At 36.7% G+C, this 72,089-nt stretch overlaps 2 protein-coding genes across 2 annotated transcripts; one reads left to right on the top strand and one right to left on the bottom strand.

Annotated features, from left to right (window-relative positions):
• The first annotated feature begins 43,237 nt into the window (after positions 1-43,237).
• On the top strand, positions 43,238-57,860 carry LOC114286996 (uncharacterized). The gene is made up of 8 exons (XM_028230226.2): positions 43,238-43,915; positions 44,113-44,268; positions 44,780-44,854; positions 46,089-46,238; positions 53,739-54,005; positions 55,503-55,550; positions 56,640-56,950; positions 57,075-57,860. Exons 1-8 carry the CDS (start codon positions 43,375-43,377, stop codon positions 57,681-57,683), a joined length of 2,157 nt encoding a protein of 718 aa, XP_028086027.2. The 5' UTR covers positions 43,238-43,374; the 3' UTR covers positions 57,684-57,860.
• A 12,925-nt stretch (positions 57,861-70,785) lies between these two features.
• LOC145800600 (uncharacterized) lies at positions 70,786-71,553 on the bottom strand. Its single transcript, XM_082890306.1, has one exon. It carries the CDS (start codon positions 71,551-71,553, stop codon positions 70,786-70,788), a length of 768 nt encoding a protein of 255 aa, XP_082746432.1.
• Between the last annotated feature and the right edge of the window lie 536 nt (positions 71,554-72,089).

Raw genomic sequence — 72,089 nt, 5'->3', positions numbered from 1 at the left:
GATTTTGGTTCTCCACAACTAGCTAGCCTTCATTCAGAGGCAAAAGAGTTTCCCGTTAAAATTACGTACTCCTCCATCTAAAATTGCTCCCCTCTATCATTTAAAAATATTTTTTTAAGTATAATTTAATATATATATTGAAAATAATTTAATCATTTATATATTTAAAAAAAATATTTGTAAATGCCACGTCAACATATTCACCATGTCATAAAAAAAGTTATTTATTCATTTATATATGTTTATAATATTTTTAAAAAAAAAATTAATTAAGTTAATTGATTAATTAAAATAATGAGTATGATTGAAATGTATACTAACTAAACCGATTACGCAAAATAAAAATAAAAAATATTTTTTTATGTATTTTTGTAAGGCATTTTGTCTCTTACTCGTGAACTTGCCCTAACAGAGTGAGTTGGCTCGAAAACATAAAAGAGTGTATTAATTTAAAAAACTTTCTTGACATGCCAGCAACAATAAATTCTCTCTGATCCCCGAATGATTATTTGGTAATCTGGGATTGTGGTGCTTCATGTTGGTACCATTGGTGAAGAATATGGGTAGTACGATTTGGTGATTATAAAATATTAGTCCAAGCCATATAGTATTTTTTCCTATGTGATTGAGAGGGTAATTTCTACATAAATTGGGCCGAGCTGAGTAATGGGCCATTCTGTGGACCACAGTAAGGACTAAGTAAAAAGGCCTTGAAGTTAGCCCAGTCCAAAGGAGCTTTGTTGTTAGCTCAGTCGGTATGGTCAGAGTGGCAGTAGTTAGCTCGGTCAAACCAAACTGAGCCGAGGTATTGTGGGCCTTTACTTAGGGCCTTGCTATTGAATAGCTCGGTCGAGGCATGCTATGGATAACGTGGTTTCGACAAGCAACCGAGGTACAACCGTATGAAAACTTAGCTAGCTTGGCGTTGTGCATTGGAGCGCCAAACTTGGTTAGCTCGATATTAAATGAACAACCCAGTTGGAGTATCAAATCGAGATGCGCGCAGTGAAAGGAAGAACCGAGCTAGTTGGAGCTCGGTTTAGTCTGCAGCTTTAGCATGACCATGTTATCTCGATTGTATTGACATCCAACCGTGGTAGAACCATCTCACTTAGTTTAAGCAGTGAGAGGGGTGCTGAAGGATAAACATTATCTTTCAAGAGTGTGATTCCTAGGAGGACTCTGCATTGAGGAATAAGAGTCCTACTAGGATTGTGCCACGCGAAACCTATAAAAGCTCATAACATCACCTATGGAGAGGTAACACAACTTTGATTCCCGAATACACAGAGCTTTTGTCTATTTGTCTATTTTGCTGACTTAGGCATCGGAGAGGTATCCGGCACACACCCGCCGGCTAGCTCACGTTTGTGTTTCAAGGAGTAAAGCGACGACGTTTGGAGGAGCGCGGACTTGATCAACAGGATTATACAATAAGATTATTTCTTGCTCGTACAATTGGCGCCATCTGTGGGAATCACAAAAAGAACAAAACCTCTTGATCAAAGTTTTCCTCGCTAAATTAGACGCAATGGCGCACAATGAAGATTTACCGCAATCCGCCATTGACGGGAAAAATCCAGAGGGAGGTGAGAGACGCGAAGGTTTGCCTTCCATCCCTACCATGGCAGAGCTGGAGCCCTAGCGACAGAATCCCCTGAGGGATGCAAGGGGAAAGCGGGGTAACAGCCCCCGTCGCTCACCAAGTCCTGATAAACAGAGGCGGAGGATCAACCCTCAAGTTTTGGAGGATCGAGTAAAGGAGCAGGACGAGTTAATCAGGAAGATGGCGGCGGACATGGAATTGATGAAGCGCTAGAGAAAAAGGAAATGGGTGGTGACAGGAGAGGGGCGCAAAAACGATATGCCCCCTCGCCACTCTGAAGATCGTGGTAAGCATACCACGCTATCGCAAGCAGAGAGTAAGAGCCTCAGAACAGGCGATACTCAATCAAGGACTTCCAGAACTCGTCACTCCAGGTCTGAGAGAACGAGAACATTGAGGTCTCACACTGATGGAAGCACCTATCGGCCCTCACATACGCACCAGACATCATCCAGGCAAACGGAGTTGCCTATATCGTCCGACTTACGAACTGTGCTTGAAGAAATGGCACGACGGAAGGAGGATGCCAGGGCACGTGCCCCGCACAGAGTTTCAGCCCTTCAGCGGTTGGCTCCTCGGACGCATGGTAGCGTCAAGGTAGGAATGCCAATACCGCACCTTGCCTACGAACCAACAGATAAAGCATTGGCAAGGCTACATAGCTCGTCGTTCGTTCCGACGATCGAGAATGCACCCTTACCTTTAGGCTTCATCCAGCCTAAATTTACGACGTACGAGGGGACGACAGACCTATACATGCACTTAAGCCACTTTCGCCAGGTCATGGCAGTATACCAACGGAACGAGGCTTTGATATGCATCCTATTCCCATCCAGTCTTGGCGACCTAGGTTTAACCTAGTTCGAAAGGCTACCAGAAGGCAGCATAGCCTCCTGGGCACAATTAGCAGAGGCGTTCGTGACAAGGTTCAGAACGAACACCAAGACGCCAGTAGAGATCGATCAGCTACTTTCCATTGACATGGGCGACAAGGAGACGTTGAGATCCTACAACAGTCATTATTGGGAGACCTTCAACCAAATAGGAGATTGCCCTACAAATCTTGCCATCGCACAAATACAAAAGGGGTCTGCCAGTCGGAAACAGGCTGAGAGACTCAATTACCATGACACCTCCTCTCACAATGGAAGCCTTAATGGAGAGGGTACACCAGCACATTCGGGTGGAGGAGGATGGCGCCCGTGCTAAAACAAAGTCTGGTACAGCCGTAATACCAGATAAAAAGACTTCGGCAAAAGTCAACGCGTTAGAACATCCAAGCAAGAACGGGCGAGGCAGGCGAGACAACGAAGAAGACCAAGATAAAAGATGGTTGAGAGTCCGCACTGCCATTACCACAGTATTCAAGAAACCAATCTACCGAATTCTCAACGAGATACGTGATGAACCTTTCGTCAGATGGCCAGCTAAATTGGGAGAGGCACAGAAGGACTACGACGAAAGATCTCGGTGTACCTTCCATAGGGAAAAGGGGCCCCGCACTGAAAATTGCACGCCGTTGAGACAGCATCTGGAGGAGTTAGTGGCAGCTGGTCACCTAGACCGGTAAATAGAAGGAGGGACGCAGCCAGCCTCCCAAAACCACGATCACCCAGACGGAACACCGATTGATGCCCCACCACAAAGCGTGATAAACGTAATACATGGGGTATTCGAGCTTGAGCGAGTATGCGAGCTTGAGCGAGTATGTGAGCTCAGAGGAATGATAAAGAAGGCTGAGCACTTAAGGGAGGTATTAAGTGCGCAGCCCACCATTAAAAAGGAGAAAACAGAGGCCACGAACGTCATGTCTTTTTCAGGCAAAGACTTGGCAATGATATATTGCCCTCACAATGATGCACTGGTCGTTACTCTCCGTGTCAAGGATTATGACGTCAAGCGAATATTGATTGACCAAGGGAGCTCATGTGAGATAATGTATTGCGAAACCTTCAAACAATTGAAACTGGAAGACAAAGACTTGGCACCTGCCGTATCTCCTCTGATCGGATTCAACTCAATGCCAGAGTGGCCAGTGGGCAAGATTATCCTCCTAGTCAAAGCAGGAAGCATGACGAAACAAGTGGAATTCTGGGTATTGAAAGTCCCTTTCACTTACAACATAATCTTGGAGAGGACATGGCTGCACGCCATGCGATTGGTAGCGTCAACCTACCATCAAGTGATGCGGTTTCCCAACGAAGCCGGAGTAATTGAAGAGGTCTATGGAGACCAAATTATGTCCAAGCAATGCTTCGTCACAGTAAATGGCAGCCGAGCTGCCAAAGGGTTTGTTCATATGGTAGAAAAACCTGAGAGCAATGAATTGTTTGCGGATGTTGCAAAGCCGCTAAACAGAAGGCAGTGGAAGACTTGGTACAGGTAAGAATAGATGAAAAGAACTCGAAAAAGTTCTTTTTGCTTGGCTCATCTATGTCCAGCACCGAGAGAATAGAGGTCATGGAATTCTTGACCTTTAACATCGAAGTGTTTGCCTAGACGCCGTATGACATGCCTGGCATCGACCCAAACTTCATCTATCACCAATTGAATGTCCACCCAACTGCAAGACCAATCATACAGCGCACTCGCAGATCAGCACTCCCCCACGCCAAGATAGTGGTGGAAGAAGTGGAAAACTTTCTAGAGACAGGAGCTATCAGAGAGGTGCACTATCCCAAGTGGATATCCAACACAGTAGTGGTGCCAAAGAAGAATGGAAAATGACGTGTCTACGTGGACTACAAAACAGTCAACAAGGCATGCCTAAAGGACAGCTTTCCTTTACTACGAATAGACCAACTGGTAGATCTGACGGCAGGACACAACCGTCTTAGCTTTCTTGATGCGTACAGAGGTTACCATCAGATCGCTGTGTATGAGCCAGACCAGGAGGTCACATCTTTTACGACGCCAAGAGGACTGTATTGTTACAAGGTCATGCCCTTTGGCCTAAAAAACGCAGGGGCAACATTCCAGCGGATGATCACCAAGATGTTTGAACCATTGTTAGGAAGAACAATGGAGGCTTACATCGATGATATGGTAGTCAAAAGCAAGGATGAGAATGACCATCTCAAGGACCTAGGTGAGATGTTTCAGGTCCTAAAGAAGCACAAATTACGTCTTAATGCATCTAAATGTGTGTTTGGTGTAGGATCAAACAAATTCCTGGGCTTCCTGGTGACCAACCGAGGTATAGAAGCAGATCCCTCTCAGATCAAAGCAATTCAGGAACTAGAGAGACCCAACTCTGTAAAAGAAGTACAGCATCTCACCGGCATGGCAGCCGCACTAAACCGGTTCATAAGTTGGTCGTTAGACAGATGTCGACCATTTTTTCAAGTATTAAAGACCAAGTTTGAGTGGGATGAAGAATGCGATCGCGCCCTAGAAAGTTTGAAAGAATACATGTCTTCTCCACTGCTGCTAGTGACCCTAATACCTGGAGAAGAACTATTTTTATATCTGGCAATCTCACAGCACGCAATTAGCGCAGTGTTGGTCTGAGCAGAAGGAATCCAACATCTGCCCATCTTTTATGCCAGCAAGACATTGCTGGGCGCAGGAACCAGGTACTTACCATTGGAAAAACTGGCCTTAGCCTTTATGATGGCCTCAAGGAAGTTGTCGCACTACTTTCACGCCCACACCATAATCGTCCTCACAGCTTTTCCATTAAAAGCTTTGTTTGTGAGGGCGAACTTTTCTGGGCGAATCTTGAAGTGGGCAGTAGAGTTGGGACAGTTTGACATCAAGTTTCAACCCAAAACCGCGATAAAAGCCCAAGCTTTGGCAGACTTTGTCGCAGAATTCACACCAGGAAGTCATCACATCTGCCCAGTTGACTTAACGGGTACAACCGAAATAGGGATAGAAAATGGCGCTGGAATAGCGCAACCCCTAATACAGGATACCCAATCACATCCCAAGACAGACCAAAGTGAACAAAAGGAGGGAGAAACAAACCATGCTGCACCAAGCAAAGACCCATCGACAGATAAAGACTTGGTACAATCAGATAGCAAGGGGCAAACAGTAAGTATGGACTTTGAAGAAAACACCAGCAACACTTGCTTTTGACCATCCACAAAGAGCATCATCCGATCCCTCTACCTACTGGAAGCTATTCGTTGGAGAGATGTGGAAGCTCTTTGTGGATGGAGCATCCAACAGGCACGGAGCAGGACTCGGCATAGTCCTCATCTCACCAGATGGCCTAGTAGTGGAACAGGCAGTCAACCTTGGTTTCCCAGCATCAAACAACGAAGCAGAGTATGAAGCACTTCTGGTAGGACTAAAATCAACACTCTACATGAAGGCCACCGAGCTAATGGTTTACAGTGACTCACAACTGGTGGTAAACCAAATTTCAGGCGACTACGAGGCAAAGGATGAAAGGATGGCTAAGTACCAAGAGTTAGCAAAAAAATAGATCATGAAGTTCGAAGTAGTGCGGATAGAGCAGATTGGTAGGGAAGAAAACAGCAGAGCAGATGAACTAGCAGGCTTTGCTTCAATGATAGATACATCCATCCCACATCCACTACTGATTGGCTTCCTACCCAGACCAAGCATCGAAGAACCTAAAGTAGAAGAAGTATGTTGCGCCGAACTGGGCCCTTCATGGATGGATCCTATCACAGTGTTCCTAAAAGACGGCATTTTACCCAAAGAGAAGAAGGAGGCCAACAAGATAAGAGCAAAGTCACAGCGATTTTGGCTCTTCCCATCAATGGCCTTGTACAAGAAATCCTTCACAGGACCTTACCTGAAGTGTGTCCATCCCAACAAGGTCAAATCATTCCTGTTCGAGATTCACGACGGCGTATACGGAAGCCACAATGGGGGAGATTATTGGCTTACAGAGCAATTTCGTAAGGATATTAGTGGCCTTACATGCAAGCAGATTCAGAAAAATATGTCAAGAAGTGCGAGAAATGTCAGAAGTTCGCACACCAAATACATCAGCCAGCCAGAGAGCTTCTACCTTTAACTAGTCCATGGCCCGTCGCAATGTGGGGCTTGGACATAGTAGGACCACTTCCAACAGCACCCGGTAACAGAAAGTTCTTCCTCGCAGCAACAGACTACTTCACAAAGTGGGTGGAAGCCGAAGCACTAGCATCAATAAAGGAGAAAGATGTGAAGAAGTTCGTCTGGCAGAATATCATCACTTGGTTCGGTATACCCAAGGCGTTGATATCAGACAACGGCACCCAGTTCGATGGGAAAATTTTTAGAGGCTTTTGTGAGGAGTACAAGATAGAATTCTACAACTCTACACCAGCATACCCCCAAGCAAATGGCCAGGCAGAAGCATCAAACAAAGTTGTCTTGGATGGATTGAAGAAAAGGTTAGAGAAAGCAAAAGGAAAGTGGGCTAAGGAACTTCCTCATGTTTTATGGACTTACCGTACCACACCTCGACAATCAATGGGAGAAACACCATTCTCCTTAGCCTACAGCATGGAAGCAGTAATCCCACTGGAAGTTGGCCTCCCCACCATTCGAAGCGAAAATTTTGATCTAGACTTAAATAGCGAAGCCATCGCATTAGAGCTCGACCTTGCAGAAGAAAGAAGAGAAAGAGCAGTAGTTCACATCGCCTCATACCAACAGGAGTTATCCAGGAAATACAACAAGACCGTACATCCAAGGTAATTCAAGATCGGAGATTGGATACTGCGCAAAGTAATGGGGAACACCCTGGTACCCAGAGATGGCAAGTTAGGGCCCAATTAGGAAGGACCTTACAAAGTGGTTGGATTAGCTGGCAAAGGTGCATACAACTTGGAAGACGAGGACGACAAAGCCATTCCCAGGCCATAGAACACTGCCAATCTCAAATTATTTTATTTTTAGCTTTTCTTTCAAGTATTTGTAATCTTTTCTTTCTCAATAAAACAAGTAGTTTCTTTTCAGTATAGTTTTTCTTTCCTTCTGTAAAAGATTGTTTTAGTGAGTTAGCCGCACTGAAAGCTTAGTTGGCCGGAACAACCAACTTTGCACTCTCTTCAGCTAAGATTAGGATCAGTGCTGAAGAGGTTGGCTGGAAAAACCAACACCCCTCCTAAGCCCAAGATAAGGATCCAGGCTGCAAGACGTTTGGTCGGAATAACCAAACACTTTACTCTAGGTTGGCAGGAATAACCAACTTAGAGGTTGGCTGGAAAAATCAACACCCTTCCTAAGCCCAGGATAAGGATCTAGGCTGCAAGACGTTTGGTCGGAATAACCAAATACTTTACTCTAGGTTGGCAAGAATAACCAACTTAGAGGTTGGCTGGAAAAACCAACACCCCTCCTAAAGCCCAGGATAAGGATCCAGGCTGCAGGACATTTGGTCGGAAATAACCAAACACTTTACTCTAGGTTAGCAAGAATAACCAACTTAGAGGTTGGCTGAAAAAATCAACACCCCTCCTAAGCCCAAGATAAGGATCCAGGCTGCAGGACGTTTGGCAGGAATAACCAAATACTTTACTCTAGGGTGGCAGGAATAACCTACATAGAGGTTGGCTGGAAAAACCAACACTTATTGTGCTTCAGCCGAGATAAGGATTTAGGCTGCAGAGTTGGCTGGAAAAATCAACACTTATTGTGCTTCAGCCGAGATAAGGATCTAGGCTGAAGAGGTTAGCTGAAAAAACTAACACTTATTGCTCTTCAGTCGAGATAAGGATCTAGGCTGAAGAGGTTGGCTGGAGAAACCAACATTTACTGTTCTTCAGCTAAGATAAGAATCTAGGCTGAAGAGGTTGGCAGGTATGGATAGCTAGATTACAAAGTTAAGACCAGGATAAAATATCTCGGCCAGAGAATTTACTTCATTCAGATTATATCATAGACGTAGACCGAATAGACAGTTGAAGAAAACAAAAGATGATTTCATTGAGAATGCAAATCAAGAGTTACAAAAGGGTGGGATTTCAGCCTGGTTACAGTTTTCTTTCCAAAAGTAAAAAGTGAAAAAGAAAATACAAAGTCAAGCAAACAGGTCGTCAAGATCAGCATCCAGTTCAACTCGGAGCCCGGTTTCTGTGGTAGCTCGGTTGTCAAGTCTTCCACCAGTGGTTCAACCCATGCTGACTGGATGGTAGGATCATTGATGAACGGGGCATTGTTAGGCACGGTCTCTTCTTCATCATCCTTAGATTCAAGGAAATTTTGTTGAATGGCGGCTGCATACTCCGCGATGCAGCTCGGTATGAAGTACGATGGAGGGTTCAGAAAAACCTCAGTCTCTGGACCGTGACCGAGCTGTTCCACCGCCGCTTTCCACCCGCACTTGAAAAATAGATCCTTGGCAGCTTCGCACTGCAAGATGTAGGTTGTCTCACCTTTTTTGTAGCCATGGTCTTCTGCATCGCCAATCTTCTTCTCAAGTTCAGTTATTTCGGCTTTCTTGTTCTACTCAACTGTGGCAAGCTCACGCAGATAGTGATCCTTTAACTCGGTCAGAGCTTTTTGTTTGTCCACCTCGGCTAAGTCAACTAGGTCGGTGAGGCAAGCGACCTTAGATTGTAGCTCGGCCATTTGTTGTTTGGCCTCGTTTAGCTCGACCGTCTTCTTTTCAGCCTCTGCCAAGGCTTGCCTTGTTGTTTTGCGTAGCTCTAGCACACGCTTATGAGCAATCTGGTTCTTTTGCATGGCCTGCATAGATATGGTAAGCAATTTAGAATGAGAACCGAGCTAACAGTTGGACAAAATAGGAAAACAAAGGAAAGAGTACTCACCAGCACCATTGATTTGGTGGCCGAGCGGATAGCTTTTAGCTCGGTAAGATAGGCGTGGTGATCCATATCAGGGGGCAGACACACGCTCTTAGCCAGGTTGAAGACCAACATGTGATCTTTATCTGCCACCACTGAATCTGTTGATCTGATGGCTCGGTTCTGGTATGTTAATCTCGGTGCCCAATCAGAGGAGTTAGCTCAGTCTGGGCTCTCAGGTTATGGGCTCGGTACTTAGGTTGGGGGAAGCACAGTTTCGTCTTCATCGACGAGGCATGGTTCGGTAGTAGAAGACCGAGCACGCTTACGAGACCGAGACGATTCAGGTTGATGGGATGGCAGGGTTACCACGATCTCCTAGGTTTGACCGGCTTGTGGTACCTCGGGCCGGTTTGTCTCGGTAAGGAGTGCTTGTACGGCTCTCTTTTTGGCCATTTCTTGTTCGGTAGTCAGTGGGATCAGGTTGATTTGAGGCAAGAGAGGCTTCCAACAAAAAGTCAGTTACCCTGGTCTTTTGTTTACTACTGTGTCTATAGGTTGGTTCAAAATCCAATAGTTTGGCCCAACTTCTGTTGGGATATTGCAGCACAGCGCGAAGTGTGTTTAAGTTAGGATAGCTGTATTGGGACTTGAGAAAGTTTAAATCTGCAAGAAGTAAAAAAGACAACAGTCTGTACGGTTCAGCGTAAGAAAACCGATGTAAAAGAAAGCATAAAACTAAGCCGAGGTAATTATACCGGCGACTCCTTTGTCCCAGTTTATTCGGTCGCCTGGGATCTGGGCCTCATGGCCTTCAAAATTCCCAGAAACCCAGAAAAAATCATCATCGTTGACATCCTTATCCGGGGTATTTTTTATTATATTTTCATGCCAGCGCCTTATTCTTAAATAGTAAACCCAGCCGTCTTCATTTGATCCTATGGAGTATTGATGAAAAAGCTCAGCTAAATCGAGGTTAAGACCAGCCCGGCGGTTTAGCTCGGCGATGCCATTTATTATGTGGTATGAATTTGTGGAAAGTTGGGTAGGGCAGAGGTTGGTTTGTCTGAGGAACTCGTATAGAAGGGGCTGTACAGGGAATCTTAGTCCGGTTTCTACAATGGAAAGAATTGTAAAAGGAACAAAGCCAGGGTTTCCCCAGGGTATGGTATCTAGTTCGGCTAAAGTGAGATGAACATCATCAGGGATATGGTAGTCCCTTCGGAACTCGGCCATAGCACCTGGTGAGTTCACTAAAAACCTATATTTACCCACCAGGATTTAAATTATGTATAAATTAGCCTGAAATATTAGCTCGGCGCCAAGCAGATATTGGGTATCTCGGTTGGACGTGCAAGGGAGTGCCTGGCCAACCTAATCAGAGTTTGCAAAGTGAAAAAGAAAGGTGTTAAGCACAAATTGTTGGACCGTGCTAAAAGAAACAAAGGCAGAGATAAATGAAGTCCTAGCTCGGTTACGTGAGCCATTATGCATATAGAGCTCGGTTTGAGCAAGGCCCTTTAGCCCGGTTGAACTTTTGGGGCACCATTCTTAGTTCGGTTTTAACTAAGGGAGCTGGTTTAGCTCCGAGTCATGGTTCGGTCGTCGGTGATGGTGGCTTTCTAGTGTGGCATTATGCAAACCTAATCTAATTCGCTAGCTCGGCTAAATAAAGAAAAAGGCTCTTAGACCTACTTGAAGCAGCAAGTGTTCATAAAGTCTTAGCTCGGTTGTTCAGTTTTGCTAAGGCTCGTACCTACGACAAACTACTTCCTAGTTCGGTTGGAGTATGATTTCGGATCTAAGACGTCCCAATTCAGTTTTTTCGCAAAATCAGTAGTGATGGGTACTATTCAAGTTGTTCTTACTCGTTACAGAGAAAACTATTTTGAAAAGTGTTATGAGAAAACACGTATATACAAATAGTACATGTAACCAGTCAAACGGAAAGCAAAAAATGATTGAGTTACTTACAGATTGGAGGAGGAAGGATGTAGGTCTGAAACCACGAAGGTGATGTTGAAAAAGCAAGCTTCACAGGTGCAAAAGTGGTAGCAATGGAGGTTCAAGCAAGAAAAAGAGAGAAGATGAATAGTAGACATGATAGATTCAAAATGAGTGGTTTTTGTGTGAAGAAGGAGAAATCGGATGGGACTGTTCAAATTACGCGAAATACGAAGACGGCGTAACAGCTGCATTGGGCCAATGATAGTGTGCCACGTGTTCTTGGGATAAAAAGCGATTCAGCTACGACGATTGAAGAGACATTTTTACCAGACTGATTGATAGCATGGTATGGGTTTAGCTCGGTTGGAGGGCTAAAGTTTTTTTAGCTCGGTTGGAAGGCTAAAGCTTTTCTTAGCTCGGTTGGTAATAGGTAATCCCTATTATGCTGTGCAGATGGAATTAAGGGGCAATTGAGGGTAATTTCTGTATAAATTGGGCCGAGCTGGGTAATGGGCCATTCTGTGGACCACAGTAAGGACTAAGTAAAAGGGCCTTGAAGTTAGCCCGGTCTAAAAGAGCTTTGTTGTTAGCTCGGTCGGCATGGTCAGAGCGGCAGCAGTTAGCTTGGTCAAACCAAACTAAGCCGAGGTATCGTGGGCCTTTACTCAGGGCCTTGCTATTGAATAGCTCGGTCAGGGCACGCTATGAATAACGTGGTTTCGACAGGCAACCGAGGTACAATTGTATGAAAACTTAGCTAGCTTGGCGTTATGCATTGGAGCGCCAAACTTGGTTAGCTCGGTATTAAATGAACAGCCTAGTTGAAGTGTCAAACCGAGATGCGCACAATGAAAGGAAGAACCGAGCTAGTTGGAGCTCGGTCTAGTCTGGAGCTTTAGCATGGCCATGTTATCTCGATTGTATTGACATCCAACCGTGGTAGAACCATCTCACTTAGTTTAAGTAGTGAGGGGAGTGCTGAAGGATAAGCATTATCTTTCAGTAGTGTGATTCCTTGGAGGACTCTGCATGGAGGAATAAGAGTCCTACTAGGATTGTGCCACGCGAAACCTATAAAAGCTCATAACATCACCTATGGAGAGGTAATACAACTTTGATTTCCGAATACACGAGCTTTTGTCTATTTGTCTATTTTGCTGACTTAGGCATCGGAGAGGTATCCGGCACACACCCGCCGGCTAGCTCACGTTTGTATTTCAGGGAGTAAAGCGACGACGTTTGGAGGAGCTCGGACTTGATCAACAGAATTATACGAGAAGATTATTTCTTGCTCGTACAATGATCTTAAAGTGAACCCAACTATAGAGTAATATAGACTCCAAGCTAATAGTTGGCCTGCTTGGAAACACAATGTAAATTCAAGATTCGGAAAAATACTGTTTGACATCCAATTGTTTTTTTTTTCTTTTTTTTCTTTTTTTTAAAATACAAAATATTTACTTTAAAGATAATTTAAAAGTGTTAATAAAATTGAAAACATGAGTTTCCATTCTTAACTGTTCAAAATAATTTGAATTTTTTGAAACATAGAAACGTTTTGTAATTAATTCCTAAGCTATTTGGATGTAACTTGATAATCAAAAAGTTTAAAATAAACTGAAGCTTTATTCATTTGTTCATAACATATATGATAGCAAATTCAACAAAATTTGAAAAAAATATATATGTATGAGAATTTTGTTTACCTTTCATGATCTTACCTTAGTTTTTCTTTTCTTTTTTTTTAGATGGGGACTTCAGTTGTTATTACTATCATAATCTCTTCAAACCGAATTTTTTTTTTTTGGAAAATGCTATAAATCCCAAATGAGTTACCAAATTTTCTACCAAGCCTCAGGCTTAGTAGAAAATTTAATAATTCATTTAGAATACCTAGCATAACTCATTTTTCTTTTTCTTTTTTCCCGTTGAAAAAAGGAAGCAGTTTGAAACCTGACCAACAATTTAGAAATAGACACCATGATACTACTAGGCCACATAATTTAATGATAGTATGAATTATTTGCTGGGTTACAAATTACTACATGCGTAGAGTCAAATTAAGCCCACAAGGGCTACTGTATACCAGACTACCAGTTCAAGTCTACAGGCCCATATCGGGGCTTGTCATGACAAAATATGTTAACTACTCTTGTTGGAGTATACACTTTTTTTATATAGGGACTTACGGGCCGATTTTATTGATCAGATTTATATACTTGTAAGTCCTGCTCATTTTTTCACCTCTTAGTATCTCCAAAATACCGTTCCTATACCTTCTTCAACAACTCAATCATCAAATCACTGCCATGACCTACCACCTCTCACTTCTAGCCATCGACGAGTACTTCCAACCGCCGGTGATAACCTCTGACAATCTCCGACGCTCACTACTGTCACTATCTCCTAAAATTTGATGGTGAAAAGAGAAGAAGAAGAAGAAGAAGAAGAAGAAGAAGAAGAAGAAGAAGAAGAAGAAGAGAGAGAGAGAGAGAGAGAGAGAGAGAGAAAGAGAGAGAGAGAGAGAGATAGAGAGAGAGTGAGAAGATGAAGTGGAAAAGGAAAAGAAAAGGCCTTAGTAGAAAATTGTTAGCCTTCGTGTTGTAGATCAACATAACCATGCCTTTATCATCTGCTCTTTGTCCTTTTTCCAGTGATGAATTTATCACTGATAGATTGACCCATCCAACATATTCACATCTATAATGACAAATCAATGATAAATTCATCACTGCATAAATATAAAAAATCAGCAACAATATACAGCATATTCAACAAATCAATGATAAATTTATCACTGTTAGATTAATCATACTGCATATTCATCTTTCTCTAGTGACAAAAATGATACATTTATCACCGATTGTCTGTTAAAAAATTACAAAAAGAAAATCTCATCATCATCGTCACAAATTAACACAAGATTCAAAGACATATTCAGTAATAAATTTAGCAGTGATAAATACATTCGCTAATAAATTTATTACCCAAAAAAAAAAAATCTCGTCATCGTCGTCACAAATCAACACAAGATTCAAATAAATATATCAGTGATACATTTATCACTGATACAGCAGATTTGGTTTAAGAAAAATAAAAAGAGAGAGAGGGAGTGAGGAAGAGAGAGGTGATAAATCTAACATGAACAAAAATCAGCGATAAATTTATCATTGTATTAATATCAAAATTCCAGCAGTACCAGTCGACAACATATTAAACAAATCAGTGATAAATTTATCACTAAATTAAGTCATAAATTCATCAAATTAGTTTAACATGTTTTAAAAATGTAGATATTCACCAACACACTGTAGAAAGAGTCTCGATCTCATCGGCGACTATGTAAAGTACCAGATTGGCGCTGAATATGGTTGATTGGCATTGAAAACAACTAGACTTGAAGTCATTGGTGAAGTTCGACGTTGAAGATGGTGGATCGATGATTGAAAAAGAACGATGGTGATAGCGGATGAAGGATGGAGGATGAAGAAAGAGCGATGGTAATGGCAAAGAGAAAGGAAGACAACAATGTCAAGCCAGCGAGTCAAACGGTTGAGACATGGTGAAGTATAGATCAGCGACGGTGGAAATGGTTGATGAACAATGGTGGTGGTAGTAGCCGGCGAAGGTGGTGGTAATGGTCGACGAAGGTGGCAGTGGTTAGTGACGGACGACGATGGTGGTTGTGGGTGGATAGCCATGGCCATGGCCATAGCTATAATGATGGTATTTTCTAGAGAGAGAGGGGGGGGAGAGAGAGAGAGATGAGAAAGAAGAAGAGTTTTGGAAAAATAATCAAGAGAGAAGTTATTACAAATTTAAAAAATTAACGAGTAATAAATATTACAAACAATTAAAGATTTAGAAAGTGTTTGGGATGATTTAAATAGGGATTTTTACTAGCTACTAACAGGGGCAAAATCGGGATAAAAAAAATATAACAGGACTTCTTGGTGTATGAGATAGAAACTTAGAATTTAAGGAATAATAGATTCAATTATTAAGACCGACCGGTAAAAATCCCTTTTTCATAGCATTTTTTTACAGCTTACGTACAATGATACTAGACTTTACATCATCACATGATATGAAACCTATTTTTGTTGTGAGTAGGTGACAAAAATTATTGTAAAAAAGTATGTGGCTGTAATATTACTTTTCAAGTAATTTGTTTGACATGTTCCATACTTTTCTTTTGATATCTATCATTTCGGGGAAAAAAAATAAATAAATAAAGTGTAACGATCATATCATCCTATATGATGTCATCAAAAATTAGAAAAATCATAAATGAGGTTAGATGGACAATTTTGTCAATCACTAATCTAACCTTCTTGTGGTGCAAAGAAAAATTTCTCAAATTCAATATTTATTATAGTGATCGAATCCTAACTCTACCCTGAAAGTGTATTGCTTAAAACTTTGATATTTTTAATGCCATGTTTAAAGTATTTGATAAAAATTTAAGTTTTGAATTAAAAGTATTTTGTTTGATATGTATAAGATGAAATTTGAAATTTATTATTTTCAAATTATATATTTCAGTTTTTATTTTATATTGTGATGGTCGTAGTGGTGATGGTAATGGTGGCGGTGGCAATGCACTACAAGAAATAACACTTTTGGCGACCAAATTTAGCGACTAAAAAAAATTTGGTCGCCAAAAGCTATTGAATTAGTGACCAAATATTTTATTAGTTGGCAAAAGTAAAAGATTTAGCTACTAAAGCTTTTTAGTCGGTGTAAGTTGCTTATCAGCGACCAAAAAAAATTTAGTCACTAATTATCAAACAATTGGCGACTACAATATTATTTAGTCGCTAAAAATTGAATAATTGGCGACAAAATTAAATTTTAGTCATAGTACAGTGACTTTTGGCTACTAAAATTATTTATTCGCCGAATGATGTAGCTGCTAAATTTTTTTAATAGAGAAATATAGTTTATTGGCGACAAAAAAATATTTTTGTCGCTAAATATTCCATCATTGGCTACTAAAAGAAATTTTAGTCGGCGATAGTATATTTTTTAGGCTACCAAATTATTTTTGGTCGGCGTATATACCTTTTGCCGGCAACATAATATTTAGTCGCCAAATGTCAGAATATAATATTGAAAACTTTTTAGCGACTAGCAAAAATTCAGCCGCTGTATATGTTTTTTAACTCCTTATATTATTATTTATTAATATTTCCCGACAAATACAACATTTAGTCGCTAAAGATCAAAATTTTTTAGAGGGAATTATTTTATATTCGCACCTCACTCATTTTGACTCACACATTTTGCTCTCTGTACCGCCACCGCTGCTCTCTCACACAAATCCTCTCTCTCACGCAGATCAATAACCAGCAAACCTCACCACCGCGCATCCTCAACACCGTCTTCCCCGTACGCCTCAAATCAGTACTGCCACCGCAGCTAACAGGTTCGGTCTCTTTCTCACTCCCTTTCGATCTTTTACTCTGTCGGTCTCTGTCTCGGTCGCACTCTCTCTCTCTCTCTCTCTATCTCTCTATTTTCCCATCTGGTTTTGCTCTAGGGTTGTTTATTCTACCCATTCAGATTAATTTTTTGTTCATTTCTGCAATGGGTTTGTTTGAAGTGGTTTCATTACTAGAGTTTTATGGGTTTCATGTTGTACATAGGTTTGATTTTAGGGTTTGATGCCTTTCCCCCTCTTTTTCCTTTCTCTCTCATTATTTTCAATGCCCTAATCCATTGATTGTTTATGTATTTGGCATATATGGGCACTCATTGATTGTCTATCTAATCTCATGTATTCTGATTATTTTCATTGAAATTTTCTGTCTTGTATTCTACTCGTCATTATTTTCTAAATCTGTTTGTGTAAATCTATGTATGAAATTTACATACACAGATTATTTGTATTCTGAGATTGAGATTGAGATTGAGATTATCTGTCTATGTATTCTGAGATTGAGATCTTTGTCACGAAAAACACAAAAAAAAGTACGTGTTAATTAATATATGTTTGAAAGTATGTGTTTGACAATATGTGTTTGAAATTATAAGTGTTTGCAATTATGTGTTATAATATCAATATCTAATACATTTTTTTTTAAATCATGATAATGAGTTGATTTTACACATATTTTTGAGGAGTAAAACACTCGTCAAACTCAATTAATTTCACTCATTTTGTAGTTGTGTATGTAACTGATTCATGTGTTGCTAGGCTTAGTGTTGCCATTAAGGCACAATGTTTTTTTATATTATTTTGCCAAATCCATCTCTATTGATGTTATAATTTTGTTTCCATCAAGTTGAAATTAGTTTGTAGAGTTTGCATTTTATTGATAATTTTCCCTTACTTACTTGCCTGGTATCTATCTTTATATTCTACTGCAGTAATCCATACTCTTTGATATATGTTTTAGGAAACTTGGTCTTTATGATTTGCGTAAATTTATAAACATTAATTTTTATGTATGTATGTATGTATGTCTGTATGTATATTCCTAATCTTAATGTTATGTTTTGTACTCATCAAAATATGCACAGGCATAACTCCATTGTAGACTTTAGTTCCTTTACTACTGCTTATCTATTTGTTCTAGATCAAATCAAGGCTGATACCTAGAGGATCAAGTACCCAAAAACTAGCTTTCTCTTCTTGTGACATATAGGGACAGACGGTACATAACAAAATAAGTAACGCAATAAGTTTGGAGAGAATAAGTTGGTGCTACCATTTTCCAGGCCAGGCTTGGTTGTTTCTTTTTGGCTCAGAAGCTTGGAAATTATTACACCAAGCCAAAAGGTTGGTTTATATGTCCAGTTTGGATGCAATTAAATAAATGGATACAAGCCTACAACTTTGTTTTTCTTTACTTCTCAACAGATTGTTGTTCACAAGGAGAGTCCAAGAGGAACACATTTTCGGCGTACTGGACCTCGGCAAAAGGTATGTTCTGTTGTTTCACGTGATTGTTGCACAATGACACACCCACCATATATGTCTTTCTTAGACTAACTATTCAATGCTTCACAGGTGTATTTTGATGTAGATCAGGTGCATGCTTGTATTGTCACATGTTGTGGTTGTTGGAAATGGTAGAAAAATTCTGGATAAAACCATAATTTTTTCTCAAGTTTGGTCTATTTTTTAGGTGGGCCCCGTGCATCAATTTACACGGGTCAAAGTGATAACGCGTTCTATGCCGCGTTGTGATTCACGTGGTATATTTGGTTGCTCAAAACCATTACCGAGTGAATGGGAAATTGAAGCCAAAGTGTGCTCTATGGAAATAGAGTTTTGGTAGAAATTCCTTAAAGTTGTAAATTGGCTTGTCCCACATTGATTTGGTGGGAAGTTTTGAAAGGGTTTATAAGGCTTGGGTGAGATACTTGGGGTGTACCCCAAGGGGTACCCAAGTGTTTTAGAGGAAGAAGTTATGGGCAAAATGGGCTAGACCCATTGGACCCAAAAATCACCACACGCGCGCAGCCGCCGCCGTCCGGGCGGGTGGGCTGGGCTTGGGCGTGGGTGCGTGGTGTGCGGTTGGGTTGGGCTTGTTCGGCCCAATACTAATCTTTTTGGACAAAAAATATTTGAATTTAATTTTATTTTTTGGTAAAATAAAATCCAGAATTCAAATTAAACTGATTTGGATTTTCTGTACATCCAAACAGGGCCCTTTCCGTTTTCAAACAGAAATAAACTAGTTTGGAATTAGTGCACACCCAAACAGGGCCCTTCCCGTTTTTTGCTATCTGTTTGAATTATTAACGGATTCAAAGCTGTTTGAATTCAAAACCAACAGGTTTCATACCTGTTCAATTTAAAATCAAGAGCCACCTTTACATCTATAAATAGGACCACTCTCATTTGATGTTAAACATTCAGAAATTTCGAATTTCACCTCTGCTTATTCTATTCTTCATTTTGTTGCATTTTATTTCTGAAAGAAAAAATGTAAACACTTAGTGTGTTCGTAAGGCAAACAATTTGTAGTGCTGCTATTGTTTGTGGTAGATCATTTCATCCTGGGAGATAGACGTCCAAATTCTGAAAGCACCGTGGAGAGGACGAATCTATCTTAAGATTGTTGGATAATCTTCACTGTATTTAAAAGATTTAATTCAATTGTGTACACAACAACAATTAGAATTTAAAGAAATAAAGAAAATGAGAGAAATTGTTTGATTACAAAAATCAAACTCGAAATAATAAATAAATAAATAAAAATAGATTTTATTTGTTGGAAATTGTTATAAAATTCTAGATAAAACCAGAATTTTTTCCTAAGTTCGGTCTATTTTTTAGGTGGGTCCCTTGTGTCGATTTTCACGGGACAAAGTGGTAACGCGTTCTATGCCGCGTTATGATTCACGTGGTATATTTAGTTGCTCAAAACCATTACCGAGTGAATGGGAAATTGAAGCCAAAGTGTGCTCCATGGAAATAGAGTTTTGGTGGAAATTCCTTAAGGTTGTAAATTGACTTGTCCCACATTGATTTGGTGGGAAGTTTTGAAAGGGTTTATAAGGCTTGGGTGAGATACCTGGGGTGTACCCTAAGGGGTACCCAAGTGTTTTAGAGGGAGAGGTTATGGCCAAAATGGGCTAGACCCATTGGACCCAAAATTCACCACACGGACGTGCGCCGCCGCCGCCGTCCGTCCGGTCGGGCGCGGGTGCGTGCTTGGGTTGGGCTTGTTCGGCCCAATACTAATCTTTTTGGACAAAAAATATTTGAATTTTATTTTATTTTTTGGTAAAATAAAATCCAGAATTCAAATTAAACGGATTTGGATTTTCTATACATCCAAACAGGGCCCTTCCCGTTTTCAAACAGAAATAAACTAGTTTGGAATTAGTGCACACCCAAACAGGGCCCTTCCCGTTTTTGCTATCTGATTGAATTGTTAACAGATTCAAATCTGTTTGAATTCAAAACCAACAGGTATCATACCTGTTCAATTTAAAACCAAGAGTCACATTTACATCTATAAATAGGACCACCCTTATTTGATGTTAAAGATTCAGAAATTTCGAATTTCACCTCTGCTTATTCTATTCTTCATTTTGTTGCATTTTATTTCTGAAAGAAAGAGTGCAAACACTTAGTGTGTTCGTAAGGCAAACAATTTGTAGTGCTGCTATTGTTTGTGGTAGATCATTTCATCTTGGGAGATAGACGTCCAAATTCTGAAAGCACCGTGGAGAGGACGAATCTGTCTTAAGGACACAGTGTCAAACACTGGACTTGATCAGAAAATAATTCGAAGAAATTAAATCAAGTAAGTTATTTAATTTATTTTCAGTGTTGTTTTTATTTATTTAAATCAGATTTTAATTTTGTTTTTGTAACAAAATAAAATCTGTTATTTATTTATTTATTTATTATTTCGAGTTTGATTTTTGTAATCAAACAAATTCTCTCATTTTCTTTATTTCTTTAAATTCTAATTGTTGTTGTGTACACAATAGAATTAAATCTTTTAAATACAGTGAAGATTGTCCTACAATCTTAAGACAGAATCGTTTTTGGTATCTTCATTGTATTTAATTTTCTGTGTTTTCAAACTAATATTCTGGTTGGAAAAACAAATAGTGATTTATGCTATTTGACAGATAGTAGTAATATACTGTCTCTTTTCTTTGACAACTAGTAGTAATATACTGGTGTCATTAACAATTGCATAATATTATTTGGTGTTACAGAAAATTATTTTGGTATTTTATTTTTCTAGTTTTAGTAACAAGGAAAATAAAATTATATTATTTTCTAGTTTTAGTAATAAAGAAAATAAAATTATTTTGTGTTTGTTCTGATTTTTGTAATCAGATAGTTTTGTGGTATTTTATTTTCTAGTTTCAGTAACAAGGAAAATAAAATTACAGTATTTTTTAGTTTTAGTAACAAGAAAAATATATAATGATTTTGTGTTATAATTTATTTTCTGGTTTAAGTAACTAGAAAATTAATCCGTGGTTTGGTTTTCTGATTGTTGTAATCAGATATTATTTCGGTATTTTATTTTACTAGTTTTAGTAACAAGGAAAATAAAATTATTTTGTATTGTAATTTATTTTCTGGTTTTAGTAACTAGAAAATTAATTTTGTTAATCAATCATGTAACTTTGTGACTCGGTCACAATCTGTTAATTTTGTAAGTAACTTATGGTTTCGTTTGGTAGACCACTTATTTTTGAACCCTTTGTGAAAAGGTGTTAATTATTTTGACTTTATCATAGTTCATCATGGAAGAATTTGTTTCTAGAGTAAAATATTAGTTTTACAAACTAATTTTATTTTTATTACAATGTGGATTCATAGTCTTGAATTGTTTCTGCACTTGAGTCGGAAAATATATATATATATATATTCACAAGAACATTTTAATGCATATTTAATTTGTTTATTTATGTACAAATCAAACTTATTAAATGAAGGTATGTTTTGTCATTTTAAAGTTTAAAGTTTAAATGCGTTGGATTTTATTTATGAGTTGAGAATCCTTTTATTTCATGATGCAAGTGATGGGATCGTGCATGACTAATTTATTTTGTTAATTCATTTTTTTTAGTTGATGCGTTTGATATGCATGTATGATATCAACTCAAGTTATTTCTTAACAATAATTTCAAGTGATTTGGAATGATAAATTGTTATGTCGACTTTGGACATAAGCAGGTTAATTTGAATATTTCTAATCAATTTTGAATGGATGTTTAAACACCAGAGAAATTTAAACATGAAGATGTATGTAATTATATCGTTCCGTTTAATTGGGAAGTAATTTAAGAAATCTTTTACGTTGATTTTTAGTTTATTTTGAATTGTGTGACATGAAATGTCATTAATAATTATTTTACTTGCGTAGTAGAATTTGTTAAACCATGAACCATTTTATTAATATGAGAGTGTATCTCTTGCATTTGTTGAGATAATTTAATTTTCTTCTGTCACAAATATCTTTTATGACAGTGACACTTTTTCCGTAAATGAGTTGCAAGAATGTATAAAATCAATTGGGTTTTTGAATTGTTCGTTTCTTAGGAAAATTTTTTATGAGGATATGATTTTGTCAAAACATTAATTCTGATTTGTGTAGTCATAATTATTTGGGATTTTTGGATTTGAAATTTATGAATCAAGCACATCATAGATAAGAAATGATGAATGCCGTGTTACTAAGTTCAGGCTTACCACAAAACTTGTGGGGGGAAGCAATATTGTCTGCTAATTATGTTCTTAATAGAATACCCCACAAGAAAACTAAAAGCATTCCTTATGAATTGTGGAAAGGTCGACCACCTTCCTACAAATACTTAAAAGTGTGGGGGTGTTTGGCAAAAGTTGAAGTTCCTGTTCTTAAAAAGACTAAGATTGGACCAAAAATAGTAGACTGTGTGTTTATTGGTTATGCTCAGAATAGTAGTGCATATCGGTTTCTGACTTATAAATTAGAAATACCTGATATAAATGTGAACACTATTATAGAGTCAAGGAATGCTGTGGTTTTTGAACATGTCTTTCCTTACAAGAAAGGACAGGAATTAAGTTCACAGAAAAGAACTTATGATTGTACACAAAGTCAAGAGACTAATGACAATCAAATACAAGAGACTAGTAATAGTCTCGACCAACAGGATTTAACTGATGATGAACCAAGACGAAGTAAGAGAGCGAGAAGGTCAAAATCCTTTGGTCCAGATTTTCTGACATACTTGTTAGAAAATGAACCTCAAAGCTTTAAGGCAGCAAACAGGTCCTGAAGCACCTTTGTGGAAAGAGGCTGTTAATAATGAAATTGAATCCATTATGCAAAATCATACTTGGGAATTGGTGGATCTTCCACCAGGTTCTAAACCTCTTGGATATAAATTGATATTCAAGAGAAAAATGAAAGCAGATGGTTCAATTGACAAGTATAAAGCAAGACTTGTGGTTAAAGGTTACAGACAAAAGGAAGGTCTGGACTATTTTGACACATATTCCCCTGTGACAAGAATAACATCCATTCGCATGCTTATTTCTATAGCAGCGTTGTTTAATTTAGAAATACATCAAATGGATGTTAAGACAGCTTTCTTAAACGGTGATCTAAATGAAGAGATCTATATGGAGCAACCCGAAGGGTTTGTAGTATCAGGGCAAGAAAAGAAAGTTTGTCGAATTGTAAAATCCCTTTATGGATTAAAACAAGCACCTAAGCAGTGGCATGGAAAAAAAAAAATTGATCATGCAATGCTTAGTAATGGGTTTAAGATAAACGAATGTGACAAATGCGTTTATATTAAAAACACTGACCAAGGATATGTCATAGTTTGTCTTTATGTGGATGACATGCTTATCATTGGAAGCAGTCAAAACATGATCAAATCAACTAAGCAGATGCTTAACAAAAGATTTGATATGAAAGATATGGGGGTCGCAGATGTTATATTAGGAATGAAAATTACTAAAACATCTGACGGATATGCATTATCTCAATCTCATTATATTGAGAAAATTCTTGATAAATTTATCAAGGATGATTTGAATTTAGCTAGAACACCTGTAGACATCAGTCTTTATTTATCGAAAAATAAAGGTGATGCAGTGTCTCAGTTAAAATACTCCCAAATCATTGGAAGCCTAATGTACCTAATGAATTGTACTCGTCCTAATATAGCTTATGCTATCAGTAAATTGAGTAGGTACACTAGTAACCCTGGAGAAGACCATTGGAAAACGATCATTCGGGTTCTTAGATATCTAAGATTTACTCGTGATCATGGTTTGAACTTTACTCGATATCCAGCAGTACTCGAAGGTTATTGTGATGCTAATTGGATATCGGATACTAAAGATTCAAAATCCACTAGTGGATATGTCTTTACTCTAGGAGGCGCTGCTGTTTCTTGGAAGTCCACGAAACAAGCTTGCATCGCACGATCCACAATGGAATCCGAGTTCATTGCTTTAGACAAAGCAGGTGAAGAAGCAGAATGGCTTCGTCACTTCTTAGAAGACATTCCAATGTGGCCAAAACCTGTGCCAGCTATTTGCATTCATTGTGATAGTCAATCTGCAATAGGCAGGGCATAGAATCACATGTATAACGGTAAGTCACGACATATTCGTCGTCGACATAATACCGTAAGCCAATTGTTGTCAAACGGAATAATCTCAATAGATTATATAAAATCTAAAGAGAATATGACGGATCCGCTAACAAAAGGTTTGACAAAAGAGCTAGTGTATAGTTCATCGAAGGGGATGGGATTAAAGCCTATTACATAAGAGTCGTCATAATGGTAACCCTACTTATATGACTGGAGATCCCAAGAACTAAGTTCAAAGGGACAACTAAGTTATGTATGGCTCGCCAGAAATCACCAAGGGATTAAAATTCCTACCCTTTCCTATGGTGAGAGTGATATCTGCAACATATGTTGTCTGCAGGGGTATAAGGATAAGCTTTGCTTTTAATGATTACTTATATCTTGATTAAGGTATAAAATCAAGACGAGTATAAGAAGATACTCACAATAAGAATCACCTATATGAGTGTTGAACTGGGGCCGGTTCTATGAGAATGAAAAGGCTAAATTCTCTAGAAACACTTATGAAAACCAAGCGCATTCAAGGCCAAAATGAACACAAAAGTGAGAACCATGATGTGTTAGAAGATATTTTGTGTGAAATCTATTGTCTTGGCTTACACAAACGGTTGAACAATTCAAGGCATCGCGTCCATTGGTTAGCCAGTAAGTCCGATAGGTTATCACTAGGGAAGGTTCAAGGCCGAAAACTACCTATCCTGATGCAAGATATTTTCGACTTATACTCTTTCGTTAAAGTCTGCATGTTGTTGCATTTCCATTGTCATCAAATTCCATTCATGTGGGGGATTGTTGGAAATGGTAGAAAAATTCTGGGTAAAACCAGAATTTTTTCTCAAGTTTGGTCTATTTTTTAGGTGGGCCCCGTGCATCGATTTACACATGTCAAAGTGGTAACGCGTTCTATGACGCGTTGTGATTCACGTGGTATATTTGGTTGCTCAAAACCATTACCGAGTGAATGGGAAATTGAAGCCAAAGTGTGCTCCATGGAAATGGAGCTTTGGTGGAAATTCCTTAAAGTTGTAAATTGGCTTGTCCCACATTGATTTGGTGGGAAGTTTTGAAAGGGTTTATAAGGCTTGGGTGAGATACTTGGGGTGTACCCCAAGGGGTACCCAAGTGTTTTAGAGGGAGAGGTTATGGGCAAAATGGGCTAGACTCATTGGACCCAAAAATCACCACACATGCGCGCGCGCTGCCGCCGCCGTCCGTCCGGTCAGGCGGGCTGAGTTGGGCTTGGGCGCGGGTGCGTGGTGTGTGGTTGGGTTGGGCTTGTTTTTTGGACCAAAAACATTTGAATTTAATTTTATTTTTTGGTAAAATAAAATCTAGAATTCAAATTAAACTGATTTGGATTTTCTGTACATCCAAACAGGGCCCTTCCCGTTTTCAAACAGAAATAAACTAGTTTGGAATTAGTGCACACCCAAACAGGGCCTTTCCCGTTTTTTGCTATCTGTTTGAATTATTAACAGATTCAAATCTGTTTGAATTCAAAACCAACAAGTATCATACCTGTTCAATTTAAGACCAAGAGCCACATTTACATCTATAAATAGGACCACCCTCATTTGATGTTAAAGATTCAGAAATTTCGAATTTCACCTTTGCTTATTCTATTCTTCATTTTGTTGCATTTTATTTCTGAAAGAAAGAGTGTAAACACTTAGTGTGTTCGTAAGGCAAACAATTTGTAGTGCTGCTATTGTTTGTGGTAGATCATTTCATCCTGGGAGATAGATGTCCAAATTCTGAAAGCACCGTGGAGAGGACGAATCTGTCTTAAGGACACAGTGTCAAACACTGGACTTGATCAGAAAATAATTCGAAGAAATTAAATCAAGTAAGTTATTTAATTTATTTTCAGTGTTGTTTTTATTTATTTAAATCAGATTTTAATTTTGTTTTTGTAACAAAATAAAATCTGTTATTTATTTATTTATTTATTATTTCGAGTTTGATTTTTGTAATCAAACAATTTCTCTCCTTTTCTTTTTTTCTTTAAATTCTAATTGTTGTTGTGTACACAGTAGAATTAAATCTTTTAAATACAGTGAAGATTGTCCAACAGTGGTTTATGCCCTAGGCTGAACACTCTGATCGTTGAACTTGTATGCAGCCTCTATCATATGTATGGCGCCACCAAAGTCCTTCTGATAGATGTGAATGAGTGGATAGTGTATAACCTATGTGTTCAGTTAAATTTGTTTTTTTAAATCTCAACTTACATTTTGAATGTTTTTTAATTTTATGTTTCCTTGTCCAATGGCTTCCCTAATGAAATTTTGCATGTGAATTTGTAGATAGCTTTGATTGGTCTATAATCTGTAATATATATAATGCAAAGTTAGTAAGCATTTCATATAATTGCTTTGGTGAGAGATGTATACTCAATTCCTTTGCTTTGGGTTGCCAAACATGATCCATCTTTAATAGTTTTTATATGTGATAATTTAAAATAATATCTTAATCTATACTACACTACACTACATACCGAAACATGGCTTTACAGCTTGTGGGTATTTTCATGGGTTCTGATTTGGTTACCATGAGTTGAGGTTTTGTATTTCATGATATCGTGATCTTGCCAGCTAATGCTTTTTTTTGGGGTCACTTGTAAGGAGGATATAGGGGTTTCTATTCACGAAACAATATTACTTTAACCCCGAAGGTTGTAAATGACATTCATAAACGTGGTGGTACAATTATTGGAACGTCACGAGGAGGGCATGATACCTCAAAGATGTTGATAGCATTCAAGACCGTGGGATTAACCAGGTATGAGAAGTAAAACAGTACTGTTTTAAGAATCATTTTCAGCATGTAACATCTTTCTTACTGAAAATGGTAAATGCCTTTTAATGGTTCAGGTTTATATAATCGGAGGGGATGGAACTCTAAAAGGAGTTGCTGCAATCTTTCAGGTTTTACTTTTATTTGTTTTTGGGTGTGTGTGTATAGTTGGAGCCACACACAATTTACTAACCAGTTTCACTAACATTGAAGGTTGAAATTAGATGGGATTCTAAAAATTCTAGCCATGGCTGGTATATTTTTTTAGCCAAGTGACTGAAATTTCTATAAATGATTCCAACCATAGAGCCTTTAACACATGTTAAAGGCATTTATCCATGTGTTTAGGTACTCCACAATAAAAATAAACTTGGGCCGAGCTTTTAATTTTATGTTAACAGTCCCACCTGTTTGCAGTCACCACTGCAAATAGTACATACTTCATTGACTTTGATAAGTTAACGTAATAAAATTCATTGAGACTGAATTTGCAAGTGTTCTCTATTACTTCACTATTCTATGCCTCGCTTGTTAGTGATTCATGTCTTGCAACCTTACTTGAAGAAACAACCCTTTCAATATCTTCTCCCTATACCAGTCTTAAGGTGAAAAATTTCAGGAGGCATGAGTACCAAATGTGACATGTAGGGGATAAGCTATTTTTATGTAATGGGAAGCTTCTCGGTCCCAAATGTGACATGTAGGGACAGATGGTACGTAAATAGGACACATAGATTGGGAGATGGAGTTGATAATATCATAAATGTAGTCAAAAAAAGGGATTTGGGGGCCGAAATGTCAAACACCCCCCGAACCACTATTTTTACGTAATGGGAAACTTCCTGATGCCAAATGTGACATGTAGGGATAGACGGCACGTAAATAGGACACCTAGGTTGGGAGATGGAGTTGATAATGTCATAAATGTAGTCGAAAAAAGGCGTTTGGGGGGCGAAAATGTGAAACAACCCCCCAACCACTGTTTTTACGTAACGAGAAGCTTCTCGGTGCCGAATGTGACATGTAGGGACAGACGGTACATAAATAGGACACCTACGTTGGGAGTTAGAGTTGATAATGCCATAAAAGTAGTTGAAAAAAGGCGTTCGGGGGGCAAAAAAGCAAACCAACCCCTGAACCACTGTTTTTACGTTACGGGAAGCTTCCCGATGCCAAATGTGACATGTAGGGATAGACGGTAACAACTGTTGGGGGTTTATGGGGGCCTTACAAATATTTACATTCACAGCGTAACTTGAATAAAAGGCATGGTAAATGGTCTTCATTTCTTCAAGAGTACACACTTAAAAGACCTAGGGTTTAATTTAAGTTTCTTAACCATAAATCCTTTTTCATTTCAGGGCTGACTGATTGAAAGAGAAGACTTGAGCTAACTATGTTCAAGAAAATAAAATAAACCAAACCCTTCTGAATAATAAAGATAAGAACTCTGTAAACGATGATACTGCAATGCATGTGTTTTGCCTTTTCACAGAAGATGAGTATGTTTGTATGATCAAGGCTTTCATGTGAAGTTGTTTTGATAATGCTTCACTACAAAGCATGCTCAAGGCTCAAATAAGCCTAAAAAACAATTATAACATACTCAATCTTAGAGTGAAATTGCCAACACAAAAGTGACTAAGGGGTAACTAACATTTTTTGCTTACACATTTACTTAATAACTGTCTGATTATGATCATTCAGAATATAACCTCTCCTATTTAGTATTGTCAGGATCTTTCGTAGGTCTATTTCTATGTATGTGTGGAAGACAAATGGAGGACTAGGACTCTGCATTATGCGGGTCATTTGTAGGAGATCTAACATGCCAAGTTTCACCGTGGCTTGAATCAATTTGGGCTGCCTTGATGATCAAAAAAATTGGGGTTGTCTTACTTAACACTGTTATTCAATCTATTTTTTTATGCTATGTGGATGTATATATACGAATACATCAAGTAGTTTATTTGTCATCAAATTTCATCATTTTTTTTTTGATAAATGAAATATCTCACCTATTCTTCAAATCAAACATGAGAACAAGTTTTGTTTCTCTTCATTTCTTAGTATTTCTCACTAAATAACCCCATCTAAACAAGACTGTACAATGGAGGAAAAAGAGATGATGAATTGCTTATTAGTTTTATAATAGAGTTTGTTTTAGTTTTATCGTAGAGTGTGCACTGTCTTAGATTACAAAGTCCACCTGATTTGGAGAATGGGACAATGGGTGCCGATATTCTCGATTGATAATATTCTAGCAGTGTGGTTAATCCCTTTGAAGAAAAAAAAAATCAAGGAAATATCTTAATCAATATACTATACACTTTCCTAGTTCCTTCATAAAATTAACATTTGTCCTGATAATTCTTTATTTAATCAATAGGGTCATTTTTTTTTAAAATTGACATTCTTATGTTGTTATAATATTATTCTTTGACAATAATATTGTTAACCTTACTAGATTGTCTAGTGTTGCAGCCCTACATGCATGTACAATAGTAATGATGATTTTTTTTTTTACCAACCCAATATGTAGTCAATACTAATGATTAATCTTTTTTTGTTTGTAGATGGTTTTGGACGTACAAATGTGGATATGACTTTTTCTGACACGTACGGAAGGGCATTGTTTTTATACCTCTGCCCGTATATATAGTGGTTCGTTCAGTAATAATTGATTTGCGTGGTAAATATCTCAAATATGGCATGGTAGAAATTAGCATTGGACGTGGTATAAATTAGTTTTTGGGACAGTACATATTAGTTTTTTGGTGTGGTACAGTTTTCCTCTATTATGTATATTTTAAAATTATTGAGGCTGGGTCGTATGGAATTTGTATTACATATGTCGAATGGAATGGAATGGAATTGGATGTCGAATGGAATTTTTTGCATGCACATTGTCGAATGGTTGATAATATATATTTAGTATTGATGGATTTTATTGTTTATACATTGTATAGGTTGTACTAATAATGGATACATGTGGTTCAGAAATTTAAAAAAAAAAAATTATTTGTAATAGTATTTGGCTACTAACTATTTTGGTAGCCAAAAACTATTTTCAAATGTTTTGGCCACTAATAATGTAGTAGCAAAATGAATAAAAGTTAGCATCCTTTAGCGACTAAATACGGTTGGTATATATTCAGTTGGCAGCTAAAACTTTAGTCTCTAAATAGTTCAAATTAGTTTTGTTATAACTTTTGGCAACTAATATTTTGGTCGCTAAAAATATCACTTTTGCCGACTAACCCAACTTTAGTAGCCAAACGTTGACGTTTGGCGACCAATAATTTAGTAGCCAAACATTTAATTTTGCCGACCAACTAAAATTTAGTAGCTAAAAATTACCTTTTCGGCGACTACTTTCTTAGTCGCCAAAAGGTAACATTGCCGACTAAAAATAGTAGCCAAATGTTTCACTTTCAACGACCAAACGCACGTTTAGTCGCTAAAACAATCACCGACAGGGTTTAGGCGACTAACTTGGCGACAAAAAAATTTAGTCGCCAAATGGTATCAGCGACCAAAAATGCAACCTTTGGCGACTAATATTTTGGTCGGCAAAACTGTTATTCTTGTAGTGATGGTATGGTGGTGTGTGACAACCCTCACCACTGTTTACTGATTAACCACTGATTACTGCTAAACTGAGACTAAACATGTTAATTGACTGACTGATTGAAATACTGAACTGATCGATTGAGTGTGCTAGTCTAAATGCATATCTATCTGTTGACTGTTAAATTATCTGTTCATAGTTTATGTTTTAAACTGCAAATTGAAGGCCTTATCGGCGGCCGAATCTGAAATTGATTAGTGATATGTGTTAATCATAATTTATGTGATTTTATGGCATATTTATTTGAAATTTGAATTGGTATGATTAAATTAGATTAAATAATGCTAAATTGCAATAGTTGGATTTATTTACCAAACTACCACTTGGTGGCCACTTTATACCAAACATATTTGAGCCTTATTACATTCAAACAAAACATTTCTTCAGCCCATTCTTGTGTTCTTAGCTAACTAGAGAGAGAGAGATAGGAGAGAGCTTGTTTCCATCTCAAATTGGCTTAGAGACTTGGAGAATTGGTAGAAGATTTGCAAAATGGACTCCTACACCTAGAATTAGAGACTTAAGGTAGAGATTATACCTTCTTGTTCATGTATTCAAGTTATATGTTGCATGGTTTATGGAAGTCTAGTGATTAAGGTCATGAATTAGCTTAATTTGTTGAATCAAAGCTTAATCTTTGCATGCATGGGCATATTCTTGCACTTTGAAGTTGTTTTTCACAAATTTGCCACATGCATGTTCATATTTTGAGTATAGTTCATGATTTTACCATGTTTTTGGAAGAATTAGCTCATTAGAGCATGTAATTGAATGCATGTAAAGTTCTTGCTTTGTTCATGAAAATTGGTTTGAAATTGGATTTAATTGAACTACCTTTGGGCTTTGATTTCTCAAATTGATCTTTGAAACATGTTATATTATGAGTTTTGAAGTATTTTCCAGAAAATTAGCCCAAAATGATCGAATTTGGTACATTAAAACTTGTTTTTGAGCTTGAGGTTCAAATTTGGAAATTCCAAATTTTGGACTCACGCTCGAGTGGAGTGACTGGCGCTCGAGCGTGAAATTCGTGCATCCAGCACTTTACACTGTTTTACAGTCTGCTCAAGCGGGGTATTGTACGCTTGAGCGGGGAGTTGTGTCACACGCTCGAGCGGGTATCGAGCGCCCAATCGAGCGTGATTTTCACACATCCAGTACTTTTATTGTAGCTTGCAGTCCGCTCGAGCGGATTGATTCACGCTCGAGCGGAGACCTTTGTTTGCATGTCCGCTCGAGCGGATATGGACACGCTCGAGCGGGACCCCTGTTTTCTGAAAATATTTTTAAAGTGCATCTTTGCATCCTCATTCCATCCTAGGCATTCTTAGACCTAGTTTCAGACATCTTAATAAGGATATTGATGTAGAACCACACAGAGTCAAGATAGGGATTAAGTTATTATTTTCCCAACTGTGTAGCTTAGTGTGTGTTCACTCTGGAACTGTGTAGGGTTGGCATCCGGAGACGCGCTCTAGCTTATCTGTAGCCCAGAACTCTGTGAGTAACAATGTTGTAAAGATATGTTCGAAAATGAATATTTTCTGAATGATCAACTGAACTGTTTTCTGAACTGTTTCCTTTTAACTGAATGAATGTTTGTCCTCTATTCTGAACAGTATTGTTGCATCCTTAGCAACTACTGTTACTGTTACTGCTACTGTTACAGAGATCTCTGTCAGTTCCTATTTTGGAACTTCTGTTTACTGTTATGATGGCCATCATTGACTGTTCGGTCTTTCAAGACCTACTGTTTACTGTACTATTCTGCTAATGGATGTACCACATATGACTGTTATGACTGAACAACTGATACACTGAATCAATTGACTGTTTCCAATACTGAAAAGACATTCATTCTTAACCTCTTTACGCATTATATTATTCATTGGGCTTTAGCTCACTGCTCATATATATATATATATATAGGTGTTCAGGCACCAGACTGGAGCTAGGAGCGTGGATTAGGCTCCCTTTTGTCAAAGCCAACCACTGTGCCTCACTGCGAGGTTCTGAGCCTGTCAAGCTAGGGCTTTTGGGGTGTTTTAGTTTTCCCCCTTCTTGGTTATGTTCTGTATAGACTGAATGTTTTTGTATTGTACTATTTTAGATAGGGATTAAGTTCCTGTCCAACGATTGTATATATTGTACATATATGTATAGACTGTTCTATTATTAATGTGTATATATATATATATATAAAGTTTTTTTTGCATACAGACTGTCACAGCTCATTGGACATATTTTAATTACTGTATTGGCTTTCGCCAGCCCCTGTACTCTGTAATTCTGTTTGACTGTTAAGCAGGCCTTCGGTAATCTCAGATTACTGGCCGGTTACGGTGCTAAACCCATAGGGGCGGGTTTGGGTCGTGACCTGGTGGTGGTGGTTTCAATAGTGGTAGTAAAATGATAGTGATGCTTATGGCAATAATGACAATGGTAGTGAAGGTGGTGATATCAATAGCAGTGGCATGATGATGGTGGTGGTGGTGGTGGTGGTGGTGGTGGTGGTGATGGTAGTGGTGGTGGTAGTATGTTGGTGGTGATGGTAATAGCGGTAGTGATGGTGGTGATAGCAGTGGTGGTGGCATGATGATGGTGGTAGCAATAGTGGTAGTAGTAGCGATGGTGGTGTTACTCTCCAAGTAATTTGTTTGACATGCTCCATATCTTTCTTTTGATACCTATCGTTCCAAAACAAAAAAGAAAAAAAAAAAAAAAGGAAGTATAACGGCCATATCATCCTATATGATGTCATCAAAAATTAAAAAAACCATAAGTGATATTAGATAGACAATTTTGTCGATCACTAATCTAACTTCGTTGTGGTACAAAGCAAAATTTCTCAAATTCAATATTTATAGTGATAGAATCCTAACTCTACCTTGAAAGTGTATCGCTTAAAACTTTGATCTTTTCAATGTCATGTTTAAAGTATTTGATAAAAGTTTAAGTGTTGAATTAAAAATAAATTGTTTGATATATATAATAATGAAAATTGAAATTTATTATTTTCAAATTGTATATTTTAATTTTAATTTTATATTGTGATGGTCGTGGTGGTGATGGTAATGATGGTGGTGGCAGTGACATGGTGGTAGTGGTGGTAGTAATGGTGGTAGTAAAATGATAGTGGTGCTTATGACAATAATGACAATGGCAATGAAGGTGGTGGTATCAATAGTGATGGCATGATAGTGGTAGTGGTAGTGGTAGTGGTAGTGGTGGTGATGGCAGCGGTGGTGGTAGCATGTTGGTGGTGATGGTTGTAGCAGTAGCGATGGTGGTGGTAGTAGTGGGAGTGACATGATGGTGGTGGTAGTAGTAGCGATGGTGGTGGCGACGATGGTAGCAGTAGCAATTGTGGTAGTGGTGGCAGTGGTTATGGTAGTGGTGGTAAGCTTATAATAGTATATATCAAGACTTATGTTTAGTATTATAAATTTAGTTAGAATTAAATAAATTTTATATGACTTAAAATTAGTCTATATTTTAAGAGACACTAAATTTTTAAGTAATATCAATTATAATTATCAAATAAATTTAATTAATTGTCACTTAATACATTCAATTTTAAATGCTAAATCGAGTTATCAAACGCCCCTCATTTATTTGCTGCTTAAGAATGTGATGCCAATCTACTTTAGAAAAAAAAAAAAAAGTGAAATAATCCTCCAATAGCAGCTTCGTAATTAAAGACTGGTGACACATTCAATCAATATCATCTACAACTTATGTAATAAATAAAATTTTTAAAATTTATTAATTTATATATATTTTTTTTTAATAATAAATGTAATTTTGTCGCTCCATATGATTTGTGCACAGTAATTGCAGAAACAACAGCATTTAGGCTATTCAAAATTAACTTGGGTATATTCGTTAATCTAATGATGTATGCACCTGAAACATTTCAAAGTATCTCTCTGAAAATGTAGAGAGAATTTTCATACAATTCCCACATCCCCTCAACCACCCCCCCCAAAAAAAATAAAAAATAAAAAATAAAAAATTCAGACATCAGTTAATGTCAAGTACTTAATTATTGCAATTAAAAAATGAGAATCAAAGTGATATTCACATAAAAACTTAACGGTGAAAAGTGCAATTTATAACCCTTCTATAAACAAAATGTTTCTTTTTTGTTAAGCCAAATATGATTCAATTAAGTGGTTACAATTATTGAATCAATCTAACAGGAGAATGATCTCCACATAAAAATTTAAAAGTAAGGAATCAATTTATTAAAATAGAGCTGGTGGTGTAACTACATATACGCACAAACTAAACCTTCTAGTCCTGACGGGACAGGACAGAAGCTGCATAATTTGAATTGTTGAAACAGAATTTGTTATCGTCTTCACAACCCGGACAACAACCCTATTTTTTGCTACATTGAGTTACTTTGATCTCAAAGTACAATTCTTTGCCTTCCGATAGGCGAAAGAATAAGCAAAAGAAAATTGTATATAGTTTATTTGAGCTAATATGGGTTGATTCTGATTACCAACTTTCCTAAAGCAAAACAAAAAAAAAAAAAAAAGAAAAGAAAAAGAAGCTAGCCTTGAACATAGTGTTGGAAATGGTAGAAAAATTCTGGGTAAAATCAGAATTTTTTCTTAAGTTTGGTCTATTTTTTAGGTGGGCCCCGAGCATCGATTTACTCGGGTCAAAGTGGTAACGCGTTCTATGCCGCGTTGTGATTCACGTGGTATATTTGGTTGCTCAAAACCATTACCGAGTGAATGGGAAATTGAAGCCAAAGTGTGCTCCATGGAAATAGAGTTTTGGTGGAAATTCCTTAAGGTTGTAAATTAGCTTGTCCCACATTGATTTGGTGGGAAGTTTTGAAAGGGTTTATAAGGCTTGGGTGAGATACTTGAGGTGTGCCCCAAGGGATACCCAAGTGTTTTAGAGGGAGAGGTTATGGGCAAAATGGGCTAGACCCATTGGACCCAAAAATCACCACACGCGCGCCGCCGTCCAGTCAGGCGGGCTGGGTTGGGCTTCTAATCTTTTTGGGCCAAAAACATTTGAATTTAATTTTATTTTTTATTAAAATAAAATCCAGAATTCAAATTAAACTGGTTTGGATATTTTGTTCATCCAAACAGGGCCCTTCCTGTTTTCAAACAGAAATAAACTAGTTTGGAATTAGTGCACACCCAAACAGGGCCCTTCCCTTTTTTGTTATCTGTTTGAATTGTTAACAGATTCAAATCTGTTTGAATTCAAAACCAACAGGTATCATACCTGTTCAATTTAAAACCAAGAGCCACCTTTACATCTATAAATAGGACCACCCTCATTTGTTGTTTTCAATTCAGAAATTTCGTATTTTACCTCTGCTAATTATATTCTTCATCTTGCTGCATTTTATTTCTGAAAGAAAGAGTGTAAACACTTAGTGTGTTCGCAAGGCAAACAATTTGTAGTGCTGCTATTGTTTGTGGAAGATCATTTCATTCTGGGAGATAGACGTCCAAATTCTGAAAGCACCGTGGAGAGGACGAATCTGTCTTAAAGACACAGTGTCAAACACTGGACTTGATCAGAAAATAATTCGAAGAAATTAAATCAAGTAAGTTATTTAATTTATTTTCAATGTTGTTTTTATTTATTAAATCAGATTTAAATTTTGTTTGTGTAACAAAATAAAATCTGTTATTTATTTATTTATTTATTATTTCGAGTTTGATTTTTGTAATCAAACAAATTCTCTCATTTTCTTTATTTCTTTAAATTCTAGTCGTTGTTTTGTACACAATAGAATTAAATCTTTTAAATACAGTGAAGATTGTCCAACAATCTTAAGACAGAATGTATACAATCAAATGGGTTTTTGAATTGTTTGATTCTTAGGCAAATTTTTTTTATGAGGATATGATTTTGTCAAAACATTAATTCTGACTTGAGTAGTCATAATTATTTTGGTTTTTTCTTGAATTTGTTTTAAAATTCATTGATTTATATTAGAAGTGATAGGGGCGGTGAATATGATGCACCATTAAAAGAATTTTGTACACAACATGGCATTATTCACCAAACTACAGCCCCTTATTCTCCACAGCAAAATGGAATTCTGAAAGGAAGAATAGAACCCTCAAAGAAATGATGAATGCCATGTTACTAAGTTCAAGTTTACCACAGAACTTGTAGGGGGAAGCAATATTGTCTGCTAATTATGTTCTTAATAGAATACCCCACAAGAAAACCAACAGCACTCCTTATGAATTATGGAAAGGTCGACTGCCTTCCTACAAATACTTAAAAGTGTGGGGGTGTTTGGAAAAAGTTGAAGTTCCTATTCCTAAAAAGACTAAGATTGGACCAAAAACAATAGACTGTGTGTTTATTGGTTATGCTCAAAATAGTAGTGCATATCGGTTTCTGACTTATAAATCAGAAATACCTGATATAAATGTGAACACTATTATAGAGTCAAGAAATGCTGTATTTTTTAAACATGTCTTTCCTTATAAGAAAGGACAGGAATTAAGTTCACAGAAAAGAACTTATGATTGTACACAAAGTCAAGAGACTAATGACAATCAAACACAAAAGACTAGTAATGGTCTCGACCAACAGGATTTAACTGATGATGAACCAAGACGAAGTAAGAGAGTGAGAACATCAAAATCCTTTGGTCCAGATTTTCTGACATACTTGTTAGAAAATGAACCTCAAAGCTTTAAGGCAACAATGACAGGTCCTGAAGCACCTTTGTGGAAAGAGGTTGTTAATAATGAAATTGAATCCATTATGCAAAATCATACTTGGGAATTGGTGGATCTTCCACCAAGTTCTAAACCTCTTGGATATAAATGGATATTCAAGAGAAAAATGAAAGCAGCTGGTTCAATTGACAAGTATAAAGCAAGACTTGTTGTTAAAGGTTACAGACAAAAGGAAGGTCTGGACTATTTTGACACATATTTCCCTGTGACAAGAATAATATCCATTCGCATGCTTATTTCTATAGCAGCGTTGTTTAATTTAGAAATACATCAAATGGATGTTAAGACAGCTTTCTTAAACGGTGATCTAAATGAAGAGATCTATATGGAGCAACCCGAAGGGTTTGTAGTATCAGGACAAGAGAAGAAAGTTTGTCGACTTGTAAAATCCCTTTATGGATTAAAACAAGCACCTAAGCAATGGCATGAAAAATTTGATCATGCAATGCTTACTAATGGGTTTAAGATAAACGAATGTGACAAATGCGTTTATGTTAAAAACACTGACCAAGGATATGTCATAGTTTGTCTTTATGTAGATGACATGCTTATCATTGGAAGCAGTCAAAACATGATCAAATCAACTAAGCAGATGCTTAACAAAAGATTTGATATGAAAGATATGGGGATCGCAGATGTTATATTAGGAATGAAAATTACTAAAACATCTGACGGATATGCACTATCTCAATCTCATTATATTGAGAAAATTCTTGATAAATTTATCAAGGATGATTTGAATTTAGCTAGAACACCTGTAGACATCAGTCTTTATTTATCAAAAAATAAAGGTGATGCAGTGTCTCAGTTAAAATACTCCCAAATCATTGGAAGCCTAATGTACCTAATGAATTGTACTCGTCCTGATATAGCTTATGCTATCAGTAAATTGAGTAGGTACACTAGTAACCCTGGAGAAGACCATTGGAAAGCGATCATTCGGGTTCTTAGATATCTAAGATTTACTCGTGATCATGGTTTGAACTTTAATCGATATCCAACAGTACTTGAAGGTTATTGTGATGCCAATTGGATATCGGATACTAAAGATTCAAAATCCACTAGTGGATATGTCTTTACTCTAGGAGGCACTGCTGTTTCTTGGAAGTCCACGAAACAAACTTGCATCGCACGATCCACAATGGAATCCGAGTTCATTGCTTTAGACAAAGTAGGTGAAGAAGCAGAATGGCTTCGTCACTTCTTAGAAGACATTCCAATGTGGCCAAAACCTGTGCCAGCTATTTGCATTCATTGTGATAGTCAATCTGTAATAGGTAGGGCACAGAATCATATGTATAATGGTAAGTCACGACATATTCGTCGTCGACATAATACCATAAGACAATTGTTGTCAAACGGAATAATCTCAATAGATTATATAAAATCTAAAGAGAATATTGCGGATCCGTTAACAAAAGGTTTGACAAAAGAGCTAGTGTGTAGTTCATCGAAGGGGATGGGATTAAAGCCTATTACATAAGAGTCGTCATAATGGTAACCCTACTTATATGACTGGAGATCCCAAGAACTAAGTTCAAAGGGACAACTAAGTTATGTATGGCTCGCCAGAAATCACCAAGGGATTAAAATTCCTACCCATTCCTATGGTGAGAGTGATATCTGCAACATATGTTGTCTGCAGGGGTATAAGGATAAGCTTTGCTTTTAATGATTACTTATATCTTGATTAAGGTATAAAATCAAGACGAGTATAAGGAGATACTCACAATAAGAATCACCTATATGAGTGTTGAACTGGGGCCGGTTCTATGAGAATGAAAAGGCTAAATTCTCTAGAAACACTTATGAAAACCAGGCGCGTTCAAGGCCAAAATGAACACAACAGTGAGAACCACGATGTGTTAGAAGATATTTTGTGTGAAATCTATTGTCTTGGCTTACACAAACGGCTGAACAATTCAAGGTATCACGTCCATTGGTTAACCAGTAAGTCCGATAGGTTATCACTAGGGAAGGTTCAAGGCCGAAAACTACTTATCCTGATGCAAGATATTTTCGACTTATACTCTTTTGTTAAAGTCTGCATATTGTTGCATTTCCGTTGTCATCAAATTCCATTCATGTGGGGGATTGTTGGAAATGGTAGAAAAATTCTGGGTAAAACCAGAATTTTTTCTCAAGTTTGGCCTATTTTTTAGGTGGGCCCCGAGTATCGATTTACTCGGGTCAAAGTGGTAACGCGTTCTATGCCGTGTTGTGATTCACGTGGTATATTTGGTTGCTCAAAACCATTACCGAGTGAATGGGAAATTGAAGCCAAAGTGTGCTCCATGGAAATGGAGTTTTGGTGGAAATTCCTTAAGGTTGTAAATTGGCTTGTCCCACATTGATTTGGTGGGAAGTTTTAAAAGGGTTTATAAGGCTTGGGTGAGATACTTGGGGTGTGCCCCAAAGGGTACCCAAGTGTTTTAGAGGGAGAGGTTATGGGCAAAATGGGATAAACCCATTGGACCCAAAAATCACCACACACGCGCGCGCGCGCCGCCGCCGCCGTCCGTCCGGTCGGGCGGGCTGGGCTGGGCCTGGGCTTGGGCGCGGGTGCGTGGTGTGTGGTTGGATTGGGCTTCTAATCTTTTTGGGCAAAAAACATTTGAATTTAATTTTATTTTTTATTAAAATAAAACCCAGAATTCAAATTAAACTGATTTGGATTTTTTGTTCATCCAAACAGGGCCCTTCCCGTTTTCAAACAGAAATAAATTAGTTTGGAATTAGTGCACACCCAAACCGGGCCCTTCCCGTTTTTGTTATCTGTTTGAATTGTTAACAGATTCAAATCTGTTTGAATTCAAAACCAACAGGTATCATACCTGTTCAATTTAAAACCAAGAGCCACCTTTACATCTATAAATAGGACCACCCTCATTTGTTGTTTTCAATTCAGAAATTTCGTATTTCACTTCTGCTAATTATATTCTTCATCTTGCTGCATTTTATTTCTGAAAGAAAGAGTGTAAACACTTAGTGTGTTCGTAAGGCAAACAATTTGTAGTGCTGCTATTGTTTGTGGAAGATCATTTCATCCTGGGAGATAGACGTCCAAATTCTGAAAATACCATGGAGAGGACGAATCTGTCTTAAAGACACAGTGTCAAACACTGGACTTGATCAGAAAATAATTCGAAGAAATTAAATCAAGTAAGTTATTTAATTTATTTTCAGTATTGTTTTTATTTATTAAATCAGATTTAAGTTTTGTTTGTGTAACAAAATAAAATCTGTTATTTATTTATTTATTTATCATTTCGAGTTTGATTTTTGTAATCAAACAAATTCTCTCATTTTCTTTATTTCTTTAAAATGTAGTTGTTGTTTTGTACACAATAGAATTAAATTTTTTAAATACAGTGAAAATTGTCCAACACAAAGTAGTTGCTTCAAGGCCATACAAAAGTATAATGTATAGTAATTGATATAGCTAACATGAGCTTTGTCTGTAATTATCAAATGCTCTAAAAATTTAAGCTAGATTTCCTAACTCCCCTGAAATTAAGGATAGTGAAATCGAAGACCTTTTATGAGTTCCAAAATTATAATACTATCTTAACCACCCACTAATCTAAACAACAAAAATAAAATAAAAATAAATATCAAATCAAATGAAGCATCGGTTAGAGTGGTAGACAAATTTACCCAACTATGAGCAAAGGCCTCAGTGTGTGTGTGCGCGCTTTTTCCCTTAATGCAGCGATTATATGGAGTTCAAAATAATAAGATTAAATGGTTGAGGAGGATATTATGGTAAATAAGTTTGATTATGCAAGATTTATTAGTAATTTTCAATTTATACTTTGCTGCAAAGTTTTAGATTTTTTTTTTTTGGTGATTTTTTTCTTCTTGTAAACTGAATTTTGCTAAACAATATCACCTTTTATCTCTTTGAATTATTGTAAAGATTTTTTAGATCTTAATTTATGTAAATAAATTTTTGGTAAGTATATGTTCAAACAAACTTTGTGTAGATACTAGAAAGTTAAAAAGAACAAAAAAATATAAGTACTTAACATTTTATCCTTTATTTGTTTTAATTTTTTTCCCCGTAAATATGTAAAGTGCACCCATGATCCTTCATTTAGTGATTTTTTTTTTTGTTGATTTTTTTCATCTTTAGTGATTTTTTATGTTTTTTTTTTAAAACCACTTTGGATTTTTAGAATTTATTTGACTAGACCAACTAGAAATATATATTTTTTATTTTTTTGGTGAATAAAGTTTACTAAAGACAAAAAAAAAAAAAAAATCAACAAATAGTTTTTTTACTTTCATGATTTTCTTTTAGATTTTTTCAATTTTTATTTTTAACTTTTTTGATTATTCTATAATAGATAAATCAGAAAGTAAAAAAATTTGATCAAAAAATAAATCATTTAAAACATAAAAAATTAAAAAAAAAAAAAAATCACTTTCTTAGCGGAACGAATTGAAGGGATCATTTGAATTTTGAACATGGGACCCTCTCCATTTGATTAGACACGAGTCTTGTTTGAGGTAAGGTTTTAGGTAAGGTTTTAAATTTCTAATGATAAATAAGATCATCTTCAAAGGAGAGGCAATAGAGCATTCTGAAATATTTTTCTCCTTTTCTAAGGGACTTTACATTAGAAGAGACAAAATGTTCATTTTAATTTTGACTTTCCACAACTAGTTAGCTCTCATTTAGAGGCAAAAGGATTTTCCACTAAAATTACTTACTCCTTCCACCTGAAATTGCTCTCTATTGTTTGAAAATATATATTTTAAAAATAATTTAATATATATATATATTTAAAAATAATTTAATTATATATTAAAAAATATATTTATAAATGTCACGTCAACATATATAGCATGTTATAAAAAAAATTATTTATTTATTTATTTATCTATATTTATAATATTTTTCTTTTAAAAATTAGTTAAATTAATTTAATTGATTAGCTAAAATAAAAAATATGATTATAATGTATACTAATTAAATTGATTAGGTAAAATTAAATATATATATATATATATATATATATTTTGCTCTATACTTTGGTTTGTGTTTGTAGAGTAGTTTTTAAGATAAAAAGTACGAAAACTTGTTTGATTTGTCTTTTTTTAGAAATGATTTTAGAAAATTATTTTGGGGAGAGAATTTAAAAAAAAGTGATTGATTTGATGTGTATGAGAGAGAGTGTGATTTTGGAAAGTAGATAACCAAACAAAATTTTGAGATTTTTTTTAGAAAAATTTGTTTGGTTTGATTACTCTTGAAAATTTGTTTGTAAGGAATTTTTTTCCAAAAGTTGCCCTCGCAGAGTTGGCTGGTAAAGATGGAGTGTATTTGAACATCTTTCTTGACATGCCAGCAACAATAAATTCTCTCTTATTTCTGAATGATTATTCGGTAATGTGGGAATATGGCCATGTAGTGTTTTATGTTAGCCTTCGTTTGGGAAGTGGGTTGGCTTTTTAGCTTTTTGGTTTTTTTAGCTATTTTAGCCTGGGCTAAAAAGTTTGGTTTGGGAAGGATTTTTTAGCTTTTTGATTTTTTTGATTTTTTTTGTCAGAGAAGAGTGTAATAATTGTGGTTTGTATATGATGTTTTGTCTTTTATAGCTAAAATAGCTAAAAAAGCCTAAAAAAACTCTTCCCAAACGGACCCTTAGTATGATTGGTGAATAATATAGACAGTATGATTTTATGTCAAGTAATCGAAGAATATGATGATGGGTGACAAAGTATGACCAGATACCTAATAATTTTCCCTATTCCCTCGGCTATATATATAAATATCAGTCTGCTAGAGAATCGAGGGTACTTGTTACATTGTTCATTCTCTAAGTAGTGAACAAAGAATTGATTGCATTTGCAATGCCAATGATAATGCGGGATTCGCCTTTGTCCTCTTTGTTCATTAGTGTCATTTTACGAGAGTGGCGAGAAGTTGCGAGAATATACAAGGAAAATCCTAATATGGAGGTACAAGGTATGAGGTTCACTCATTCAGGTTACACAGCTTTACATATTGCTGCCAGCGAAAAACAAGATAAAGAGTTAAACAAACTAGTCCAGCTAATGGTTGATGCAGCGAGTATTGATGTAATGCGATTAGCCGATGACAGAGGGAACACTCCACTCCATCTCGCAGCAAAGATGGGGAATGCGGGAATGTGCGTTTCCATTGCTTCTACTCATCCTGATACTATGGGTGAGCGAAACAATGACGGTGAGACTCCTCTCTTCTTGGCAGCACTCCATGGTATGAAAAATGCCTTCTTCGCTCTCTGCTATTATTGCTCCTTGGAGGAGGAAGGCAACATATTCGCCCACAATCCCAAAATCTTCACTTATGGCCGAAGGAACACTGATGGCCGCACTGTTCTTCACTGTGCCATCGATGGAGAGTATTTTGGTAATTCATTCATTCAAAACTTCCTTAATTACACTATCTATGTTTTTCAGATTGTGAAATAATCATCAAAATTTATTAATATTTTAAATTTAAAAAAAAAAAATCATTATGGTAAATAATGTAATGCAGATTCTCTATTATAAGTTTAAAATGAGAAGAGAATTACAAATATGAACTTATACTTTTGTGATTGTCAGATTTGGGTTATCTAATAATTAATCACTATGGAGAGTTTGTTCACTGTATTGACGAGCGAGGAAATACCCCTCTCCATCTTCTAGCCAGCAATCCTTCTGCATTCAGAAGTAGCAGTAGTAGTCGGTTCACGTTGCTGCAAAAAATCATTTATCACTGTAAGCATATTCCAACCAAAACTCAACCCCGGTGTTTGTTTCATAAATTTATATAGGAGTTAAGAAAGTGAAGGAGAAAAAATATGTGAAATGTAAGTGAAATATAATTATAATTTATTCACATGTCACTTACTTTTTTATTTTTATTTCCTTTTTCATTTCTATTTTTAAATTCCTTCTTAAATCTATGAATCAAACATATCGCAAATAAATACGTTTTACTAATTGATTAATTGATCCTTTTTTCTTTCTTTTTGCTTTTAAGTCTGGGTTTGATTTATGAATTTGAGAAGAAATTTAAAAAGAAAAAGAAAAAGTTATATAAAATATAGATAAAATATAATTATATTTCATTTATTTTCAAATCCATCAACCAAATACAACATAAAAATCACCATTATGATTGTGTGTCTAACATTCAACTATCAAATTTGGAGAAACAGTATTAAAGAACATTGAAGAAGGTACCTAAACAGGCATATTGGTTACCATTTCCTTCTGCTTTTGCAAGGTATTCCGGCTGAGAAGCCCAAGTGGGAAAGGAATTTCCTGAAACTAGCGGATACGTTTGAACAGATTTCAGACTGTAAGTATATATACATATTAATCGAGAATTAGGCCAAGTTTGGCAACTCAAAAATAATCCATCTTTTTATCTTTTTATCTTTTTTCCATCACATTATCTATCTCCTTTTCTGCACATCTTTTCATAAAAAGACAAAAAGTACACCTATTTAGGTCATTCCAAACAACTCTTAATTCTTTACAATGGTTGGTATATATAATAAACACTAATTCACACGGTAACTTGCATATAATTTAAAATGGAATTGTACAGTCGTAACAATAATCATCCTGTTTAGTTTTCAATTTTTAAAAATAGCTTTTTTGTGTTTTCAATTTGTATATTTATATTTTTAATAATTTTTTTAGATTCATTTAATCATAATATACTTTTTTAATCTTAATCTTAAATAATCAAAAAAATCAACCAAAATAGCCAACTTTTCCAACAAGCCCTCTAATAAACTATGACATTATTGAGTTTGAAGAATGAGTATATATTTTGGATTATAGTACTGCTCTTTCATAATTTATTTATTGCTTTCGGATTTGCAAAAGGTTACATTTATGAACATTGATAACAAAACAAATAGAAGATGATCGTGATACACAAACAAATCGGGGGTCTCCACATTTTAATGTAATGAGAAATTTACAAAATATATATAAACATATTCTTAATTTTATAATTTAAATTGTAATTTTTTTTTTTCATTTTACCTTGAGTCATAACCAATATAAAAACAAAAATGCTAGAGAATATTTGGGGTCTCTAGCATTACTCATATAAAAATAAATTATAGTTATAACATCACAATAAATAATAATTGAATCATAATTAATATCATAATAAATCATAATTAAAAATTACAAATATTAAAGTCCGTATTATAAAATGTTTCATGCATAACATGCCACGATATCTGAGTGAGCAACATTTTAACAATGCTTGTTTAATTAATGATCCAACCGATCGCCATTTAAAAAAACAAAAAATCAAAATGAAACTAGTTACATGTATTAGAAACGATGATTTTATTTCAGGGGATATATTAAGGAGTTGTTTCAAGTTAGCTTATTAGATATATTTTTTAACTTTCTATAAAAAATATATATATATATATAAAAAATAGAGAGGTGATAACTCAAATAAATACATTTATTTAGATTATTCCTAAATAACTTTAAATTGCAATTTTGCTTTTGCTCTTGTTTCCTATTATATGAATATTTTAACTGAACTATTCCAAAAACAGGGGACGATCTCTCTAGTAATGATGAGGAGAATCCTCCTGAGCGAAAATCGAATTCTCAGCATAATTACCGTTGGCTCGAAAAGCTTTACTACAAAGCCAGTAGTTTCATGAAAAGTCTGCTCATGACAACGATTGCTCTACTGAACTATGGTAAGGGGAAATTCTAGCATACACCCATTTAAAAAGCGTATGTTTTACTATGTATCTTTAATTATTATTTTTTTAATTATGATTAATTTTTTTTCTTTAGTTATAATATTATTTTAATTATAATTCATGAGTTTTTTAGTTATATTTCATGCTATACATTTTTTTTTTTAGTTATGACTTGAAAAATTGAAGTTATTCCATTTTTCTTTTTAATTATAAGGTGTATACACACTATAATGTTTCCCTAAAACCAATCACAATCGTATTTATTTATTTTGGGTAAATTACACTTATCTCGGTTGAGGTTTCTAAGAAATATAAGAACTTCTCTTGTGATTTCAATAATTACAAAAATCTTCCTTATTTTTGTTGACAATATCAAGAATCTCTCACTTCGTTAATTTAGCACAATGACGTTAATTGACTGTCCAAAATGATTATATTACCCCTTTGAATTGAGCGGGAAGATGGAAATTATCAAATCAACCAATAAGCTTTTTTTTTTATTCAACAACCAATAAGCTATTTTAATGAAATTTTTCACTCACCCTTGAAGTTTTTCATAGATATTATTAAAGATACATGCATATTTTAACATAATACCTTAATAATTTAATATAAGATCCTAATAATATAATACATATAAGACTTATTTCACACTATATAAACAACGAAAAATTTATCAATTTTAATTAATGCGTTTATTATTTAATTTTTTTTTTCTTAAGTTGAAACTAATGGATTACATTTTTTTCACAATAATTTGTCCTACTTATTTATTCATATGTAAAAAAATGATTTATCTCTAAATTGTTAAGACATTATTAAAATATTTATAAAAAAAAACTTAATTTTCATTGATAAAATACTTAAAAATAAATAATCTATCTAAAATTAATGATAGATAACGTTCTAATAATTTAATATAAGACTTATTCCACACTACACAAACAACGTAAAATTTATCATTTTAAGTAATACATTTATTATTTCATTTTTTTTAAAGTTGAAATAAATGCATTTATTTTTTCTCGCCAATTTGCATTACTTATTTATTCATATGTAAAAAAATTATTATTTTATCTTTTCTCAATGTGGGGGCCGAGTTTTAATCAACAAGCCAGGCCCACTAGACAAGGCCGTACACAGATCTGCCCTACTTAGGAGATCGCAGCAACGCACACAATTCGTTTCTACCCAGGAGGCCGACTGAACTGGAGGGCCGACTAACTAATTAAAGAGACAAGTGTGGGCCCATCCATGGGCCCAAAGCAGTATAAAAGAAGGAACAATAGCTAGAAGGAGGTATGTGAAAAATAAAGAGATACCTTGAAATAGAAGTAAAACTTGAGAGGATATTGACTTGCTTGTTGGAGTGCTAATTCCGACACCCCTGACAGAAGTGTTCATTCATTTTTTAGATAGCAATCAGAGTTAGATAACAACTAGAGGATCAAGAGCGTCTACCTAGAGTAGGAATGGCAACGGGGCGGGGTAGGGCCGGGGATCGCACTCCCCGTCCCCGATCCCCGATGGTGAAAATACCCCCGGCCCCGGCCCCGGCCCCGATCCCCGACGGGGAACCTGTCACTGCCCCCCCAACGGGGATCGGGTTTCCCCGACCCCGAAAAGTCCCCAGCAAAAAAAAAAAAATTCAGCTACAGATCAAATATTCAATAACAAATTTAACAACAGATTTAATCCTCATGAACAACAACAATAACAGATTTAAGAATAGATCTAACAACAATAACAGATTTGAGGATCATCAACAGCAACACACCCAAATTCGTCTCTTCACTCATAAATATTCGACAGATTCAACAGTAGAAATAGCGAAACCCTAGCATACACCAGATTCGTCTCTTACTCCTCAACTCGGATCTTGGCACCGGTGACCAGAACTTCCAGATCTGAAGAACAAAATCAAAAAATAGAGAGAAAGAGAGAGAGAGAGAGAGTAACTAGAGAGGAGATACCGTGAGAGAGAGGAGGAGAAGATACCATGAGAGAGAGAGAGGACATACCGTGAGAGAGAGAGGAGCTACCGCCAATGAGAGAAGAGAGGAGCCGCCGCCATGACGCCTTGAGGGGGGAGTGATGCCGGTGAGAAAGAGAGAGGAAGACGTCGACGCCGAGCCGTGAGCACCGCAACATAGAGAGAGAGAGAGAGAGAGTCTAAGAGGCGCCGTCCCGTGAGCACCGCAACATAGAGAGAGAGAGAGTCTGAGAGAAGAGAGGTGAGTGTGAGTGGAGAAGAGAGGTGAGTGTATAGTCTCAAAAAGTAACCTAAATATATATATATATATATATATATTCAGGGATTATACAGGGTTCATTCGGGGCCAGGGCCGGAGCGGGTCCGGGGTCGGGAAACCTATCCCTGTCCTCGGCCCGAAAATCATCGGGGAATTAATTTTTAATACCATCCCCGGCCCTATGAGGATAATTTTCGGGGAAAACCCGTTCTATTCGGGGTCGGGTCCCCGTCGGGCCGGGTTTAAATTGCCATCCCTAACCTAGAGCCAAGAGTATTCCTAAAACCCCTTTCACCACAATTGGCGCCGTTTGTGGGAATACTCAAGTGCGTTCATGGCAGGCGTAACAGATAATCCTTCGCTCGTTGCTAACGATGGTACACCGAGAGATGATATTACTCCAAGAAACATGCTTGGACCGGAGAATATCACCGCGTGAAGGGCCTTGAACTTCGCTCAAACCTCACCCTCAACCTCTATGCAGGAGACTATGTAGACGATCATGGATCAAGAAAAATGAAATAAATAACGCCTGGAAGATATGGCGGCTGATAACGAGTGCTTACGCAAGGAATTGGCCCTGGAGTTAACCAAATCCTAACAGGTCACATAGAGTCAATCGCTAGAGAAGAAGAAGGATGATCGACGACGTCGACATCGGAAACATGATAGTGGCAATGATTCCGACTCGCCATCTCAAGAACCCAGAAAGAAGGGGCGAGTTGATGTATCTAGCTCATCCGATGGAAGTCCATATGTACGACATAGACGTGGGAAAAGAAGTGATGGTTCAGATGAAGAGGACAAGCACGACCCTTTCGTACGACGCATTGTAAAGGTTGTACTTCCTAAAAAGTTCAAAGTACCAACATTCATCTTGTACGATGGAAAGTTAGACCCCACGGACCACATTTGTCATTACAAGAAAGCGATGACGTTGCATGCTAATGATGAAGCCCTCATGTGTCGAATGTTTCCAAGTAGTCTGGGACCATTGGCCATCCGATGGTATTATAAACTAGAGCCGGCGTCAATAAAAAGCTTTCATCAGCTCCAAAAGTCCTTCACGGCTAGATTCATCACCAACGAGGCTCAGTCGAAGCAAGTCGACTCTCTCTAGGCGATGCAAATTAAACCAGAAAAGACCATCCGTGAGTATTCGGCACGTTATTGGGAGTGTCTAAACTTGGTAGATGATGCCTGCAATGATTCCGTTTCCTCAACAAGAGCCGCCGGTTGGGGTTGAGTTCCAAAGCTTTTAACCCTTTTTCTCGCCACCAACCTTTCAACATTTCTTCTTCTCGCAAATTGCGCTAATGATTCCCCATCCATGTTCTCAGGGTCTGCGCCGGGTAAGTCTCCCAGGTCAGTAAAGATGTTGTCCTCCAAGGGAGATTGATCTATTCGGCTCGAGGTGGAAGGAGAGTTAGAGCAGACTTCTTCAAAGGCCAAACTCAACGCTCTACCTATCTCATCCCCTAAAAGATCTTTAGACCCGCCCGAGTTGGACTGGCTCGGCTAGTCGGTGATCTGATCACTGTCTTCATCGCCCTTTAGAGCAATGTCCCTTAGACTATTGAAGCTTGGGAAAATTAGTGTTGTAAGATGCTGTTCACCCCTTGGAATTGGGATGTGGTCAGTAGCCGAAAAAGTTGAATACGTGGGGTCGTATCTCAATAGTAGGTGGGCGGCGTGCGCTCGTGCTTTTGAAGGTTTGGACAATCGAAATATTCAAGTGCAGCCTTGATCTGCGCAAGCACAATATCATCGACCGAAGTAAGAGCTCTTTTTAGATTATTGCCTGTACGCAAAAGAAAAGGTAAATATACAAAATTAAAGCTGAATACATCTACGGAGAAACAAAAAATGAGTCTATACGGCCACCTAGCTCGCCTTTTTGTCTAGGCACAGGATCAAGGCGATCTTCACCATCGTTGAATTCCCAGTTGCTTTGGACAACGACCATGACGTCGTCAACTCACTTGCCGCAAATGACAAGCATAGTCACCAACTGGTGATCTGTGTCCTTGGCTCTGAGAAAATAACGTTCTTGCCAACCGGATGATTTCTCCAAGACATAGCAATGCCGAATAGCCGGAATCTCTAGATTAAGTCTAAGTCGGTGATTCAATTCTACTATGCCCATTACAATCCGGTAAAAGTTTACATTAGGTTGGGAAGGGATCAAACCCCAAAAGCGTAAAACGGCCTTCAAAAAAAGATGAAGGGGAAAACAGACTTCGCCCTTAGCAATTGATAGAAGAGGAAACATGATCGTGTTCGCATCAGTTCTTTCCATGTCAAGCACATTGTCCGCTACGAGGGACAAATGGACATCGTTTGGGATTGAGAAATGGCGACGAAAGGTGGAGATACGATCCTCAGAAAGGAGAGCTTTCAAATGTTTCACCATTTGAAACAGAATAGAAAATATGCCAAATAAAAAAGAACAAACAAAAGAAAAGAGCAGAAGGAACTGGAATAAGGTAGCAATACAAAGGAGAGAAGGACTTACAAGTCAAAAAGGGAAGAACAGTGAGGAGCAGGCAAAAATCGCAGAGGTCTTGGAGGAAAGGTGAGGAAGAATACTGAACAACCCAAGAGCCCTTCAATTCGAAAAGCTTAAGGGGACAACGCGTTTTCAAATCGCATTAAATGAATGTCGAGTACAAAGAAGCGGGAAGTTGTAATGATTTCTGATAGTATCCATTCTGACGATTCAGTATTGAAAGGAGCGCAACTGCTGTATTTTCACTCTAACTTTTCTATCTACGAGCTGAGCGAAAAGTTTATGCGAGACGAACATGCCGACTGAATGGGACTAGCAGGGTGTTCGGGGGGCAATTGTGGGGGACGGATTTTAATCAACATGCCAGGCCCACTAGACAGGGCCGTACACAGATCGGCCCTACCAGGAGATCGCAACAACACACACAATTCGTTTCTACCCAGGGGGCCGACTTGAGCTAGAGGGCCGACTAACTAATTAAACCTGAGGGTCAAGAGCGTCTACTTGGAGCCAAGAGTATTCCTAAAACCCCTTTCACCACACTCAATATTATTCTCAAATTTTAATTTTTATCTTTGCACCATTAAACTTCTTGTTGATGCATATTTAAAAAAAGTAAGTTAATATTTCTCACATAATTAAAAAATTAAGAAAAATAAATATAGAAGTAAAAAAAAAAATTACCTCCTCCATGGTTATCAACATTAATATTAACCTTATATGCACTAAATTTAATTTACTCTATTAAATATATATGAAATTATTATTTATTTTTCATAATTTTTTCAAAATATAAATGTAATTTCTTGACTCTATTTTTTTCCACAAGTTTTTGAACTTTTATAGAATAAAATAAAATAATATATAACCATTAATGAATGTGAGAAATTAATTCTAAGATTTCGTCATCCTTCGTTCCCTATAAACTAATTTTAATTTATTGTGAGGTGATTATATATTTTTTAGTTTTATATTTATTTTTTAAATTTTTTTAATCATGTAAAAATATTAACTTGCATTTATTTAAATATGCATTGACTAGAAGTTTAACGACTCAAAGATAAAAATTAAAATTTGAGAATAATATATGATAGAGAAAAGACAAAATAATAATGTTTGTACATATGAATAAATAAGTAATGCAAATTTTTTGAAAAAATATAAATTCATTTATTTTAACTTTTAAAAAAAATTCAAATAACAAGCGCATTACTTAAAATGAAAAAATTTACGTTGTTTATGTAGTGTAAAATAAGTCTTATATTAAATTATTAAGATATTATCTAACATTAATTTTAGAGAGATTATTTATTTTTAAATATTTTATTAATAAAAATTTAGTTTTTTTTCCCATTAAATGATTTAAAAATATTTTAATAATTTAAGAGATTTTTTCCTCATAATTTAAATATTATATTAAATTATAAGGAAATTACTCATTTGAATAGATAAGGTATCTAAACGATAATTTCGTCATTGTTGATATGACATTAGCATGACACGAACAAATAGCCTAACAGATGATAACGGTGAGGAAATCTTTATAATAATTTCAAAAGTAAAGTATGTTAGTATAATTATTAAAATTATAGAGAAAATTCCTGTAATTGTCTCAGGAAAAACAAGTGTAATTTACCAATTTAATTTTAATCGTATTTACCAACTCATATTTATGCATTAGAAATAGGCAATAGTAATAGACCTATTATATCACAGATGAAATGATGATTAAACTGTGATAAAAAGCAGTAGGGGAAAACTTTTCTCAATTTTACCTGACAGTAATGATTGGACTTGTTGAGATCTATCATAATAATAAGTTATATTATTTATGTAAAAATTAAATTGAGGAAATAATTATAATCTTTTAATTATATATATTATATATAGAAATATAGTTGAATTGAGAGCTTATCACAAAGGAGTAGCTCATCTGTAGACTGCTCTGTCCATATCGGATTGTTTTGATTTTTGTTGTAGAAAGGTCATATAATCTCATATTAGTATTTACTTGTTATGAGTGTATGTGTCGGTATATATATTGTGTGTGTGTGTAGCACTTAATCAATTGTAATGGTTATTAAGGACTCGTTTGGGAACATGTTAATTTAGTAACTTTTTAGTTATTTGGCTAAAAAAGTAGGTAAAAAAAACTTATATGTTTGGGATGACTTTTTGGTTAATTACGAAAAGATGTGGCAAAAGTAGAGAGAAAAGAGAATCTTTGACTTTTTGGTATGAGTTATTGGTTTTTTAGCTAAAAAGATAATTTTTTGACTTTTTGACTAAAAAGGTAAGTCCCCAAACGGGGCCTAAGTTTGAAATAGTTAAATTTGAAAAAATTATTTCAAGTATAAAAAAAGAAAAGAAATAAAGCTTTGAAAAATAAGTGTTTTATTTATATCAAAATTGTTAAATTACATTTTATCCTAATATATGACCAAACATGTAGTTAAGAGTCAAAATGAAAAAGATGATAAAACATAAAAGGAATAAAGTTTAATTTATCTTAAAGTTGTTTTGGGAAGTTAGTTAAAAATTGACTTTTTAATTTTTTTTTCTTACCTTTTTTTTTAAAAAAAAATATAAAAAAATAAATAAAATGATATTACTCAAAATAGATTCAAAATCAGATTGACTTTTAACTAAGTTTTCAAAACACCCCTTACTCTGTGTATATATATATAATTTCACATTATTATAATACAGTTGATTTTTGCTATATGTTGTTAGGACTCTCGTGGAAAATGATTTTATTTCCAAAACGATTACTGAAGTTGAAAACAAAGCACCAATACTTTGTTAAGATCGTGAATGAACTTGTTGAACATACTTCCCCTTATGACTATAAAGCAACTGGAAGCGAACCCACGTCACGCTATGAGATTGGTGCCACGTTTGACTTCAGTGTAGTTTCCGATCAGAATCGTGATGTCATGCCTCACATCATTTTTAGTCAGAGCCACTGGGACACCAGCCAAGATAACCAAAAGAAGAAAGGTATTCCCTCGTTCAAAAACTATGTCTATTAGTAAAACTGACACAAAACTATTCTATATGTTTTATGTATATTTATATTGAATTTTAATAAATAAAAAATATATTTTTTTGTTGGTTTTGTTTAAAAAAGTAGTTTAGATTCAAAATAAATAAAAATATTAAATTTAAATTGATAAAATTAAAATTTTAATTTATTACAATGGTTAAATTTTGAATTTTTTGTATGATTTTTTTATTATAGTTTTATTGAATTGAGAATGACGTTGTGCTTAAAACAACGGATGCGAGCTAGGGATGAGCGCGGGTTGATTAATGTCAAGGAATTTTTAATCCGTCATTTGTCCGTCAATCTAGCAGATGTGTATTGAGTGGATTGGCGGATGTGGATGGGTGTAAATCGATTTGGTGTTTTATAAATTTTTAACATAATTCAACTTGTACACTTCCAAAAAAAAAAAAAGTATTACAATCAATGACTTAAAAAAGTATTTCAATCACTGCATGCTTCATCCAAAGAATTTTTTTTGAAACTTTGGAATATTACAATTCGTACATGACACATCCACATATTACAATCACAATATGCCTCATATACATAAAGTATTACAATATGTAATTTTTAAAATATAGAAACAATTCAAACCACCAAAACCATGAACATAGTATTAGTAGAGATGGTATGTCTCTGTATTGTTACATTTATATATGTTTTTGAAAACAAAAACCAACTAACATATATTATATATCATATTTTTTGTTTATTATTTTTAGAGTTAGATTTAAAAACTAAAAAATATAGATAAGTAATACATTTATTTTTTTAATTCAAAAAATATTTTCAAGTTAAAAACTGTTTTGCAACAGAATATATTCAACAAAATATTTAAATTCTTTTTCAATTGAAAACACAAATAGAATATTTAAACAAATTGAAGACATAAATTTTTACAAATTATTAGGAGTACTTGCAATTTGGCAGTTCGGTTGCGGCCAAAGGAACCTTAAATCTGTCATCCGTCCAAAATTAGGCGGATTAAAAAACATTAATCTGCAACCGTCTGCTTGTCATCACGCATCCGTTCATAATGTGATGGATTAATTTGATTCGATCAATTTAAACGGATCAGTATATCCGTTACTCAACCTCTATTACAAGCTGATGTGATGTCTTTTACCTTTTATTTTTATTTTTATTTTTATTTTATATATTCTCGTTATGTCTTTTCTCCAAGCTCCGCATGGCAAATAGAGACAAGAGTTTGTCATTATATTATTTGGATAAGAAAAATGTCTCGTAACTCAAATTTTGTGGCTCAAAAGTGGTTCAAATGGCCAAAACGATGTCGTTTTGGCCATTTTTATGTTGTTCTGTACTCAAAACGATATCGTTTTGGCCATTTAAGTCACTTTTAAACCACAAAATTTGAATTACGTAGCATTGTTGTTTGGATAATTAACAGATCATGATGCGGTGAGATTGTTGAATTCATGTGACAGGCGATCAAGATTCCTACAAAAGCAACCAAAAGAAGAAAAGAAAGATAGGTGATCACTGCTTGTTTCTTTCCGTTGCTCTTAAAATTTTTTAATACATGTTCCCAAGGCAATGACCATCTTTGTCAATTATTATTATTAATTTTTTTTATAATAATTGGATGTTGAGATCGATTTGTGCGTAGCTTAATTAATCAACGATTTTTAAAAAAATAATTACATATTAATAAAAAAAATGTATGATTTTAATCATTAAAGTGGGTAAAGGCTATTACAATATATAATTATTTTTCAAAAGTATTATTCATTGTGTTTGGTTTCAATTCTCGTGATTCAATTTTTTGAAAAATAAATTTTTTGTTTTCTTGTTTTTTTTTTAATTTTAATTTTTAGTAAATATTTTTAAAATTTTAAGCAATTTTTTTTAAACTTTTTTAGATGCACCTTACTAAGATGAATCTAAAAAATAAAATTTTTTAAAAAATCAATAAATACACAAGAATAAGAAAATGTAATGAATTATTATATTTTTGGTATTTAATAAATTTTTTAAAGATTTTTTTTATAAGTATTATATTTTTTTAAGTATATTTATGTTAAGTATATCTAAAAATTTTAAAAATTGCTTAAAAAAAAGATGAAAAACAAAAAAAAATAATTTTCTGAATAGTAAATCCTAAAAACGCAAACTAAACAAGCTGATTATTTTTTATTTCCCCTAATATCTATTACATAATTAAAATTTTAGATAAATTACACTTCCACCCCTAAAATATTATCCCTTTCTCACTTTACTACCTAAAATATATTTTTTCTCACTTTGTCGCTCACCTATTCATTGTTTCCTAGTTTGGGCTAATTTTTGACGTCTATTAGTAAACTCGATCCTAGCCCGATCCATGCCCACAGGTAATTCATGAAAATTTGAAAAAATCAATTCTAGCCCAAAACTCCTCCATCTTCTTCACCACATTGCTACCTTGGCCACCACCACCTATTGCACCTCCACAACACAACACAACACAACCTATGGCACCTGCCGCACCTCCACTACTGTAACACCACCTCATGAAAATCAAGTGGCATAATGGAAATCTATATTGGCAAAATATTGAAATTCTGAGATTTTTCTTGCTGCAGATACACCGATAATAATTGCGACAAAGAATGGTATTGGTGAAATAGTAAAGGATATTCTTAACTCTTTTCCTATGGCTATACATGACGTGAACTCAGAGGGAAAGAACTTGATGCTTTTGGCAGTAGAAAACAGGCAACTCCATATCTACAAATTGTTGCAAGATGGAAACCATATAACAAATAATTTGTTCGATTATGTGGATGATAATGGAAACAGTGTATTGCATCTTGCTGCAATTCTTAGTACTGATAGGCCTTGGCTCGATCCAAGTGTTGTGCTTCAAATGCAATGGGAAATCAAGTGGTACGAGGTACAGAGGCTAGTTTGCTAGTACATTTTATCAAAAACTAATATATATTTGATCAGCTGTCTAAAGCTTCAACATGACTGATAATAGTTTTTTTTTTTTTTTTTTCTTCTAATCCATACTGCAGTTTATTAAGAACTCTGTGCCAAAATATTTGTTGAATTACCAAAACGACAGAGGCAAGACACCGGAAGAAACCTTCAGGGAGGAACACAAAGAGCTCGTGAAAAGTGACACCGAGTGGCTAAACAAAGCCTCAGAGTCATGCACCATCGTTGCAACACTCATGGCAACGGTCGCTTTTGCCACATCGGCTAACGTGCCTGGCGGCGTTAATGGGAAAAACGGTGAGCCCAATCTCAAACAACAACGCATGTTTGAGGTGTTTGCAATCTCATCACTTGTAGCACTCTGCTTTTCACTAACAGCAGTGGTCATGTTTCTCTCCATCCTCACCTCTCGACACCAAATCATGGATTTTGGCACTGACTTGCCTAGAAAGTTCCTAATTGGTTTGAGCGCTCTCTTCATATCCATGGCTTCTATGTTGGTATCATTTTGCGGTGGACATTTCTTCGTTCTCAGAGGCGTGCTAAGAGACGCATGGATTGCCGAATATTTAGTTGTATTTCTACCCATTACAATTTTTACCATGGCGCAATTACCACTCTATACTAAGCTTGTCTTTGGTACAATTAAGAAGGTACCTGGGAACGACTTAGTGGTTAGTAATTAACTAGATTCTGTTTGTCATACAAATATTCATGTATAAGCCATCTGTATGTGTGTGTTTTCAGTTCTTGTTTCCCAGTTTTCTTCCCTTCAGTTTGATGACCAATAAACACTGAAGTGAATAAAAATAATTCCCCATAATTTTGTTTAATATAATTGACCAGGATGTGTTTTTCTGTTCCTTCTTATCTCCATCAAGTACACTGGAAAAAAGTACTAACTACCCTTGTATAGGATTTTTTTTTAAACCCCTAATCCTAATGGCACACTTTAACATGGCCCTTAAAATTAATCACATAGTACTCTGTTTGAAAAATTAAAAATGGATATTGGTGCGTTGAATGAAAACAAGTACCAAAAGGTATAAAGAAAATTATAACACAAAAAAGAAAAATGCAAAAAAGGAGATGCTTTATATCGCTTAGATGTATATTTTCTAACTTGTTTCATGGATATAATTATAATGTAGGATGAATGTCGTATGTACACAAAAAAAAAATTGACAAAATTCATAGCGTGACAAACATCATTTCCTGCACACAAAAAAGGAAGAAGGGGGGTTTTAAATGCTGTAGATTTTATTCAATAAAAAGTTTGGATTGCAATTTGAATGTCACTTCAATAATAGTAAACTTTGCACTGCAGAGAAACAGAGTACTCTGCCTTGCGTTGATGCTGTAGAAAGTGTGATAACTTGGACTCTGTTTTATTGACATTTTAGATTTGTCCATGTAGCTCAGCATGTTGATGCAGATGGAACTTTAATTGGGTGGAACTTTTTGTGTGAAGCACAGCACTTTGGTCAAACAAAATTCCGACATCATGCGACCAAAATGAAAGAGTGGCTTGATTCCTTAACTTGTTGCATTTTATTAGAATGTCTGTTCAAGAATGATTTTAGTCAAGGTTTTAAATAGTAGTCGTAATCGTTGCGCAACGTTGTTACGTAACGGTTGTGGTGGTTACTGTCACTTTTACGGTATAATTGAGATTCAAAGGTGTGTCAGGCGTAGTGGCTGTCGTAGCGGTCGTAAGGGTATAGTAATGGCCGTAACGGCTAGTTATGCACCGTTACGTAACAATTCCAAATTGTTTCTTTCGAAAAAAAAAAAAAAAAAACAAGCTGAAAATGGGAGAAGATGAAGAGGAAAGATAGAGGAGTAAGAGATAGTGAGAGAGAAGAGAGAAGATGAAGAATATGTTATTGATTTGTTGAAACTGTAAGACATATGCTATTCTATTTAACTGCTATCACTCAACTATTTTGTTTGTGTGTGTATTTATATATTGTTTGAAAATAATAATAATAAGTGTAATCATTATCTATTTGACTTGATTAATATATATATATATATATATATATTTAGGCTCTATTCTTTTATTTTTGTCATTCTTTATCTTATATATAATAGTTAGTGATTGATTTTTTTTTTGTAAAATATCTATAAAACATAACGCCTATAATTACATATTAATACATATTTTATACATATCAATTTTTTTTGATTAGTTTATTTATAGGTTATCTAAAAAGAGAATGAATATTCAAGTGATTCAAACCAAAAAAAATATATATATATCTTTATAATTTATTTTTTATATGATTACATTAGCATGTATAATTTATTTTTTAAAACTATTCAAGCTAAAATTTACATATGCTTCCACAAGTATAATAATTAAAAAAATAACTTTATACATTAAATTCCAATAAATTTTTTTTTTGCCACAAACATAATATGGATTTATGACATATAAAGTCATTAATTATTAAAATAAAATGTAAAAAACTCAGTATATAGTGATTTAAAAATATAAAATATATTGGATCATACTTAAAAATTTATAAAAATTGATCAATATTTATTTGAAAACCCATTAAATATGATTATGGGGAAAAAAAGAGCAATGGTAGAGGGCCACAAAAAGTGTGGCTCAAATGGCTCAAAACAGCCAAAACAACCGCGCAACCGCCACCGTTACGGTGACTGCAACCGCTTTTTAGAATCTTGATTCCAGTAGATATTTGATAGTAAAAGAAAAGATTTATTGTGGAGCGGAAACAAGAATAAATTCATATTCACAAACAAGAGGACTAAGGTTACATAAGAAGAAGAATAATCTATGATCCAAATATTATTAGAAATTATTAACAAAGGTAAAATCATATTCACAAATTCAATATCAGATCGGGTATATTCAAATTGGGCATCTACTCCAATCTAATCCACCTATTTACAAATTCAATATTAGATCTAAAAAAAATGAATAAGATCATCAAAAGTAATTTTTCCATGTGATCTTAAAGTGAACCCAACCATACAGTAACATAGATTCTAAGCTCATAGTTGGCCCACTTGGAAACACGATGAAAATTCAAGATTCGGAAAAATGTTTGACATCCAATTGTTTTTCTTTTTTCTTTTTTTAAATACAAAATATTTACTTTAAAGATAATTAAAAGTGATAATAAAATTGAAAACATGAGCTTCCATTATTAACTGTTCAAAATAATTTGAATTTTTTGAAACATAGAAACGTTTTATAATTAATTCCCAAGCTATTTGGATGTAACTTGATAATCAAAAAGTTTAAAATAAACTCAAGCTTTATTCATTTGTTCATATCATATATCATAGCAAATTCAACAAAATTTGAAAAAAAAAAAATGTGAATTTTATTTAGCTTTCACGATCTTACCTTAATTTATTTTATTTTTTTTTTGTTATTTATTTATTTATTTTAAGATGGGGACTTCAGTTGTTACCACTAGCATAATATGAAAAGGTTTTTTTTTTTTTCTTTAAAAAAAAGGAAGCAATTTGAAACCCGATCAACAATTTAGAAATAGACACCATGATATTACTAGGCCACGGAATTTAATGGTAGCATGAATTGTTTGCTGGGTTACAAATTACTACATGTGTGGTGTCAAATGAAGCCCACAGGGGCGACTATATACCCGTTCAAGTCTACAGGCCCATATCGGGGCTTGTCAAGAGAAAATATGGTAACGACTCTGGTTGGAGTACATTTTTTTTATGAAAAATTTAGTCAAAACTCTTCTTATTGGATCTTTATTTGGTGAAAATGACAGTTTAATTTATTTCTGTGTGACAGAGTAGCATGTTAATGTCAAATAAAATAAGTGTCAAATAGAGTAACATGTTATTGTGAGACAGAGTAACATGTTACTGTTAAACAGAATAACATGTTGTTACTGTTTATATCAATTTTAATGATAATATTTTATTTAATTTTTTTAAAGAATTTTATAATCAATATAAATCTTATTTGATAGATCTTGTTAAAAACAAACATTTACATCAAAAGTTATATTATTTTAAAATTAAATATTTTGATAATAGTGATATTTGTTAGACTTTTCAAGATTTTTTTTTGTGCTTATTGCTAATACATTAAAATTTTATTATAAGAGAGTTTTGACCAAATTTTCTCTTTTTTTTATAACATTTTTTTATAGCTTACATACAATGAAAGCGGACCTCACATCATCATATGATGTAAAACTTATTTTTATTGTGAGTTAGCGAGAAAAAAATAATGTGGTTGTAATATTACTCTCCAAGTAATTTGTTGGACAAACTCTATACCTTTCTTTTGATGCCTACCGTTCAAAAACAAAAAACAAAAAATAAAGTATAACGGTAATATCATCTTATATAGTGTTACAAAAATTTGAAAACCATAAATGAGGTTAGGTAGAAAATTTTGTCAATCACTAATCTAACCCTATTTTTTGGTGCAAAGTAAAATTTTTAAAATTCAATATTTATTGTAGTGATCGAATCCTAACTCTACCGTGAAGTGTATTGCTTAAAACTTTGATATGTGATATTTTCAATGTCATGTTTAACGTGGCTGGTGAACTGTTACAAACAAAGAATGGTCTTATTTACATTTGTCCCATAAAGAAATTCTCTGTTTTCTTTTTCTCTCCTTGGAATAATTGTGTGCATAATCACTTTTACTTTTTCTTTTTCTGTGTATCTTTTTTAATTACGTTGTGCTACTTTGTATCATTTTGTGTTGAAGAAGACATACAAATTTTCTATCGAACTTGAAAAAGAAAAAGAAGTGTAAGGAAGGCTTGAGTAAGTATGTGGCTCGCATCCTTTGCTGCAATTCGATTCAAAAGCTAGCTGGAACTTGAAAAGTTGAAGAAAAAACGGCGGTTAATCTAATTCCAAAGCATGTCAGAACATACACGTTTTGTAGGCATCATTACATCTTCCCGCCTTTTCGTACGCTTCCTTCATTTAATGCGATTTGAAACTATGTTGTCCCTTCGAATATATGTTTTTGAATACTCAAAGCTTCTGGTCTGCCTTTCAGTATACCTACATTTCATGACCTCTGCAACTTCCTCCCGTTTCTCATTGTCTCTTCTGCTTCTTGTAAGTTCTCTTCTCCTTCATTTCGAATCTCATTCCTTTGTTTGTTTTTAGTCTTGCATACTCTTTATGTTGGCTAGGATGACAAAACATTTGAAAGACCTCCTTTCTGCGAATCGAATTTCTGGTTTTCAACGCCATTTTTTCATCCCCGACGATGTCCATCTGTCACTCATGGCAGACAGTACCATTGATATGGAGGGAACTGATGAAAGTACAGTCATCTTTCCTCTTCTATCAATTGCTGAGAGCGGAATCCATTTTCCCCTTCATCCATTTTTGAGGGCCGTCCTTCGCCACTGGGGTTGTAACACCCTCAAAAAAATACATAAAATCCATCTCTTTAGACATGTATTGATACAAAGAAACCAACCATCTTTCCATTAATCTGAGTAGTTCTTACAAAAGTATTACATGTTAACAACAAAAGTAAATGCCCTACGGGCTTACAGCTTTCCAAGTTAACACTTGGTTACAAAAAGAAGAGTACTAACTCAATACATATTAAGCCCTTGGCTTGAATCTACATGTAATACATCAAAAGAAAGCAAATAACAAAGCAGTCTGTCTGCCTCTAGCCTCCCAAGCTATGTCCTTGGAGGTGGCATGCTACTTGTACCTGAAAATGATGTCCCATAAAGGGTGAGCCACAGCCCAGTAGGAATACGCTAAACCAGCTATGAACAATGACTAAAAGATTAGCAGTTGATAGATTGTCAACACCGATACACTCACTTATATCTCATCCTGGTTTCATGACATTTAAGTCCATGTTACATTTCATTTCTCATTTCTTTTTTAACTTGAGTTTGAAAACAAGGCTCAAAACTTAGCCAAATAACTTGATGAGAATAAGACTCATCTTAAAACACTTTCGAAATTCTTGATGGATACACATTTTGATGTTGAATCAATAACACATAAGCCACTTCCATACTATACGAACGATACACATTTTGGTGCTGTGTCAACATAACATAGAAACACTTCTATATCTCACAATTGATAACGATATACATTTTAGTGCTATATCAAATCAATTTAAACACTTCCATAATCAACACTTGATACACATGGTAGTGCTGTATCAATGTCACACACAATCCGGCTTAGAGGTCCATCCTCTATCTTCCACTAAACCGTGGAGTACATCTCCTATCTCCTCCCACACACACACAATGTATATAAACATAGATCATATACACAAACAATCAATACATAAAGTCGATGTATTATTCCAACCGCTATATTCAATACCATACTCAATTGATTAGTTTTAGTTTGCCTAATCATCATGCATTGTCTACAATAATCAAGACTATCCTCCACCGATAGCCCAAAGCAGTTATTTCTAAACAGGAAATAAATGTACCAAATGGATATATTATCAATATTCAATCTGAGTGAGTGATTAAATGAATCCAACTACACCCGTTTATCCCATAATCTTTTCAATTTGAATACTGTCAATTCAATCCCTCATTTCTCAAAATTAATTATACAAATTAATTTATCCAACTAATTAGGGCATTTTCCCATAATTAACATAACAACCCCAAGGTTCCACTTTATCCATAGTTCATCATCTATATCATTTCTCTATGCCAAGCATGCGTATAGGTTTAAATATAAATAAAACCCCATCTTTTGTAAAATTACACAAAGGCCCAAACTTTCTCAAAATTACCCAACAACCCCCAACATATCAAAATGCTAAACTTCAAAGACAAAGCTCATAAAGAGGAGTAGGATATCCCTACCTCGAAGTTAGAGCTCAAACAGGGAAGTTGAAGAAAACCAAAATGCTCCAAACTCAAAGATCCACGGATCAAAATGGAGCCCTCGACGATTAACACACTTTTTACAAAGGTCGGAGGATAGGGAGACACTCTAACTAGATCAAACCCTAGAGAGAAGGGAGTTTCTAGAGAGAGGAGCTCTCAAAATATCTTTTTAGAAAGTAAGAGAGAGAGAGAGAATGTAAAAAGTGATTTTAAAATGCCCAGCTGCCAATTGATATACGACATTCCCGCTCGAGCGGAGAACACAACGCTCGAGCGTCAAGAATAAAAAACTAGATACGCTCGAGCGCAAGAAGGCCCGCTCGAGCGCCAAGACACAAGAATAAAGTACGTCTGCTCGAGCGGGAAAACCAGTCCGCTTGAGCGTAGCTTTCTCCCCCCCAGAACTTACACCAAAAAGTACTACCCGCTCGAGCGCCAGAGTACCCGCTCGAGCGCGACCGCTCGAGCGTAAAGAAACCCGCTCGAGCATAAAAATCACACTTGCAGAAGTTTTGTAGGGACACGAAATACTGGGAGTGTGCAATCTCCGCTCGAGCGCAACGAGGCCCGCTCGAGCGCAACGAGGCCCGCTCGAGCGGAACGACCAAAAACCTGGCAACAAGATTTTAGACCAAGGTTCAACCCACCTGTTCAAAACATGCCCAACACATCCTAAAACTCAAACAAATGGAATTAAAGGACGACAACAAGATAAATACAACTACCAACTCCACGGAACCGAGTCCGAAATACAACAGAACAGTAAAGGGACAACCGGGATCGCTATAGGGGTCTAATCCATTCCCAACCTAATATAAATTTTTTTTGAATCATAATGTGGATTATAGAGTTGAACCGACGCCTTAGGATCAATCTTGGTATACTTGCTATTCAGCATTGTTATGCCTTGGCCAAATCTTCTAGCCGGCAAGGGTGCTATTTTCTCAGGGCCAAGGACACCGACCATCACTTGGTGACTATGCCTGCCAGCTCTGGCAAGCGTGTTGACGGTGTAATGGTCGTTGTCCAAGGCAACTGGGAATTCGGCGAGGGTGAAGATCGCCTAGATACCGTGCCTAGACGAAAAGGCGAACCAGGTGGCTGTATAGTTCCTCATGTGTTCCTTTTTTTTTCTTTTTCTTTTTTTTTACTCGGCTTATCTTCTATGTACTTATCGTTTTATTTGTGCAGGCAACGATTTGAAGAAGGTTTTGGTTTCGGCCGACGACGCCGTACTTACGGAAATTAAAATTGCACTCTAGTTCTTTGGCCGTCCAAACCTTCAAAAACAAGGAAGGGCGGCCTACATTCTTCTGAGATACGAGTCGACTTACTCAACATTTTCGGTGTCAGACAATATTCCGATTCCGAGGAGCGAGGAGCAGCTTACGACCCTTGTCTTCCCTAACTTCAAAAACCTAAGGTAGATTGGTTTGGAAGCCTCCGATTCGGAGCAGGTGGAGGAGCAAGTGGCCGAACAAGTCACCGAGGAGCTGAACCAGTCGAAAACTGAAGTAGACGAGGCTCTAAACTTGGCCTTTGAGGAAGTCGGCCTCGATTCATCCAACCCTCCGTCCACCTCAGGCCGAGGGGGCGTCTCATTTGAAGACATTTTTACAGACTTAGGAGACCTTCTCGCCGCATATCCTGAGAGCATGGCTGGGGAGTCCCTTACGCAGCTGGCCGCGAGAAAAAATGCCGAAAGGATGGCTGCCCGGAGAAGAGCCGAGACCATACGCTTTGAAAATCCACCCGTTGCCGTCACAGAGTCTTCTCTGCTTGTTATTGTGGAAGAAACGGCCAAGACGGAGCAAGTAAAAAAGGGGGATCAGGAGGTCGAGCAAAGGGAGGGAAAAGCGCCCCGCCGAGAGAGAAGCCGTCTCTGAGGAGGACCAAATCGACAAACGGCTGCGCATTGAGAAGTCGGACTTGGTTGTTCCGTTCACAGTTCAACCAAAGATAAGGAATGTGCCGATATCTTCTGATGCGTCGGCTTTGAAAGACCCGGCTGTGGCCCTGAGTATGGCCTCCTCAATTTCCTTGCTGGCTAACAGAGCCATATTTCTGGCAGAGCCAGATTTTACTGTCAATTGCATTAGCCACTCAATCGGCGTTATTGGTACATTACATGCCTTATTCGCCTTATTGTTGGTTTTGAACTTGCAAACTCTAATTCCTTATTTCGCGGACGGTAAGCAGGATAGCCAAAATTGGCTGCCGTCAACATGTCATAATTTAACAGATCGGCTTGCTGAAAGTTGAAATTGAAAATGAAAAGAATAAGGGCGTGGAAGCCTCTCAAAGGGCCGATTTCGAGGTAGCAAAAACGGTAGAGGAATGTGCGAGAGCCGACTCCGAGGCCGAGAAGGCAAAGAATTCCGACCAACTAAGGCTGGCTGCCGAAGAGAGGGCTAGCGCGAGCGAAGACGCGCTCAAGTTAGCCAAGGAGGTGGTTGTCAAGCTGGAAGCCGATTTGGAAGAGTCGAAGAAGGCAAAACAAATAGCCGACTCCGAGATTTCCAAAGTGTTCCAAGTTAGGAAGGACGCTGCCTTGGAGAACTACGTGGAGGAAGTGCACAAGTTCGAGAATCGGGGCTTCAAACATAGCTGGCTCAAAGCCCTCACTGCCGCTAATGTGACATTGGCACAGCCGATTCCATACGAGTAGGTGAACGTTGAGCCGCTGGAGTCTGACCCTGAAGATTTGCTAGGGTGAAACTTTGATTTTTGTTAGGCGTCTTAGATGCATAGTTTTTGTAGGTTTTTGTTAGTAAATTTTCATTTCTTAACTTCGGTTGGAAGTTAAATGTATGGTAATTTTTGTGTGTAAAATGACTATTATATGTACTCAATTTATTAATGAAAATTTTCTATGCTTTTCTATCTACTGTATACGAGTAAATTAAACATCCGATAAAATAATTACATCTTTGCTATTTAGCCGCATAAGTTGACGAATCAGTAGTTAACAATCTAGTAGGATGTAAGATCAAATTAAAAATCCTATGCAATTTTGCCGAATAAATTAACAAATCGGCCGTTAACAACTTGGTAGGATGTGATCATGAATAGTGGATAAAATCATGAGTAAATCGGCGCAAGGCCTCGACATTTAGCCAATTAGATTAATGAATCTATTTAGCCGATTAGATTAATGAATCTGCCCATGCCCCAACTTGAATGAACTGGAACTTCAAATATGGCGGTTTATGGAGTGGCTGGGGCATATGAACTTATCTGCGCAAGGCCTCAATCTACCCTTGCCCCAGCTTGAATGAACCGAAACGCCGAATACCGGCGGTTCATGGAGTGGCTAGGGCACATGAACTTATCGGGGCAAGGCCTTGACATTTAGATTATTAGATTAATGAATCTGCCTTTGCCTTAGCTAATGAATGAACTGGAACGCCGAATACCGGTGATTCATGGAGTGGCTGGGGCACATGAACTTATCGGCGCAAGGCCTCGACATTTAGCTGATTAGATTAATGAATCTGTCTTTGCCCCAGCTAATGAATGAACTGGAACGCCGAATACTGGCGGTTCATGGAGTGGCTGGGGCACATGAACTTATCGGCACAAGGCCTCGACATTTAGCTTCATGGAGTGGCTGGGGTGCAAGAACTTATTGGTGCAAGGCCTTGACATTTAGGTGATTAGATTAATGAATCTGTCCTTGCCCCAGCTAATGAACGAACTGGAACACCGAATATAAGGTTTTTGAAATTTGGCATTGATGAGATCGCCTCGGGAGTGCTGCACCCATAATGAATAAATGAGGTGGGGGCTGCGCGCGCAGAGATGCCATTGTTGCATTCAAATCCAACAAATTGGGAGAAGAAACATTACAGTGTGGACGACTTTGAATGGCCAGAAGACTATTCTTCAACAGCAGAGGGAAAGGTAGGACACTGATGAAACTGGACGCAGAGATGAATTGAGCACGGGGAGTAGGACGTTGAGGGAGCATGAGAAACGCTAGTCCCCACGTCGTCGGAGTAAGTCACCCAGAATGGAAAAGTAGCAACGTGGTAACTCCCCTGTACTACGCTCGAGAAGAGAAACCAGTACGACACCGCACCCGTTAAGTTTCTCGATTTTTGTGGGGAACAAACCGATGACGGAAGCGAATTCAATCGTTCACGACCCAAATGTAGCTGTCAAGTTTGCTCGACAGATCTTTCCGCCAGAAGTTCAACAGTCCATGGTCAGCCGGGCTGATTATGAAGTTTTTCGCGAGGGTGTCCACGGAGTAGTGAAGAGTTTGTATACCTCCTATGAAATCAGCATGCGCCTACGTGCCGCGTGGCAGGAGATAGAGCAGAAAGATGAACGCATCCAAAACTTAGAAGTGAGTGCAGAGAAAGCCGAGCGTGAATTAAGAAAAGTTAAAACTGCCAAGACGCTGTTGGCAGGCCAAGCAAACCCGATGTGGAGGAGAGAGTGACCCAAAAGCTCATAAGTCATGCGATTGCCGATTGAGAAATGACAAGCATGTTTATGACAGAGGCTGCAAAGACTAGGGCCTACGAACAAGGCTTCCATGATGGCCGAAAAATTGGGACAGAGAAGACTAAGGAAAAACTCGCCGAAGAGGTCTATGGATGCGAGAATCGTGGATTTAAGCACGGATGGATCAAGGCTCTCCAAGCCGCGGAGGCTTTCCGGGTAGCAGGCGTTGATGCGGCATCACTGTTATATCAGAGTCACGAATTTCCCTTTGCAGCTTTCGAAGTCGAGAAGAGTGACGACGAAGGTGGTGCCGAATAAAACTGAACACATTGTACCTTTTTAACGCAAATTAGATGCGGATTATGTATTCATGATCAATTTAATGAAACATATTGTTTGAAATGTTTGTAAGTTATTTCAGTCAACGCGTTTTATGTCAATCTAACATTTTATGTCAATTGCGTTGATCATCTAACAAAACTAAACATTTTATGTCAATTGCGTTGGCGCTTTTCAATCACAATATTCATGAAAGGAGCTCCGAATTTGGATGCTCGTTCGTGCCAACCGTGTTTTCCACGAAGGGCGTTTCGAATTCACGACGGGCGCTGCAATCAGAATTCAGAGGCTTTTATTCGACCCAAACGTGTCATTCATGATGGGCTCTCCGAATTCAGAGGCTTTTTGTGTTGGCCAATCATGATTCACGAAGGGCGTTCCGAATTCAGAGGCTTTTATTCGGCCCAAACGTGTCATTCACGAAGGGCGCTCCGAATTCAGAGGCTTTTTATGTTGGCCAATCGTGATTCATGATGGGCGCTCTGAATTAGAAGACTTTTATTCGGCCCAAACGTGTCATTCACGAAGTGCGCTCCAAATTCAGAGGCTTTTTGTGTTGGCCAATCGTATTCACGAAGGGCGCTCCGAATTCGGAGGCTTTTTGTGTTGGCCAATCGTATTCACGAAGGGCGCTCCGAATTCGGAGGCTTTTTGTGTTGGCCAATCGTGATTCATAAAGGGCACTCCAAATTCGGAGGCTTTTTGTGTTGGCCAATCATGATTTACAAAAGGCGCTCCGAATTCGGAGGCTTTTATTTGTACAACCAGAGCTCACTGGGCAAGAGAAAACATTGTATTGGAAAAAAGAAAGATATACACAGCATAAAATCAAAACAAGCGGTTGCGCCATACAAGTTAATGATAAAATTTGCGCAACTGTGTGGAATTCCACGGGCACGGCAAGCTTTTTCCATCCATGTCTTTGAGCCGATATGCCCTTGTCCCTGCGATTGAGTCAATCTGATAGGGGCCGCCCAGTTAGGACCCAATTTCCCGTCAACCGGATTCCTAGCAGCGGGGAGCACTTTCTTGAGGACCAATTCTTCTGGTGTATAGCAGTGTAGCTGAACACGCTGATTATACGACTTAGCGAGCTGCTGCTGGTACTGTGCCATGGATACAAGGGCACAGTCTCGGTGTTCTTCAATCACAGTCAAGTCCAAGGTCAACATCATGTCATTTTGGCCCATGTCAAAAACCTTCGATTTCAAGGTTGGGAGGCTGATCTCCAGGGGGATGATTGCCTGGGTTCCAAAGCATAGAACAAATGGCGTTTCCCCAGATCACCTCGGGGTAGTGCGATGAGCCCAAAGCACACTGGGCAATTTTTCGACCCATCTGCCTTTAGCTTTCTCCAATCTTTTCTTGATGCCATCTAAAATAACCTTGTTGGTGGCCTCTGCCTGACCAATGCTTTGGAGGTAAGCCGGCAAGGAAAAGTAGGGCCAGATACCATACGTGTTGCACAATTTTCGATACATGCCATAATCAAATTGGGTACCGTTGTAAAAAATAAGTGCTCGTGCTATGCCAAATCTTGTTATGATGTTTTTCCATACAAAACGCTTAACGTCGAAATCTCGAATATGTGTTAGTGCCTCCGCTTCAACCCATTTTGTGAAATAGTCTGTCTCGACAATTAAAAATCGTCTGTTGCCTGGGGCCCGTGGCAATGGTCCAACGATATCAAGCCCCCATTGCGCGAATGGCCAAGGGCTCGTGATAGAGTTTAATTCCTCGGCAAACAGATGAGTTAAGGAGGAGAACTTTTGGCATTACTCACATTTCTTGACATAACACTTGGCATCAGTTCGCTTGGTCGTCTAGTAGTAACCCTGCGTTACGGCTTGATGGGCCAGAGAACGTCCACCCGAATGGGCGCCACAACTGCCTTCATGTATTTCAGACAAAAGTTCTTCGACTTTATCGGGGTGAACACATTCTAAATACGGCTCTGAGAGGGATTTTTTGTAGAGCTTCCCCCACAGATCCAAGTAGTATCGGAGGGCCTTGTTTCGCAGCTTATGTGCTTCCTTCTTATCCATTGGGAGCTTCTTTGAAGATAGGAATGTGGCGATAGGATCCATCCAACTTGGACCGGTTCGATAGCGTTGATCTAAACTGGTTCTAAAAAGGCAATGCTCGGCTCAGGGATGAACCCAACTTCAATTGTCCACTTAATTTCTGAGTTGATAGCAGAGGCTAAGCAAGCCAAGGCGTCTGCATGCGTGTTCTGATCCCTGGTTGTTTGATTCAGCTTGTGGTGATCAAATTTCGCGAGCAAGGAGTTTGCCGTTTTCATATAGGCTGCCATGCGGTCATTTTTGGCTGCATATTCCTCTTTTAGTTGGTTGATTACTAGCTTTGAGTCATAGAAAACAAGCAAACGCCGCACACTGAGGTGAAGTGCATTTCGCAGGCCGGTTAACAGTGCTTCGTATTCGGCCTCATTGTTCGATGCATCGAAGCCCAATTTGACGGCCTGATCGATTATTGTCCCTTCGGGGGTCATGATTACTACGCCGACCCCATTGCCACGTTGATTGGAAGACCCATCGCAATACATCTGCCAAACATCACCAACATATATTCTCCAGTCGGGCTGGGTTTGCAATTGATCGGGTTTAAAGTCGGCAAAGTCGGCTAGCACTTGCCCCTTGATGGAAGTTTTGGGTAAAAATTGGATATCATTCTGGCCGAGTTCCAAGGCCCATTTCGAAATGCGCCCTAACGCTTCTGCATTGCAGAGCACCGACCGGAGGGGATAATCTGTTAGCACTCCAATGTTGTGCCCCTGAAAGTAATGCATCAGTTTTCTTGCAGCCATGACGAGGGCAAGGATAAGTTTTTCTAATGGAAGGTAACGTGTTTCGGCATCAGCCATTGCTTTGCTTACATAGTAGACCGGTCGCTGCTCCCCAAGTTCTTCCTTTAACAATACGGCGCTGACCGCCCGGTTGGATACCGCCAGATACAAAATGAGGGGATCGCCTGCCGCAGGTGTTGCCAAGAGTGGTACTAAATGATGATAGGATTTCAAGTTGTCCAAAGCGGCCTGACACTCGGGTGTCCAGTCAAATGCTCTGCCTTGCCGAAGTGTGTTAAAGAATTGTCGGCAATGATTTGTGGAACGGCTAATAAACCTGTTGAGTGTGGTGGCCATTCCCATCAGCTTCTAAACCTGTTTCACTGAGTAAGGGGAGCCAAGCTCTAGAATTGCCGTTATTTTCCTCGGGTTAGCTTCGATTCCGTGGTTGTTAACGATGTAGCTAAGGAATTTGCCGGATTCGATGCCGAATGCACACTTCGAGACGTTCAGCTTCATCTTGTACTTTCAAAGGATGCCAAATGTCTCTTCTAAATTGGCTAGATGGGAGTGCTTTGTCTTGGATTTGACCACCATATCGTCGATGTATACTT

Source organism: Camellia sinensis, chromosome 10 (assembly GCF_055761805.1).
Source record: "Camellia sinensis isolate YWXY chromosome 10, ASM5576180v1, whole genome shotgun sequence".
Lineage (NCBI taxonomy): Eukaryota > Viridiplantae > Streptophyta > Magnoliopsida > Ericales > Theaceae > Camellia > Camellia sinensis.
This window is presented reverse-complemented; position numbering and strand designations above follow the sequence as displayed.

What these genes read in the sequence shown, in the direction of transcription:
- LOC145800600 (XM_082890306.1), bottom strand. Translation starts at nt 71,553, where the DNA reads ATGGCTGATGCCGAAACACGTTACCTTCCATTAGAAAAACTTATCCTT.
- LOC114286996 (XM_028230226.2), top strand. Translation starts at nt 43,375, where the DNA reads ATGCCAATGATAATGCGGGATTCGCCTTTGTCCTCTTTGTTCATTAGT. An exon ending in CATCGATGGAGAGTATTTTG is followed by an intron (nt 43,916 to 44,112) that starts GTAATTCATTCA and finishes TGTGATTGTCAG; the next exon opens with ATTTGGGTTATCTAATAATT. An exon ending in GGGAAATCAAGTGGTACGAG is followed by an intron (nt 56,951 to 57,074) that starts GTACAGAGGCTA and finishes TCCATACTGCAG; the next exon opens with TTTATTAAGAACTCTGTGCC.